Genomic DNA, 72089 nt, shown 5'->3' on the forward strand with positions numbered 1-72089 from the left:
GTCATATTAGGTGTGTTTTCAAGATCAAACAGATATATTCTAGATAGGTCATCTTCAAACCCTTCAGAGATCTACAGAATATGGCATTTAAAATGTTTTAATAACTTAGGAATTTTTCTTTTTTGTTATGACTATGAGACATGTCGGCTCCTGGCAGTACCAATCTACTTCAGAGAAAATATGGGCATTGAAGAAACTGCATATGGAGTTAACTTTCATTGTGGCAAAAGTTACCCACTGGACAACAAAGTATCCTTGAATCAACTGCTGACAAACAGGACAGACAGGATATGAAAAAAGGACTACCAATTCTTGCCAAAACAAGTGTGGTTGTGGCTTTAACAAAAGGCATCTTCTGAAGCCAGGACAATATGGCACCATCCCTGAAGTGAGTGGCCTTTGCAATCTGGAAAAAGGTACCGTGCCCTTTTCTTTGAAGGCAGCTGAACAGGCAGTGGGCCAATGGCTTCTGAGGTGCAGTGGAACAGCAGATGAAACAGTTATTCTTGAAGAATAACTAAGCTCACCCCTCTCAATATAAACTGGCATTTAATAGAGGGATGTGGAGAAGAACAGGGTGCCAAGATGAAGACACACACACACACACACACACACACACACACACACACACACAGCCAAGAAGAATGGACAGCTGAATTTAAAAAACATATCAATAATTTCCATAATTTAAAATCCTGAATCATGACATGACAGTAATGGAATTCAAGTGTTTCTAGTACATGGACGGCTCTCACCAAATGAGAGGTCAAACTGTTGACCTTGTGTACATCCTAGTTAACAAATGAGTCTGTCAGATTTGCTAAGTCTATAGGCTGATGATGATGCCCCAACACTGTGGAGAAACCTCAGATGATGGTCCAGGCAGCTGACTGTTTCTGTCAACTCACATTTTTTTTTTTTTTTGGAAGCTGCATGCATGCACTTCCTGTTTTTATTTTTTATTAGGTAGTATTATTTCCTTCTTGGGTCTCTGAGAGAGTTGAAGATCAGATAGTTATAGTTTTCCTTGTTAAGAATTTCAGAAAAGAAACTCAGTAGAGGTGTAAGTATATAAATTTGAAAGACATTATGAGACAGTTCCGTTAGTAAAATAAGCCAGGATAGGAAGTGAATCAGGTCCATTTTGGACTTACCAAAAATAGGATAGATAATGGAATTATTTTCTCTGAATTTGTTAAATGCAAATGGACTAGACTTAGTTTAGGTATTTATTGCTTATATATATGGTATATAGCTATTGTACTTTTGTACATAGTTTTTCTTATATTAGTTATAACTTTTTTCCTTTTTTTCTTTTTATTAAAATAGAAAAGGGGAATATAGTGATATTTTATTTGTACTGAAATGTGATTTTATTTGTATATTAATAAAGTTGCCTTGGGGTCAGAGGAAGCCATAACAGAAGCTGGGTGGTGGTAGTGCACGCCTTTAATCCCAGCACTTGGGAGGCAGAGCTTGTCAAGATCTCTGTGTGTTCAAGGATACAGCCAGCATGGAGGCTGAGAGGCCAGTCAAAGGTAAGACAGGAACCCAAGCAATGGGGAAGTGTGTGGTAGGTCATATGACCTGGCTGTAGAGACAGGAAACAATTATATTTGGTTGGACTTGTCCACATCATATCATCCTTCAGCAAGTCTAGAGCTTATGGTCCTTTGAAGCAGCGGGTAGTCAGCAATTGATGCTTGGATGTGTCTGCCAGCCAAGTGGAAACCTGCTGAAGCAGGTAGACCAGAGACAAAAGTTAAAATTTATGAACTTGTTTGGAGCCTCTAGTCCCATGGTCTTAGTAATTGGGAAAGGGAAACCAGGAGACAAAAATACCACCTCAGGAACAAACAGGCAAGGAGAACTCCTTTATCTGGAGCAGGGGTGGGACATCTGAAAAACAGCAGTAAACTCATACCCATTAGTTTATATTTGGAAGACAACCAAAGAAAATCCAACATCCTGAGTTTGTGACTGAAACTGTATCATAACTCTATTAATGTTTAACATTACATATGTTAAAATCTGAAAACTTAAAATCTTAATATATTGGAGAACGTGATCTGGAGCATTTAAATCATTTATTTATGTTGAGAGACCTAGTAGCTTTAGGAAAAGTAAGACTTGATTTTTTTTTTATCTATAAAATAAGCTGGCAAGTTGGCCATATCACTAGCATGGGACTCCACTGATACCTGAGAGCCCTGGCCACTGATGCCTAAGAGTCCCAGAGGGAAGCAGTGGCCTTGGAAGAAGGAACACCAGGCTGCGACTGGATCTGTGCCATGCATTGGTTTTTGTTTTTGTTTTTGTTTTTTACACTGCCCCACCCCTGGTTCAGACAGCTCAGTGCCAGGCACCCTGCCCATTCTTGAGCCACTGACAGGAAGTGACTTTTTGCTACACTAAGTAAAGATGGCAGTGAGGTCATATGGCCTGTCCTTCTTTTACATTATCTAAGACAGGGCTTGCCTGACTATGTGATCACCTTCTGGTGCCTGACCATGTGGTCACCTGGGTTTTTTTGTTGTTTGTGTTTTGTTTTGTTTTTCAAGACAAACTGAACAGATAAGGAAAAGATAAACTGAAGCATTTAAAAGTAAGTCAGAAACACATTTACGTGGCCAGTCCCTGAGCCTTGGTAATAACAGCAGCAGCAGAGCGAAGACAGCTGTCGGAGTGGAGAGGACCATGGCTCCACTCGGCTCACCTGCAGCGGTGGCAGTGGTGGCAGAGGGAAGGAGAAGAACAACCAGGGAACAGACAGAACAGTGTGAGACAGTTTGAGAGCAAAAGCATGAGGGTGAAGGCACCAGGCAGCTGCAGGAAAATGGTTGTGCCGGTCGGCAGGTGAAACAGGCAGATGAGGTACTGGCAACAGCAGCAGTGCAGCAGTGTGGGAGAGAGGCGCGCCCTGGCTGCATCATGGCAACGGTGGCCACAGAAGTAGAAAACCAGGAAACAGAGACAGAGAAGGATAAGGCATTAGGCATTATGCCCATTTTCCACAGAGAAGTAGACGGTCCAAGAAACTGACCTCTAGTGTCCCAGAGGGTCAGTGAGGACTAGTAACAGCTCAAGATAGCCAATAGGCCATCATACAAAGACTATGGGCCATGCAGTGAGTAGGCACAAGCTGTGCCATATGCCATCACATAGGAAAGGGGCAGGAGAGCTGAAAGCCTGAGACACATGGTGGCCAGTACTGGGTCTTCGAGAAACCAATGTTGAGACAAGATGAGTCCACACTCATGGAAAATGGCCAGAAGGAAAGAGGAGAATCTTACAGATAGGGTGAAGGGTCCCAGTGGCACCTCATGGAAATAGAGAGAAAGAGAGAAGGGAGGAGGGATTTTCTCTTAAAGTAGGCTTTACTTCAGAATTTGCAGGGTGGGTCCCCAAGGGGCAGGCCAGAATGTCAACTTGAAATAAGCACAATTACTGGGTGCCAAAAATCCAATAGTTAGTATCCCTTTTCAGACATAAACTTAGTTCAGCAAAGTCTCTGTGTCTGGTGTGGTAGTAGAAGTTGGTCATCTGTTTACTTAAGGTGATCCTCACAAAGGCCAGCTAGCATCAATCGCTCAGGAGGAACCCAGCAGTTTCCAAGTTTAAAGCAAATGCCGCAGAAAGCCAAGCCAGCTGCACAGAGTCCAGCTGCTTCCTGGGGTCTAAATAAGCAAAATTCTTTGAATGGGAAGCCTAGATGTTTTAATGACTCATTAGTGTGTGTGGGTGATGTTGCCTGGGATGTTTTTTGGGGGATATAGAAAGGGTGTGAAGCACTACCTGGCTATATCCCAGGAGTCTTGCTGGGTCAGGTTCTGGGAAAGGTGGCCCTGTTGATTCCTGTGATAACAGTAGGGTAGGCACTAGACATGTTTGACTGCAAAAGGTAGATTAGGCTTCTCACCAGTTTATTGTGATTGTGCAAGTCTGGGCAGGTCTGTCCTGATAACTGACCAAACAAGATTGGCCAAGTTTTGGTAGGAAAATATCTGGCTTCTTCATAAGGCCCAGAGTTGTTGCTATCCCCAAACTGTGCTGACCACCAGTCGCTTATTTAGCACCATGAATGATTCACAGGATACAGCAGTGAACATTTGCATAATGGCACACTATGCTATGGGTTTCTGATAAATTTCCCCAGGTGGTCTTAGCGTTTGTGAAAGCTATAAGCCCATCCAGCAACACTATCTGCAGTATTAGTGAGAATAGCATAAAGATTGTTGCTTACCCTTCCTTATTTGGCTCAACTGCAGAGACAAGACAGTAAATGCTATGTACTCAGTTCTATTCTTTGTAGGGTTCTTTTCGGAATTTGTCCTCTTTGACATCTTGACCATGTTACTGTTCCACTCTGGCACTCTGCCTTACACTCATCAGTATAGTAAAAGCTGGTTCTTCTGCTTAATACCCTCTCAGTGCAGTGATATATTCCAGGCCCCTGGGGTTGTCCACTTCGTTGGATTGCTAAACTTGAACATTTATTATTACTCATTTCCTCTTATGAATTGTATTAGTTTCATTTCTGGGTTAGTAACAAAAAGAGATATTGAAAAGAAAGGACTCATTTCAGCTCACAATTCCAGATTACAGTCCAGTACAGTAGGGAAGTCTCAGCATCATGAGCTTGAGAGAGCTGGTCACATCACATCCACAACTAAGAGCAGAGAGAAAAGACACATACATGATAGTTTGTTCACCTTGGCTAGCTTTCTTTTCTCTTATGCCATTGCTTCAGGAATAATGCTACCAACACTGAACTATGTCTTTCTTCATTTATTAAAAATCAAGAAATATCCCCCACAGACATGTCCTATCTAATGTAATATAATTTATCCTTCAATAAGACTTTCCAAGTGATTCTAAGTTTTGTTGACAGTAAAAACTTACTAGTACATGGGTCATAGTTTCATAAAAATAGTTCACTATTCTACAATTTTTACACAGAGCAATCACCTTGTCTTTCCTTTCATTTTCCATCTGATCTAATCCTCTCCTACCATGAGCTATTTGAAGTGTTGAGAAAGAGTCATTCCTGTGATTGACTCCTTGGGTAACTTACTCCAGAAGAGTGAGTTTAATTGGGGCATGAAAGGATAAATGCACATGAGCAATGGTTATTTCTCAATCAGTATACATACCTCAGTATAAAGAACCCTGGAACCTGTTCATACTTTCAGGTGCACTGGATGATAGGAGAGAAAAGCCATGGCTGGTGAGTTGTCCTATTTTTAAAGGGGCTGGTGTAGTGAATACACACATGGGAAGGGGCTGGTGTAGTGAATACACACATGGGAATGGGATGATAGTGAATAACATGGGAAGGGGCTGATAGTGAATACACACATGGGAAGGGGCTGGTGTAGTGAATACACACATGAGAAGGGGCTGGTGCAGTGAATACACACATGGGAAGGGGCTGGGGCTCCTGAAAACTATCCTTGGATTCTGTAGGTGTTTAAATGAGCTACATTAAGGAATATGGAGTACAGCAGGGAGGAAACGTGCACAGAAGATTCTCAAAGCCATAGTAAGGAAAGACAGGGCCAGAAGTGAAATGTGCTTCACTGCCATTTTTCTGTCATTATTAAATATTAACTCTTGAATGCCCTTAGTGAAACAAATGGAATGGAATGAGTCTTAGAGACTATTGCCCTTGAAGAAAATGAGTTACCATTATCTCTAATTTTATTAATCTGAATACACATGGGAGAAAAGGATAGTTTCCTCTGAGGTCTTAATAAAGACTGCATCCATTGCCCTGTGTGCATGTATGGGTAATGTTGAGGGGAAATGTGGGAAGACACACAAAGAGGATAGAGAATAGTTAAATGATGTGAAAAGAGAAGTTTACTGATGAAATCTGAAAGGAGGCATACCCTGTTTGTAATGAGAAGATAACCGAGGGCTGTTTCTGACTTGAGAAATCTTTGTGCTCTGAAGAGATGACAGTTCATCCATTCAGTGGGTGCAGTGACAATAAATGGCTTGCTGGATGAACTTTTGGAGAAGAAAGGAAGAGATGGAGAGAATAAAACTGGAAAATAACACTATTATGGAAAAGACATGGGACCTGTGTGATTCTTTCATTCGGAAAGGTCCCAAGGCATGCCAAATCTTTATTAATTATATTTGTAAAGAAGATGGGTACCTGGCAAGAAATATGGGACTTTCTTAGGGTAAGAACTAAACTCCCATGAAAATTTAAGTGTCTCTTTACTTATTTATTTACTTATTTCTCTCTTTCTTTCTCCCTTTCTTTCTTTCTTTCTTTCTTTCTTTCTTTCTTTGACATTAACTTTTTTATTATCTTATGTGTGGGATAATCTTGACTCTCAATTTGACCAACATACATTACCTGGGAAGAAATTCTTAGTGAAATATTATCTAGTATCCATTTGCCTGTGGAGGACTTTCATATTTGTTCATTGATATAGGCAGATGCAATTCACTGTGGGTGGTGCTATTCCATAGGCAGTCTAAGAACAGTGTAAGAGAGAGAACAGTACTGAGGGCAAGCAGGCAAGAAAATATCCCTGTGCTTACTCTCTGTTCTTGACGTTTCTTCAGTAATGGACTGAAAACTGGAGCTGGTGCTAAATAAATCCCTTTTCTACTCAATTAATTTTTGGCAAGTTGTTTTGTCACAGCAACAGGAATACAACTAGAGGACAAGAACTCAAACAGAAAGGAAACCCAGATGCATGAGCTGATGAAGAGGCCATGGAGGGGTACTGCTTCTTGGCTTACTCCCCAGGGCCTGATCAGACTGCTTGCTTATAGAACCCAGGACAACCAGCCCAGGAATGACTCCACCCATACTGGGCTGAGCCCTCCCATATCTATCACTAATTAAGAAAATGCCCCCACAGGCCACAGGCTTGCCTACAGCCTGAGCTTTTGCACACATTTTCACAATGCTGTCCTCGCTTATGATTCTAGTTTGTGTCAAGTTGAAAAAAAAAAAACCAAAAGCTAGCCAGGGCAACATCCCAACTAGTAACTCAAACTGTGGCACATTGTTTGATTCTTTTATCATGTGTATACCCCAATCTACCACCCTTCCAGGGTCCAGGAATATAGGAATAAGATAGGAATATAGAAATATGCTTAAGAAATGGAAACTGACAGCCTTGGCTGGCAAAAAGAGATTAGCCTTCAGTGTTTTACGATTGGGCAGCTCGAACACAAATTTCAGTTTCCTTCTACTAAAGACTGCCCTTTGCAACTCTGGGGTTAGCTATTCTTTGATAACCCCTACCACTCACTAACAAAACCAAAGTTCACTTTTAATGAGTTCTCTATAACAGCCTGCCTTGCCTTGTTTCATATGCCCCCCACCCCACCTGATGGGAACCCACCTACTTCAGGAGAAATTAATTGCAGGTTTGGACAAACATCAATTAACTGAGTCAAGGAGGGCTGCAGGGATATACAAATATTACTTAGCTAAAATCCCCTAAAACCTTGTAAATGGAAAATTGTAAAATCCTAGAACAATTTGTCACTAAAAGTTTAACTTCAAAATTGTAAAAGCTCCTTTGTCTATGTCTTTACTATAAGAAAGAGGCTCTTACCCCCCCTTCCACTGCCACAGCCTCAGAATTCTGAAAACTAGCTGTGGTCTCAACTAGCTGATAAGTTTTTGTTCTCTGCAGTGACATTTCCATTTTTCTTTGGGGAGAGGGATTTGGATTAAATCTGCTTCTGGTTTAATAGACTTTGGTGGTTTGTTGCCAATTATTGTGGGATTCCAAACCCCACAATAGTTTCTGTGTTGTCATGGGTCTCCACAAAAAAAAAAAAAAAAATGGATTTTCTGGATCTCTCTCTTGCTCCACACACTGTAGATTCCTGTAGATTCTAATGTGACTGACAAGTGTGTATATCACCATTGAAGCTTCAGTCATATGTTTGCAGCATAGCTGAATGCCATTCCGTTCTCTTTTTAAGATTTTAAAAGAAGCTTATGTTCCTTAAATATGTGCATTACAGGAAACAAAAGCCAAGAGGACAAGAACTAAGTCATCTAATTTCAAGTATGAAGGAAAAGCCCCCAAAAGAAGCTGTGTCTGGATGTGAACAAAAAACTCCTGGAAGAAAATTTTGTGTCTACAGAGATTTATGGACCAACTGGAATTTCTGTACTGTGGAAAGACTGGAATTTTGTAGATTCAGAGATGAATTAGTTTATGTTGGGCTAATTTTAGCCTTCTGCAACAGCCATCCCTTGCTCCACTCTCTATCTGAACTAACATGTAGTGATAATAAAGACCATTTAGAAGCTATTAACTCTGGAGAACATGAGATTTCACCAATCAGAGAGCTGAGATTGTCATCAGATAACAGTTTAGGACTATAGCATAGCTTTGCCCATCTCAGTGTATCTGCTGAACTCACCAATACATTTTAAACTTGCCTGGATTTATGGCTTTCTTGGTTTTCTAAAACTCGAAAAACTTGATGAAACTGCTTCTATGTTGGAGCTTGGGATTTGGGTAACTGAAATCTGTGTTCCCGGGCCCTAGAAATGGCACCAGGATCAACCTCTCTTTACCTTTAAGATGACAGCTGTGGTTTGTATGACACAAGCAGCTCAGCTTGATGTGTCCTTAGAGACCCTGCTCATTGTGTTTTGTCCCAGCCCCCAACATCAGCAGGCACCCCCTGCTAGCCCAAGGGCAGCTCCTGCCAGGAAACTGAGTTGTCTGACTGAGGATCCACACCTCTCCTCTTCCAGATCCACCTTCAGTCTCATCCCCAGCCCTGTAGCAGAAAACCTGCTGCTTTCTCCTTTTCCTCTGTCGTCATCCCCAACAGATCACAAAGATTTTCCCCCCAAAACTTCCTTTCCAAGACTCATCCTATTATTCCAGCCCCAACACCAGCAGGCATTCCCTGTGAACACACCAGCCTAGTAAGCCAGGGGAACAGATAAGCCCACCAAAGACCTCTACCACCCACTCTTCCCTTCCCAATTCAATCCCCCAGTCCCATCCCTATCTCTGTAACTGAGCCCAACTGCAGCCTCCTTTGCATGTCCCACCTCCCAGGCTACATTTCCTGTGGCTCCCACAGAGCATCCCCTCCCAACTTCCCTTGCACCATTCTTGGCTTTACTCCAGCCCCTCCTCCAGCTGGAGCCTCTGCTGACCCACAGACCTCACAGGCAAGAAAACAAGGTCAACTGACTGCAGATCTTCTCTTCTCCCCCTGTTCTCCCAGCTCCACTCTCCAGTCTCATCCTCAGCTCTGCAGCAGGAACAACTGCAGGAGCCTTCCCTGCACCCCAGGTCCCATCTCCTGTGGATCCCACAGATCTTCCCTTTCTAACCTTCCTGTCTGTACTTGTTGCCTTGTCCCAGCTCATTCTTTGCTTATGACTAAAACACACTCCCTTCCTACCAGGAGATATTCCAAGTATTGTAGAAAGATGATTTCTAAGGTTGACTCCTTGTCAAACTGAGTTTCAGAACAGTAAGTCTGATTAGGGAAGGAAGCATGCGCACACATGAATAGGGGTTATTGCTCAATCTGCATTCACGCCCTGGTGGAAACGAACTTTCAGTTTCAGTAGCTCCGGATGGTAGGAGAGAAACACCATGGCTGGTGAGTTTTCCCTATTGTTAAAGGGGCTAATTTCGTCTATAAGTTGTTTGAAAGGGGGCTTTTCTGGAAGCTATCAGCAGCTTTGGCAGATGTTTACTTGAGCTGAATCTGGGCAAAGGGAAGACTGTATGGAAGAAATTTGCACAGAAGATTCTTAAAGTCACAGAAGGCAAAGGCCAGGGCCTGAGAGGAAATGGTGCTTTATTTGTATCCTGCCGTCATTTTGCAATCTTAGCTCTTCTGTGTCCCTAGTCTGACAGAGGGAACCAGATGACTCACAGAGATGGAGGGTGCAAAGGAGAATGGTTTATTGTTACTTCTTTGTTTTATTCATCTGATTTGAGAACATGTGAAACCAAGATGAGGGTTTATACTTCTTGAGCTCTAACAGAAAGACAGTAACTTGGTACTTCTGCCTCACCCATATGCTCCTGTGTATTGTTGAGGGAAAACAGAGAACAGAGATAGCAAACACAAAGAGATAAGAGATGTATGTGAAAGAGACATTTTACTGATTCAGTCTGAAAGAGGCTATGCCCTCTTTACAACATGAAAGGGACATGTGGTTGTTTTCTTGACTTGAGAAATCTTTTTGCCTTAAACAGACAACATCCTCAGGGCAAAGAGGAAGCAGTTCATCCGTTCAGTGGGTGCAGAGACAATAAATGGCTTGCTGGATGAACTTTTGGAGAAGAAAGTGCTGAACCAGGGAGAGATGGAGAGAATAAAAGCTGTAAATGCCACTGTTATGGACAAAGCACGGGACCTGTGTGATTCTGTCACTAGAAAGGGACCTCTGGCATGCCAAATCTTTATCACTTACATTTGTAATGAAGACGCCTACCTGGCAGGAGTTCTGGAGCTTGAATTGGGTAAGAGCCTGTATGTCAGACTAAATTGAGAGTGCATTTGTATAGCCAATATCTGATTCACATGTTTCTTATGCAGTTTGAAGATAACTCCCTTACCTCAGACTCCAAAGTCCATTTTTGTGTCAGTGGCCCTATCATATCTCCTGTCTCTCTTACTTCTGTTCTTTTTCCTTGGTCTCATATAGGTCATATTGGCCCCCAACTGGTTGTATAACCAAGATTAACTTGGAGTGGTGAATTAATTGCTTTTGCCTCTCTTCAGGTTCACCAGCTGACAATTCCATCAGTACAGATGATTTCCAGGGAGGACTTCCTTCTTCCTCAGGTAGACTAATCTTTTTGGCTATTTTCTTCATGGAGTAAACCTAAGTTGTGGGGATAGGAGTAACTCTGAATCATTGATTCTATGATTTTCTTTCTTCTATTCTCTACATATCTTGCTCAAGCCAAAGCAGTTCTCATGGCTTCACCACCCATATTTATAGTAAAGCTTTCTGAGTTTGTCCCTCAAGTCTTAACTCCCTATTTGGGGTACCAAACCTTATCATTCAAGTGCCTCATGCACATATCTCCATCTCCTCTGGATATGAGTTTCTAAACTCCGCTGCAGGCAAGCTTGTCAGTCTCCTCCTCTTCCTTCTCTTCAGTATCTCTGCCTTCGCTAAAGCTGTCATGGTCAGCCGTTGTCCAAAGAGAAACTCAAGATGCATCCTTAGCTCTTCTTTTCCTCTCCTACAAACTTTCAGTGTGTGGCTGTTTTCATGTATTCCCTCTCAAGTCCTCCCTCACTTTATCACATCCTGTTATTTATAGTATACAGTCGTTGCCAATCATTACTCTCTCTATGGTTATCTATGTCAGCTATAAATTTCTTGGTCATTAGAAAAATAGTTATCGCATTCCAATTGTACTCTAGACATTGTTCTATAGAATATTCAAGAATAATAAGCATGAAAAACGATAGTTCTGATTGAATTGAACTTGAACAAATAAATATTATGTGAATAATTATTTAATAGTATTTTTATCACTGAATTAAAGCTACCAATATTTTAAACATAGTAATGATGACACAAACCTTTATTAAAATAACATGGAGCTCAGTTAGAAAGTCAATATTCATAGTGTTCCTTACATGATAGAAGGTTGTTCCTTATTTGAGAAGATTATAAAAGTCATTCTTAATGAGCAAGCAGCTCTCTTTGTTAGCATTTCTGGCACCACCTGGCCTATCCCCGGGGCCCCCAGCTGTAGCCACTAAGAATACCTCCGGCATGCATGTGTTGTCAGTATTCAGGCAGATGCCTAGCCACCCCAGGATACTATGGCCATACCTCACTACATAATCTATGTGGTTGCACTAAATGGCTCCAGAGTCTCTATGTGCATGCCCTAAACTCCCTTTAAAAACAAGTGCCACCCATTCCCCCTCCCTTTTTCTGCACCACTTCTTTCTCAGAGGCAGGTCTCCAGGAATCCCCGCTCTCCTCAACCCTTTCAATAAACCTTCAACGTGGGTTTGTTGAATGGTGTGATTCATTCTCACCACCACTAAACTACAACACTCTTCCATGCCAGAGATATTCCACACTGTCTTACATACCTACAATAGATCGAACTAACAGCACTGTGTTTCTAGCTGTCCTGTGAAAGACATTGGAAAGGATGTGAGAAGATTATGGGAGACTTTGTAAATTCAGCTTAGATGTATCACACACCAAACACATGTGTGTCTTCTATTGCTTACAACTGATTATTCAGACAATATGTTCTGAAATGCTGGTAACAAGGATAACTTAGTGGCACAGGGTAGGTACATCTTATAGGCAGATTCTGGGAGTGTAAAATCAATCTCTACTGGGAAAAAAAAGCAAAAATAAGCTTAATTTACACAATATTAGAGATACCACAGGAAACATTTATGTCCCGAATAACAGAAACCACATTAATATTTCAATGGTCTTCACTGAAATGGCACTGCCACCTCATGGAAGCTGATTATCCACACACACCAGTTCCATTGCTAATAATGTTAGTTTTGAATAAGCTCATGTCTTTCTTAAGAAATGACTAGTGTTGCATGTTGCAAGAGAGGTTTTCCACCATAGTTCTAAAATAATTTCATCCACAAAACAATGCTTCCTCTCAAGTCAGAAAGGCAAGTGTTTAAAAAAACACCCAATTATTCTATTGGATCTATTAATGATAATTAATCTACATGTTTTATTCTATATTTCATGTAGTGTGATATTCTTATATACTTGAATATTTTATTCAATTACTTAAAATACCTCTAATATAAATAAATATTTGTTTAATTTGTTGTTGCTTTATACTTATTTGTGCAGAAGCAAGACATCTTTTTCTAATCAATAAGTATTTTCCATATTTTTCCAGGATATTCATTCTAAGTAGTTTATGATCTTTTCTACAATCAACACATTTTGATGACTTGGTCCAACTTGCTAAACATACAATTTATCTAATGCCTTTTAAAATTAATCAAAATATCCTCGTTTTAATTGCTTCATTTCTGTTCTCTAAGGACCTAAGTAAAAATATTTCTATTTTGAAAATATACCAAGTGTACATCAAATTATTTAGAAGTACGTTACCTAATTTGAAGATATTGAAGTTGGGATCCAGGAGCTCATAGAAATCATTGTGAAAACTCTCCCTCATAGATTTGTGCAAACAATAATAAGTGATATGAATTCACAAAATTTGCACATTAATTTTAGCAATTACATGCTACTTCACATTCATTCTAGTAAATATATTCAAAGTTGTTTCTTCTTTGGTTAATGTACACATGCAATAGAAAGTGATCCTGAGGGAGAGGATAGAGAATCATTTCTTAAAAGTACTTAATGTGATGGCTACCATTGTGCACACGTTAAAAGAAAATAGGTGACTAGACTGCTACACAACTCCAGGGAGGCTACCTAGAAAACAGGACCCTAGGAAAGACACAGGGATCACCCAATGACAGAGAAATGGATGAGATGTACATGAACAACCTGGATGACAGTGGGAGTAATGAAGGGCAAGGTTTGAGGGAAAGAAAGCTTAGGGGAGCAGGAGATCCCAGCTGCCTCAAGAACAGAAAGGGAGAACAAGGACTAACAGACCATAATAAATGATGACCACATGAGAACAGGAATAGGCAGAGTGCTGGAGAGGTCCCCAGAAATCCACAATGATACATCCTCTATACACTGCTGGCAATGGTAGAGAGAAAGCCTGATCTGACCTAGTCTGGTGATCAGATGGCCAAACACCCTAACAGTCGAGCTGGAACTCTCATCCAATAACTGATAGAATTGGATGCAGAGATCCTCGGCCAGGCCCCAGGTGGAGCTCCAGGAGTCCAATTGTCGAGAAAGAGGAGGGACTGTAAGAGCGTGAATTGTTGAGACCAAGATTGGAGAGGCACAGGGACAAATAGCCAAACTAATGGAAGCACATGAATTATGAACCAAAGGCTGTGGAGCCCCCAGCTGGATCAGGCCCTCTGGATAAGTGAGACAATTGAATAGCTTGAACTGTTTGGGAGGCACCCAGGCTGAGGGACTGGGACCTGTCCTTAGTGCATGAGCTGGCTGTTTGGAAACTGGGGCTTACACAGGGACACTTTGCTCAACCTGGAAAGAGGGGACTGGACCTGCCTGTACTGAATCCATCAGGTTTAAATGAATCCCCAGGGGAGTCTCGGCCCTGGAGGAGATGAGATTGGAGAGAAGGGGATGGGGGAAAGGTGGGGGCGGGAGAGGGGAGGACAGGGGAACCCGTGGCTGATGTGTAAATTTAAAACTCAAATATAATAATAATAAAAAAGAAAATAGGTAAGCATATGTGTTTTTTTTTCCCAGTGGAATTAAATAAGATATATTTTCTACCTCCCCTACATGAAATTTCATTTTAGGCTTCAAATACTTTCTAAAATAAATTAAAAATCTTAATACTCTGTACTTTGTTCTTATCTAAAATATTTGTCAAAATACTAATCACAAGATAGATCCCAGATCACACCATTAGGCATCTCTGGCTTGCAATCTGCACATTAATGATGGTGTGTATCTCGTTCTACAGTGTGGTAATGAACCCAGGGTTGTCCTCACCTGTCTTCACACATAGATAAGGCTGTAAGAGACTTGATGTGACAGCACCAGGCTTCAATACACCCATGGTATTTTTGTCTTTTACAGAAGCAAAGCAAGAACAGAACAAAGAAGGCAGCACACTTCCAGGACAAAGTGGGACCCTCAAGTTATGCCCCTTAGAAAGAGTCCAGAAGATCCGGGAAGAAAACCCTTCAGAGGTGCTGTGCACAGAATCTGGGATGGAGTGAGCTGAGGAATACTGAGGCAATCCTGAAGGACAGTGCTTCTTGGTCAAAGCCATGTTCATTGAAATGTCCCAGAGACTCCATGGGCCACTTTACCTTACATAAAATTTCCCTACCCTCTAGAATCTCAGGTTTAACTTGGAGTTTTACAAATTTGGTCCAATTCCTTGGAATACAATAATAGCAACAGTAAAATCAGTGGCTAACATTAGATACTTACTGTGAGTCAAATATTACTCCACACTTTATATTAACCTTCAAAATGACCCATATTAGAGATTCAGAAACTGAATCAGGTATGGATCAGTATTATGTGTACAGTCAGTAAAAAATTGGAGGAATCAGTTTTACAATTTAGCGATCCCTAGCTTTGTTTTTCAAAATTTTACTTTCAAAATTAAGGGTAGATGCTCAGAGACCACGTGGAAGTTTGGACATTGCATTAGCACCTTGACTTAAGAATTAATTCCCCTCCTGTTCTTCTTCTTCTTTTTTTTTTTTTTTCCGGGAGCTGAGGACCAAACCCAGGGCCTTGTGCTTTCTAGGCAAGGGCTCTACCACTGAGCTAAATCCCCAACCCCCCCTTCCTGTTCTTAACCTAATCTTCACAAGGTTGTTTTCTTGAAAGAATTAAGAGGAGGGAACTAGGAAATACCATAAGCACATGAAGTAGACATTGAATTAAACAAAACCTTTCATTCATTCTGCCCTTCATACAGATTTATCCAATAATGAATACATCTATTCGTACACGTCTTGCCCTCATTATCTGCAACACAGAGTTTGAATACCTTCCTAGGAGGGATGGAGCTGATGTGGACCTCAGAGAAATGAGGTTGCTGCTGCAGGATCTAGGATATACTGTGAAAGAGAAAGAAAATCTCACAGCTCAGGTAGTATTGCTCATAATATGAAAACAATGTCCATATCTTTCAAATCCCTAGATAATGCTAGAAAATATGTCACAGAAAATTTAAGTCTTGCTAGTAAATGCTGGAAAACACGGTAATAGTAACAGAAGTGTGTAATGATGATATCCTTTGGTGAGGAGCCACTGAGTATTACACATGCCTGTCAAGTGCTAAATACTTTAGCCAAAGTCTCCTGTAACATCTAATTGAAAAATATTTCTACCAGTTGAATGATTCAGGATGGCTTCCTATAATATTTATAGCCTTAATTTTTATAAAATTGAAAATTAGAAATTTTCTTTTCCATGTCATTCATTTTCATCAAATTATTCAAGGACTCCCTTTACTGTTTCTAGTGACATCTCCCAGTGTAATGATAGTTCATCTAAAATCACTAATTTGGTCTCTTACAGGAGATGACTGAAGTGGTAAAGGAATTTGCTGACTGCCCAGAGCACAAGACTTCTGACAGTACTTTCCTCATATTCATGTCTCATGGTATCCGGGAAGGAATATGTGGGAAGACATACTCTGATAAAGTACCAGATGTTTTAAAAGTCGACACTATCTTTCGAATGATGAACACTTTGAAGTGTCCAAACTTGAAAGACAAGCCTAAAGTGATCATCATTCAGGCTTGCCGTGGGGGTGAGTTCTGATAGTTTAAATTAACAGGACATTCACAGTCTGACTTTATCATTTATATGTAGACAGTACTTTCCAGTGTTTTGGGGTTGATATCTAAATATCAAACATCTGTTTTACTACATAGTTAATAATGCATTATGTAGATTGTATTTCAAGTTGGTAGATATTTACTTCATTTTCCACTAGAGAATATCAACAGTCAGTGCATACATATTGATCTTTGGATGTTATTGGAGTCCATTTAAAGACAAAGAGAAAAAAGAATCATTGAAACATCCCTATAAAACACACACACACATATACATACATATATATTTACATTCACATATGTGTATGTACTCACATTCATATATATATATATATATATATATATATATATATATATATATGACTAAAAGCTGACTAATATGCTTATAAATAGAGTTTAATAAACATTTCAAGGAAACAATTCCCTTGGAAATTGTTAGTAACATAAAATGAATTTTGTCTTTCTAGAGAACCGAGGAGTGGTGTTGGTAAAAGATTCAGTAGAAGACATTGGAAAGAAATTCCTAGTGGATGCAGATTTGGAAGATGATGGAATTAAGAAAGCCCACATAGAGAAGGATTTTATTGCTTTCTGCTCTTCAACACCAGGTAAAGAATTTTTTTATGCAGATCACATTTGTCAGGATTATTGTTAAAGGGACTCCATACTTAGTATTACATGAGATGTTTAATGACTTCATATTCAGTCCTCCTTACCCACAGAGACTAAATATACATATATTTTTTCTGAATTAATAAACTCTTCCATGGTGCATAATGTTTTTCCTAGAACTATGAAGGATAACAAAGAAATAAACAGATGAATGTGCACCCTAAAGTTCATTAGAATCTGAAAGGTGCACACCATTAGTCAGTACACCAGTGCGCACAGGTATGAAGTGCTTCCAAAATCCTGATGATTAAGACATGGAGACAGGAAAATTAATCACTGAACCTCAAGTCCTCCGAGTCCAAGCTGGACAAGTGCCTGCAATCTCAATGTTGCTATGAGTAGTTGAAAGGGTAGACACAAGACAACCTCCTGAAAACATGACCAGCTAACCTATGCCACGTATTGGAGGCTAAGTGCGTTTCATGGGAGATGGTTTTATACATGAAAAGAGATATTAATAAATAATTCAGTTATATGCTAAACAGTAATAGTCAGACTACATCCTAATACTTCCAGTTATTACATCTTATGTTAAGTCTAGTTACTTTATCTTGCCTGAGATTTCTTTGAATTTCTCACTAACATTTGCAAATATACTTCTTATTGTGGCAAGAATTGAATAGGACTATATGTGTGAAATATTGAACAATTCCTAAAAACTCAAACATTAAGTTATTCTTATTATCATGATTTTAATTTGTGATTTAACTCAAGTTACTTACTATATTAAGGTTTAAATAAAACTCATTTGAGTCTTTCATTTCATGAATTTTCCATTTTGGGGGGCCTATATTCTTTTACACAAATACAACCTTAAGGCCACGCCTCTAATCAAATAGTTTACAGATTATGTTATTAACAGTAGTTATAATCTCCAGACAGTCTACTTCTACACTGGGTAGTTCATGTCTTACTGTATATCTCACTCCATTATTTTCAAATGATAAAATATCATGGCTATTGATTCATTCTGGGCACATAGGGCCTTGCTAAATGATTGGCTACTGATAAATTCTGGCAGATGGAGAATCATCTTTGGAAATATACCAAATAATAAGCCTATGAGACTCCATTTCATAGTTTCATACCATTGGTCACACAGACAGCCCTAATTACACTCAATGAATAATTAAAATGACAAAATGACATGAACACAGGAAAGAGACATATGAGTGGAGAGGTATTGGCTTATGAGTGTGAGGGAGTTAATGAGAGGGCAGGATATAAATATAATCAGATACATTCTATATATGGAAGAAATTGTCAAAAAAAAATGTATTTAATTTAGAAATACCATCGCAAAATATCCACATTTCCTACTTAAGAATGTAGCCAACTTTATTATTAGATTTAACTGTTTCTTTATATCATTTCTTCTCATCTTACACACACATTCCTCTCTGGTTATAATCTTTGTCTTTCCATTCTTGCCATCCATGCTGCTGGTTTCTGTATCTCTTTCTCTTGTTGTCTTCAATATTCTTTGTAAATGGTTCAGACTCTACCTATCTTCCGTACCCACTACCAAACCTAGATGTAATTTGCCTCAACCATATAGTAGGACCTTTTAGAAAAGAATCTGGACTTTGTAGGACTTTTACAGAAAGAATTTGGCCTTTTATTCTCTCCACTGTCAAAGTACTTGCAGAGATACCTGCTTCTGCCCCTCATTTCCTTTACCTAGCTCAGATGTTTGTGGTATATTATCTATTCTTCAAATATCTCTTTTTGGTAGAAATATTTATTCCCAACTTATAATTAAGAAGAATATTGCATTTCAAAATGTGCAACAGACTTAAATCCAAGCCATTACATGTCATCCTAGAAAAAACACTCAGATACTTATTCTCCCAACCTAATCACTCCCTTACCCTAGGGCCTGCCTCTCTACTAGGTTTTTCAGCTCTTTGACATCAAGAACTACACCATCTGAAAATCTGCATTGTATTTAGCAACTGCCTTGAGTAAGAGGGAAGCAGCATTCATTAAATTATATAAACTGGCAAGCAGTTTATAGGATACAATATAGATTCTATAATGTGTCCAGCTACAGTGGAAAGGTTAGAGTGTCCTATATCCAAGGTCAGGCCTGTCATAAGATTTGGAATATATGTTATTCACAGATAATGTCTCCTGGAGGCATCCTGTCAAAGGCTCTATTTTCATTGTGGAACTCATCAAACACATGAAAGAATATGCCTGGTCTTGTGACCTGGCAGACATTTTCAGAAAGGTAGGATTCTGAAGCTTTATTGATTCTGCTTTCCTGGTCCTTGGCTATTTAGGCTGGTTCTAATGGGAAAGCTCTGGACATGTTTGTCTTGTAATAATATAGTCCTTTCCAAAGAGCTTTGTATTATTATTATTTCTTTTTGGTTAGTCAACATTACCTCCATGATGCCAATGTTTTATGATCAAAAGCTTTAAGAAATAATCATTTATATTAACTGCTATCCTGCCCTTATTAGACAATGGAACAGAATATAATATCCCTGTGTCAATCATATTTGTAATTCTAGCAAGAGAACTTAACAGTCTGGAAGATAGTCTCATTTCTTTGGTTCCTACAAATGCCTTGAGTTATTGTTTAGTGTCATGCTAGTCAATACAGTTTTTTTTTTTTTCATCTCAAGTCAAGATTCTACTCTCTGAAAATAATGGCTACACACCTCCCTTTATCTTCTAGGTTCAATTTTCATTTGAACAACCAAAATATAGTTTACAGATGCCCACCACTGAAAGGGTGACTTTGACAAAACGTTTCTACCTATTCCCAGGACATTAAAATAAGTATGTTGCACCATTGTCTATGTACATTTTTGTGTGCCTGTGTGTGTGTGTGTGTGTGTGTGTAGAGTAGGGAAAGGTTGGATAAAGACCACTGAAGATTAATAAAACTGATCCTGGTCCAGGTTGCTAGGTCTGACATAATTATTGGGAAGAGTAGAGAAACACTGAAGGGATGTCATGTTTTCAGTTCTCTACAAAGAGCCTTCTTTCTTAACATTCTCAGATTTGGATGTGTCTTTCTCAGGGTTAGTTGTTGTGAACCAAAATTTTGAGAGGCCTATGTTCTATGTGTCTAGATTTCATCTCAGTAGAATAAAACTTAAACATGCCTTGGTTCTTCTCTGTTGTGAGTGTATATACCAGAATTACAGGGTGATATGATAATTTGCATATACATCAGCAGAATATTTATGTTTGTGTAATTTCTCTTTCCCTTAGGAAGCCAAGAATTCCACCATTCTGTACCTGTTTTGGGAATCATGTCAATTAAAAGCAACATTTCTCTAAATCATGCAATAAATCTCAAACAAAACTGAAAGGCTACCCTGTTTGTTGTTGCTGTTGCTATTAGATTTTCCTTTACTTGACTTGATGCTCGCACAAGAGTAGGAACTTGTGTCTTTTTTATTGAATTAATTCTTTGATAATTTTATACATGTATAAAGTGCATTTTGATTACTATAATTTCATACTTTCTTTAGTATTCTTTTATCCCTATGATTACTCTCCTCTCTACCATTCCCTTTCACAGACCCATGTGTCTTTTGTTTTTGAGACCTACCAAGTTTAACCAGGATCATCAGGGCAACCATGGGAAGGGACTGTCCACTGGAGCCTTGTAGATACCTTAGTGGAAATACAACTGCAGACAGTTAACTAGCCCTCTCTGTAGTGATGCTGTTCTGTCTATGACCTTGTAACACCACCCCTAGATATGTAGTAGGTAACTGACCTACCTACCTATGACCTTGAATTACCTGCCCCTGGGGCATGGCTTGGGGCTACCCTTAAGACTTGAGACACACCTGAAAATGTAAAAAAAAAAAAAAAAAGACTTGAGACATATGTAGGCTGGTCTCTTCTCTTACTCATGGGCTAGATGTTACAGAAAGTCTCAGTGGCAGAGCAGCATTAGACTGTACCTCAGCTTTCCAGGATAAATCTCCTGTGCTGTAGTGAGTTTCCCCCCTAATAAATTCCTTTACCCTTTAAGCAGAATCCATTAATTTCACACATTATCTGGCTCCCAATGTGGGGCACAAGCCTACAACCCTGGGATTAAGAGTCCCATGATCTACCAATTGAAACTGATTGAGCGAACCATCAGCCTTAGATAAATTGCACTGTTATGGACTCTTGTATATTGATACAATTTAAACTATTTTTCTACTCCTCTGTAAGATAATATGTATACAGATACAAATTCAAAACTATAATTGTCATATTGTACACATGTTCCTACTTATATTTTAAATATTTTGTATACTGACACAAATGGAAAATTATATTTACCATATTGTATGTTTGTTTTACCCTTGTTTAGGATATTTTGGATACTGATACATATTAAGGATACTGTTATCATATTGCACTATACATTTCTACCTTCGTTTAAGATATTTTGTGTGTTGTCACAATTTTGAGGTCATTGTCCTTATACTATACATCTGTTTATAGACTGTTTACCTTGATATGTGAAGCCTTAGTCCTTAGGTTATTTAGGTAGGTAAGACCTACAGAATAATAGTCATCTATAGTTATATTAGTTGGGTTTTCCAGATTTACAGAAACTTATGTCAGATGAATAGGAATCTTTAAACACTTCATAGACCTGGGGAACATTGCCATTAAAATGTTTTGATAACTTAGAATTCTGTTAATGTTGAGACATGATTGCACCTGGAACCACCAATCTACTCCCTTAAGAGAATGCTGGACTTCTAAGACACTCCATTTGAAAGTTTGTCTTCTTCTTAGCACAAAACGGCCTACTGGGCAAAGAACTGCCCTTTCCTTGACTGCTGACAGTATGAACGCTGTCCTTTCTGGATGAGCAGGACACAAGGAAAAGTGACTACTGAAACTTGCCAAAACAAGTCAAGATGGTCTCTTAAAATTCTTGCTTCTGAAAATGGTCTGTCAGATATTCTAGTCCTTTAAACAAAATGGATGCCCGGATTGTACTGAGAATCTTTAGGTGACTGTCCAGGCTGCCAGCTGTGTCTGTCTATTCTAAAGTATTTTTAGAAGTTGCTTGTTTGCACTTCCTGTTTTCTCAGGTAATATTATTTTCCTTCTCAAGTCTTTGATTGGGTTGAAGAATAGATAGTTACAGTTATAATCCTCTCATATATCCTTTCTCAGAATATTTCAGATAATAAAGTTAGATTCTTTAGGATAGTACAGCTATTGGAGCAATCTCTCTAACATGCCATTTACCTATATTCTGGACATTTCTAGATTTTAGTATGTGTCTCTTGTTTGATGTAGTTCGTGCTGGTTGTATTTCTATTTTTGTTTATGTTATTGCCTTTACTTTCTCCTGGACAATACTTGATAATTGTTCCTATTGTATATAGTTTTCTATTAGGTTAGAATTTTCTTATTTAAACAAAAGGGGGACATGTAGTGGATAGCTGTTCTGTCTATGACCTTGTAACACTGCTCCTAGAGAAGTAGCAGGTAACTGTCCTGCCTACCTATGGCCTTGAAGTACCTGCCCTTGGGACATGGCTCAGGGCTACCCTTAAAACCTGAGATGCCTGTAAGCCATGCCAGGTTCTGTCTCAGAGGCAGAACAGCATTGGACTGTACCTCAGCTTTCCAGGACCCTACAATAGATCTCCCATGCTGTAGTGGGAGTATAAATTCATTCACCCTTTAAGCAGACTCCATGGATTTCTCATATTACCTCCCAGAATCCCTTAGTAGCCAGAGTATCAACAGAGTTCTTAGACTTGGCTCTTAAGGCTGAACTGGCTGGGCACCATTATTTCCTTTAAGGTATCATTTGCTTGTCTTTATCTATACACATGTAAAATTAATATCTTCACCACAAGTGTGTGAATTCCAAGAATTTAGAGCTCAGCAGAAGAGATGTAGGAAATAGAACTGGGAAGGTGACAGCCAAAATGATAAATGACATCTCAAGGTGAAGTGCTTACTACTGTTGAGGCTTTCACAAGAACCAGCAATTTCTACATGCTGTTATTCCTCAGGGTTTCAAAAAATGTTGATTCAGTCCATAACCTTAAAACATCAAAATCTCATTGTGAAGATAAAACAGTCAGCACCCTTAGCAAATACGTAATAATTAGTAGACACACATGACACTGAACAGATGGTCGCTTGTGATACTCAACAAACAGCATATGTTAGGTTAAGGAAGAGCTGAGAGAAAGGCCCTCCACATGTCCCTTTCTAACCCATCCATCCCATCTAATCCAATATTCCCTATAGCCTCAAAATTGATAACACCACAAACTTTGTCTTTGGCCCATTCTGTAACCATGTCCCTGATACATCTCTTTGCTGAGACCATGTGGTCAAGCATGCATTCTATAAAAGCCTGAAACTGCCTCTATGAGCAAGGAGCAGTCTTTGTTCAGAGGATACCACACATAGCGGTGATTAGTCACTCTTAGAAAGAAATTTATACACAAAGGCAGTCTTGCACAGTTAATGAAAGACATTCAGAAAGGACAAAATGATTGCTCTGAACTATGTCTAATAAAAGACTAAGGCTATAAGAATACATATTGAAATGATATACCATTGTGATTAACACATTTAAATAGGAAATAAGAAAATTGTTTAATTCTCCACTGGAAGTGAGACTTTGAAACCTCACTGACTTAGCGAATTAGCACTAGAGAGCAGAGCTAGAGATATTGAGAACTCAGAGGAGAAAGAATCAACACTAGGTTAATAGTTACTGGGGCCATGAAGAATGGAGAAAATCCAAAGTGAAAACCTCTCAGAGGGTGGAGCTTGCAGAACATTATTTTATTTCCATTTTTGCTGCTGTTGCTTTTTTGTTTTTAATTTCATAAAAGGAAGGAAAAGAAGGGCAGTTTTATGAGTCATAGGGACTTCCTTACAAGGACTGAGACTTTCTGGGGAGTCTTTTCACAATCTCATCAGAAGTCCCCACTTGCCTATACTAAGGAAATACCCAGTAACTTACGTTTTACAGTATGAAATTGTCTGCACTGTGGAAGAGAACAGAGGCTTTTTCTCATGGCTGGTGAGCCTGGGAGCCCTTCCTGAATAGGGACTAAGACTTAAGTCATAAAAATTACTTTATCCATAACTCTGAGAGAGGCAAAGGTAACAAAAGGGAAGCAGAACAATGATGTAGAAGCCAGATCCTACCAGACTTGAAACTATTGTGTATCAGGAATTGCAGAGATAATGAAATACATGTAGCTTTGGGCCACAAAGACATTGATCTCTTGTTTTCCATTTCTGGGAATCAAAGAGAAGGGTAAGGACAGAATAACACACATATGAGAAAGCTCTAGAAGTCTATAATAAACTTTGAAATTTTGTTTCCTAGGATACTGAATTTGTCACTTAGGCACCCAAATCCCTCTTATAAACAGGTCAGAACACACTTGAGGTCGCCACCCATTTCCCATCTCTAGAGTAAAAGAATCCCCTTTTTCTTGCTGGCTCTCTTCTTCTGCTAAAGCCAACACTGACGCAACTCACTCTGGGATTCCTGTCCTAGCGCTGTGACGCCTGTGGTGACACTATGTTTATAAGATGTGATTTTATTTGTATATTAATACAATTGCCTTGGGGTCAGAGCAAGCCAGAGCAGAAGCTGGGCGGTGGTGGTGCACGCCTTTAATCCCAGCACTTGGGAGGCAGAGCTAGCCAGATCTCTGAGTTCAAGGCCACTTTAGAAACAGCTAGGCATGGTGACACAGTCTTTAATCCCAGAAATCCAGCCTTTAATCTCAGGGAGTGACAGCAGAAAGCAGAAAGGTATATAAAGTGTGAGGACCAGGAACTAAGTTAGTTCAGCATTTAGTTAGTTAAGCATTTGGCTGGTTTAGCATTCAGGCTTTGGAGTAGCACAGTTCAGCTGAGATCCATTTTGGATAAGGACTCAGAAGCTTGCAGTCTGAGGAAACAAGACCAGCTGAGGAACTGGCAAGGTGAGGTAGCTGTGGCTTGTTCTGTGTCTCTGACCTTCCAGCATTCACCCCAATAACTGTCCTCAGGTTTGATTTTATTGACAAGCACCTTTAAGATTCCTGCTACAGACTCCTGTCCCTCTTTGCAGCTCTTAGCCTTCTGTTCCATCCTTGGCATACTTCAATAGAAAGAACGGGAACTGGACTGACATTCACAAAACACAGTATAGTATCCTTATAAATATATGCATTTATAACATTCTATTATGCTGCCTCGGACTGAAATACAGACTGCATGAGTTCCATCTTCTAATTTTCCTTTTGATTTTTTTTGTTATCACTGAAAACCCACCTAAGCAGTAATTACAGTGACAGTAAATAATCTACAATTATGATTTTTGAAATATTTAATGTTCTGTCTTCATATTCAAAGTTATGTGAGTATGTCTATATTACCATTGCTGTTTTATGATTGATGAAAAGTTATATGTATCACCTTAGGTCCAGTAGTATCCTTTGGGAGAGTGATCTGAGTTTGGCCTTGTTCACAAACTCAGGAACCTGACTTACCTTATTTTTCTGCAGAAGTCTTCTAAGAATTGCTTGCATCTAACCATTACCTTTTCTGATTTTGTTGCACACTTTTGGTCAGAGTATGCTCCCTTCTAAAGCTTAGCCCCTCCAGATTCCTAATTGCACCAGACATTCTCAGAATACCATGAACCTTGCCAGAAAAGGAAACTTGAGGAGAGGCAGTGTCCCACAAATCTTTCAGGTATCATATTTCCTTCTCTAAAAAAAATCCTCTAATAGATTAATGCTTTTAAAAATGATTTTCTTATATATACATATATATATATATGTGTGTGTGTGTGTGTGTGTGTGTGTGTGTGTGTGAATTATTAAAATCATTATAGTGTTTTTTATAATTTTTTTGAATAATTATCTCTACATTTGCCTTATAAGTGTTGATGTAGAGGGACATTTCCAATATAACATCCCCAAAGCTAGTAAACTATCAATTACAAAGAAGTGTTCAATAATGTTGCTGACTGAAGGAAAGGATCAGTGCACTGAACTTCAGCTTGAAATCTTCCAATGTTCTATATACCTTGTTTAGTAAGTAAAACCTGCCTTGTTGTTAAATATGATTAAATAGTTGAGTTAATCCTACATATAGTACTTGTTCATATAGTTCGTAATCAAGTGAGCCATAGAGAATTATTGATAACTACCTTAATATCAGACATAATGGAGATGAATTCGTGGTCCAGGGCTTCCTAGAGCTTAGAATCTAATGACAAAATACTGATATATAGGCTGGCATCATAATTATGCAGTAAATATGCCAGATTAGGGAGAAGCAGGCACCTTAAGAACAAACACCTTTGACATTTAGGTAAGGTCAGAAGCATCAAGGGAGTTTACCAAGTTTAGTATTAACTAAGCTGAGATGTGTGGAGTAAACTAAAATAAATAAATAAATAAATAAATGGGAAGACTAGAAGGAAGGAGTACTTAGGAGACCAACTTAGGAGAGTTATATGTAGATTTCTAGAATAAAAGAGGGTGGAATGTTCAAAAATCCATGAGCAAGATAGAAACTATATAACAAAATGAGTCAGAATGATGAGGTCTAGGTCTAAACTGAGATCATAGAATAATCAGTTTTATTGTAAAGAATAAATGAGAAAGAGATAAGTTCACAGTTCACAGAGTAATTGTGAACAGAAGAGTGTTGGTGTAAATGGGAAAAGCGAAGGGAATTAAGAAGAATGGACAGATTCTGCAAATATTTAGCAGACATAATGAAGACAACATAGATGTAGGTAGAAAATAAGACATAAATAAACCAAAGATGTATACTGACTGACACCAGGCTTTGCTGCTTTTTCTAGGGGAGGTGAGGTGTTTATTAATAAGAATATTAAGAAGGATATTTAAAATGAGCAACTTCAATTTTTAAATTCAATATAATGAGATTGTGGGTTATGGAAAAGAGATAGTGCATTGATTATTGAATATGTAACTCTCAATATTGGGATCCAGATATATGCTGAATCTATGTAGTCAAAAATTACTTATATTTAAAGTTTATAATTGGTGCACTGAGCATATGTGACTTACAAGAATGATCTTCGGTACAAACCTTTGCCCTTAAGTGATAGTTTATGTATTTATGTAATTGGCAAATAATACATATGATTATTATATAAAATGTTTTAAAATATGTGTACATTGTTCAATACCTAAGTAGGATTAATTAACATATGTGCTACTTCTGATCCTTTGTTGTGTGGTGATAAACACTTACATTCTCTGAGACATAACAATATGATACATCATTATTAACTATAGTAACTTTTCTCTGGAGAAGCTATGGAATTTATTTCTCTTATCTAGAGAATGGTGGCTTCCTTTCAGCAGCAACTCTCATAGCTACTCCTTAACTCACCTCTCTACTCTCTTCCTGATGTGACATTTTTAGATTCCACACATAAGTAGGATCATATTATATTTTAGTTTTTAGTGTATGGCTTGGTTTATTTTACTTAAAACAATGTCCTGCAGTTTTATCCATATATTCATGAATGTCAGAACTTCATTTAAAATGCTAAGTTTTACAAATGCTAAAAACACCATAAATATTTTTTCCTTAGATATTCACCTATCCACAGATGCTCATACTGATTCTATGTCTTGACTGATATAAACAATACTGCAATGAGTATTAAAGTTAATTTTTTTTCACCATCCTTATTTCATACATAGGATATAACCAGGAGTGGTTTTGATTGGTCTAAAGTAGTTCTAAATTATTTCTAATGAACTCCATGAATGATTTTATTTTTCTAATGACTGTACTAGTTTATACTGCCACCAATAATGTGTAAGGCTCACTTCTTAGCATATTCTACACCACTAGTCTTGTGTCCTTTTTTAAAGTTTTGTTTTTTTGTCTATCATACAATACACTTCAACCTCAACTTTTCTACCCTCCACTCCTCCCAGTTCCCTACCACCACCTCCCCATTTCCCCAAATTCACTCCACACTCACATCTTCCCCAGGAAAAAAACAGGCCTCCCAAAGACATTAAACATGACATACCAACATATAATAATAAGACAAGCACAAACTCTCACATCAAGGCCAGACAAGGCAATCCAATAGGAGTTAAAGGGTCCCAAAAGTAGGCAAAAGAGTCTGAGACACCCCCATACCCACTGGTAGGAATACTCCCCAAACACCAAGCCAGCAAGTATAATATATTTGCAGAGAACCTAGCATAAACCCATATGTGCTACTTCTGATCCTAAGACTCTAAGATTGTTGCTTCAGTCTCTGTGAGGCCCCATAAGCCCTCTTAGTTGATTCTGTGGGGCATGTTCTCCCAGTGTCCTCCCTCCTCTCTGGTTCCCACAATTCCTCCTCCTCCTCTTCCATGAGGTTCCCCAAGCTCTAAGGGGGAGAGATTCAATGGAAACCTCTAACCTGGGCTCTCTCTCCACCAAGCATCTCTCTGATGACTGGTCTAGGTTCCAATCTATGAGTATAGCAGAACATCATTAAGAATTGTAGTGAGTAGCCATTCTAGATTTGATCTGGAAGTTCCAAACTCCATTGAGACTTCAGTAACTATCATGCCTACAAGGCAGGGCCAAGAGAGGACGCTGAAGACCTGAGACCCAGATGTGCAAGCTCTCTTGGTTCCTGGACCCTGGACGCTGGAGGTAGACTGAGCATAGTTCTCCAGAGAACACCACTGGACTGCACCACACCTTTCCCAGACCCTGTTACCTATTCCTTCACTTGTAAGTTACCCCTCAAAATAAACCTCCCTTTTAACTACATGGAGTAGCCTTAATAATTTCACCAATAAAGAATCATTTCAACGTTTTAGTTTTGTTTTGTTTTGTTTTGCCAATTGTGTTTGGTTCTACCCCAGGTCTCTGGGCTATCTAACCTCCAGTTCCTGGTAATCCAGGAAGAGTAGGGAGTGGACTTTCACTCCTGGCATGGGCCTCAAGTTAAAGCAATCATTTGTTGATCACTCCCACAAAGTTTAGTGCCACCATTGCCCTAGTACATCTTGTAGGCAGAGCAGAATGTAGGTTGAAGGTTTTGAGGCTGGGTTGGTGTCCCAGGCCCATCACAGGAAGTCTTGCCTACTCACAGAAGATGGCCAGATCAGACTCTGTATCCTCTATTATGAGGAGTCTTCACTAGGGTCACCATCATAGATTCCATTGAGTTTCCTCTGCACTAGGTTTACACACACACACACACACACACACACACACACACACACACACACACCATCCAGTTCCAGTCATATCTCTTTATACTGTCTCCTTCCATCTATCTCCCATCTACATGATCCCTCCTATTCCCATCCCTACCTGCCTGGAGCCCACTTGAAAATAATCTCTATTTCCAATGCCCAGGGAGATCCATACATCACTCTAGAGCCCTTCTTGTTACATTTGCCTCTCTGGATCTTAGATTGCAACATGATTATCATTTACTTGGCAGCTAATACCCACTTATAAGTGAGTACATACTGTGTTTGTCTTTCGGTATTTTGTTACCTCACTCAAGGTGTTTTATCTAGTTCTATCCATTTGCCTGCAGATTTCATAAAGTCATTTTGTTAACTGCTGAGTTATACTGCACTGTGTAAATGTACCATATTTTCTTTATCTGTTCTTAGGTTGAAGGACACTAAGGTTATTTGCAGTTGCTGGCTATCATGAATATAGCCACAATGAACATAGCTGAGCAAGAGTCCTTATGGTAGGATAGAGCATCTTTTGGGTATATGCCTAAGGGTACAGGTGGCTTTTGAGGTAGATCAATTCTCAGTTTTCTAATAAAACCACCATGCTGATTTCCATAGTGGCCATATAAGTTTGTGTCTTTTTGATAATGCCCATTCTGTTAGACATGAGATGATATCTCCTCAAGACTTTAATTTGTATTTCCTTGTTATTAGAGCTACTGATTATCTGTTTCTTTGGTTTGGTTTGTTTCATACATACTGGCTACCTGTATTTTTCTGTAAATTCATCTATTCAAGTCCTATCACTATATTTTTAATCTGTTGTCTTGCTGTTAAGTAGGTTGTCTCTCTTATATAATCAGGCTATATCTTCTTATGAGATTTCAAATCCCCAATTCTACATACAGACTGTGTGTTCACTCTGCTCATTGTTTCTGTTGATTTCACCTATTTTTTTACATTAATTTTTCTTAACTATGCTTTTAATGTCATGGGAGTAAAATCATTGCACAGACTATTGTAACTCATCATTCCCTCTATGTGTTTTCCCAGTATTGCACAATTCCTGGTCTAAAGTTTAATTATTGAAGGTGTTTTGTTTTTTAACTTGGTCTGAGATAAAGAATTGATTTCATTCTTCTACAAGTATAGACCTAATTTTTCTAGAAATATTTATTAAAGGGATAGTCTCCTCCAGATTGTGGGTCCTTAGGGTTCTTTAGTTGAAAAGTAATTGAGGCACAACTTTAGCTATAACTATACCCTATTATATGGGTTTTTGTGTTTGCTTCTCTGTGGGCTTCATTCCACTTTATTTTAGGTTTGTAGTTACATAGTGTGTTCCCTATAGCTTCAATTTCTAGTCAAGATTTCTAAGTCTAATTTTATTTATTTTGGTTTTTTGTGGTTATAATATAAAAACATCATTTCCCTATTTCCTTATCTACTCCAAATCCTTTAGTGTGTCTCTCCTTTCTCTCTAATCCTTCTGACTCTCTTATCCCTACCCAATCTCTAACCCTCCATGTTTTCTCATCCTCCTTACTCTGAAACTCTCCTTGCCCTCTTACTGTTTTGGCATAGTTGCACACTGTGAGAGAATATATTGCTGTGATTGGTTTAATAAGAAGCTGAGCAGCCAATAGCTAGGCAGGAAGTGCCCCAGCCAGTGGGGTTTCAACAGGGGCGACCCACCTGTGGGAGAAAATGAAAGGGATGGGGGACATGAAGAACAACAACAAGACAGGATTCTGATCAAGCTGCAATTTTTATTTTCCTCAACAAGGCTTATATAGCACAGGAGAGGGGAGGGGCACGAAGGAGGGAAGGAGGAAGAGATGTGTGAAAGGGTGCAGGACATGGAAGTCGTGCAGATCGTGCAACTGCAGGATGTTGGCTAAGGTCACTGGTCAGGGCCCATTTGTTCTGTTGCTAGGCTACCTGACCATGAAATGCTCTTGACATTCGGTTGTCATGGCACCTGACTGTGAAATGTTCTTATCTTTGGGAGCCTCTGGTTAGTAAACAGGTGTTACTGCTCTGGGAAAGGGCAGTGGGCATATGACTTGTTCTCTGGCCTAGCTAGTACTTTTCCATGGTTCATGTTTGGTCCCTAACAAGGAGGTATAGGCAAGACTTCTGGGCAGAGGGAGGAAGGAGGAGGAGATAACTGAGGTACAGGGGAGATGCCAAGGAGACATGGAGGGAGTGAGATATACAGAATGAAAAAAGGTAAAAAGACATGTGGTAAAACATAGATTAATAAACATGGATTAAGTTATAATAGCTGGTCGGACAAACCTAAACTAAGGCTGAGATTTTATGATTAATAACAAATCTCCATGTCATTATTTGGGAGCTCGTTGGCAGGACAGAGAAAGACTGGTTTCATCTTACTGTTCCTTGCTCTCAATCCTCCTTGCTCTCAATCCCCCCTTGTTCTCCTACTCACATTGCTGTCCCATCCTCCTTGCTCTCTATAGCCTTCTTGCTCTCCTTCAAACACACAGCCTTGTGTTTCATCAATTTTTGTTACATATATAATAAAGCTCATATATATGTATGTAGTATTTTGAGTTTTAAGATTGGTATTAATTTTAATGGTTTTCCTACTTTTATAAAAATGTCACTTGACTTTTGATAGAGATTCCATTAAAGCTATAGTCTGTTTTAAGTGTTGTGTCTATTTTAATAATTTTAGCTCTTCTATTCCACAAACATAGGGTATCTCTTCATTTATACATGAAATTTCATATACATATTAGATGTATCTTTTACCACTTTGGATAGATTCATTCTTTTTTTAAAACTTTATTTTTATTTATTCTTTGTGTCTTTTATATCATACATCTCTATCCTATTTATTTCCTCATCCATTCATATATCCACCCTCTGCCCTGGCAACCTTGCCCCAAAAATAAAATAAAATAAAATAAAAGTCAAGAGGAAAAAAAGAAGAAAATAAAGGGAAAATCAATCATGTCATGGAAGCTGTAGTGTGACACAGTGAATCATGCAGTAAACCACTTTATCAATATATCTTTACTGCAAGTGTTCATTGCAAAGAGTCGTCATTCTGTTTTGAGGCCTCTGGTTCCTACTACCCTATTGATTTCTGTGCCCTCACTGGTACTCCTCTTGGATATCCTGCTGCTGCCTTGTGTTGTGAAGCTTTGTATATGCAGCCTGGCCTCTTCACATGTGGAAGCAGATCACAGAAAGGGAGGATGTTGGAGTGGGCTAACTCATAACCCTGGTTCTGGGCCTCGGTCATTGCAGGGTTGATCAGCCCATCAGCTGATCCTTGTCCTCACCACCAAGGTGAACTCTCCAGAATTGCCTTATCTAGTTCACCCCTTTTGGAAATGAGCAAGAGGTGGGGCCAGTTCTCCTGCTTTCACCTCCATAGGTGTAGCTCTCCTACATCTCTACAATCAGAGCTAGCTCTACTGTGTTGTGCAGGAAAGGTGTGGGACTACTCTCCCAAGTGCTGTAGCTGGTGAGGAGTAGTTACAGCTTTCCCACTCTTGTAAGTTCATAGCCAGCTCTCCCACCTGCCACAGTTGGCAAGGGACAGGGAAGGAAGGCACCTTTCCCCTCTCCACACCACCATATGGCAGATGAGGGGCAGTGCAAAATCTTCCCTGCTTATATTCTTGGGGTGGTTCAGCTGCACCCTTGTTGGGTCAGCTCTATTCTGCTGCACAGAAGAGGCACAGGTCCCATGTTCCCTAGTGCTCAGTTGGTAACAGGGAGAGTCAACTCACTTACCTAACACAGGTAGTAAGGGAAGTGGGGAGGGCATCCCAACCCCACCCATGCTGCTATATGGCAGGTGAGGGGCAGGACCAGATCTCCCACACTCACATTTTTTAGAGCTGGCTCACCACTGCCCCCGTCAACAGGGTTAATTCTGTTGTGCTGCCCAGTCAAGGTGCAGGGCCTGCTTTCCTGAGTGATGTGGCTGGTAAAGGGGTAGGTCAGCTCACTGGCCAGCTAAAGGCAGTAGGGAAAGAGAAAGGACATCTTTCCTTTTCCCTACTACTACACCACAGATGAGGGTGGCAGTATGAGCTAAGCCTCTCTGGTGCCCTCAGAGCTAGCTTACCTGTGTCCCTGTTTACAGGGTCAACTCTACTGTGGTGACAAGGCAAGGCACAAGGCCTATTCTCCTGAGTGCTGCAGTCAGTGAGGGGTGGAAATTCATTCTTGCATAGATTTTTTGTAGCTACTTTTAGTGAAATTTATTTCTTGACTTATTTTTCAGATACCTATTACCATAGAACAGCTATATTTTCATATGTTGAAATTTTTTACATTTTTATTGAAAAAATTCATACAATATGTTCTTCTTAGTTTCCACTACCCAAATTTATATCAGATCATACCTTACTTTTCCACCTACCCCAAATCACGACGATTATTTCTCTCTCTCTCTCTCTCTCTCTCTCTCTTTAAAAACAAACAGGCAAATAAAAAATAAATCAAAACAGAATAAAACAAAGAAGAAAAAATACATATACATACACAAAACTAATAAAAACATAAAATTGAAAATAATAATATATTACCATAGTAACATTAAGGGCACAAAAAAATCCAAAATAAAGCAATAAAAAAATGTCTAAAAAGTACACTTGAGTTTTATTTTTTATTTTGTTTTGTATTGGTTATCTACTGCTGAACCTGTGACCAACCTTTACATGTGGTTTGTATACCCAGTGAGATTCACTGGAGAAATCTAATTTTTAAATCATGTGGTCTACTAGTAGAACAACTAGTTATTGTATTTTTATTATTTTAGTTGGTAGGCTTTTTGAGACATGCTTCTGTCTCAGTTTCCAAAGTGTGAAAGTTCAGATGTATAAACCACTACACCTATTAGTTTTTATAATTGATAAAATACTAAAAGATCCATTATGTTCCTTAGAATTAGATGCTTTATATTTTGTTTTCTAATTTCTAGAACTTTCAATATTTTATGGAACAAAAGTGTAGAGGGCAACTTTTTTTCTGATCATATGGAAATTATTTTATGTTAACCATGGTGAATTTTTTCATATATAGTTTTGTTATATTGTAAATCCCTTTATCACTTACAACTCATTCCTCAGTCAACACTGTTCTTATTTTGAAAATACAAATCACTATGACAGAGGACCAGAACTCAAGCAGAGTAGATGCTCAAACACTAATCTGAGTTCTATTTAATGTTATTAAAGTCTGTGTGATGATGTCCTGAAACATCATATTAGTATGCTTCAAGCATCTCTTCACCAAATGGCTCATAATATCATCTGATGTTATAAGAGAGGGCCTCTGCATTCTGAGGTCCTGTGTTTCAAGCCTTTCTTTCCAGTTCTGTTTAATTGATAGAATTTTTCATGATTTGACCAACTAATAACTAAGGTTTTTGTGTATGGGTTGTAAGTTTTATTAATATCCCTTTCACAGAAACTGTTTTTGTGGTATCTTGGCGAGAAAGAACATTCATGTGTAACAACTGGCACAATGGCAAATCAGTAAATATTTACTGTTATAGATCTTACATTATAGTTGACTATATATGATCTTAATTTATTTATTTTCTAGTAACTTGTTAATTAAATTTTATTATATTTAGTTGTTATGATATTTTGAAATGGATAAGTTATACTATGGCACAAGCTTACTATGAAGATCTAGTATATTTATATCTATAAAAACTCAGACTAGTGACTTGTACCTCATAGTGGCTGGTTGGCTTGGACTGTTTTCTAGGTCATTTCTATTTAGTTATAAATGAACAAGCAATGTTACCTCTATTGAGTTAACTGCTATTAGGTAATTTTTCATGTTTTGTAATATCTATGTCGTTTTCTTTTTCAAAATAAAAGCCCAACAAATGCTTAAAAGAACACACAAGACAGCAAGGACAGTGAGCCCTGTGATCTGGGCTGAAGTCCTTGTTCACTATTTTGGTAAATTTTCTTTGACTTTGCCACTAAACTGTAAAAGAAATTTTGACATTGACTTTAAGCACTTAGTGACGACTCTTGTAAGGTTAAGTGAAAGTTGTTTAAATATTCTGCCTGTCCATATACTCCATGTCCAAGTCTTATTTTTAGAACTAAAATTTAAAATGGTATTTTTATACCTATATTCTACGACCCTATAAAAATTTAGTCATCCTAAGGAACAATACATCAATTCTGTGCCAAATAATTTAGTACACTGGAAGAATTAGTATTCACAATATATTGAGTTCTAAATTCTGTTTTTGAATAAAATAAAATTAGGACTTTTGATGCATTTGTCCATTTATTTGTAATACCTATATTTATAAATAAATTCTTTAAAGCATACTGAATTAACTGAAGAAATTGAATGTAAAGGACTGAGAAGACTGAAGACTTGTGGGAAAATTTTCCTGTCCTAACAAGAGTACTGGCTTCCCAGAAAACACACATTCAGGGTGACTCATCATCATTTCAACAAATGACCAAAAGAATGGTAAAAATAAAAACAATGGGTGGCTAATGCTACAGAATGAAGAGAATCAACTGCCAAAACACTTAGTTCACAATGATCTGATAAGCATAGTCTTGAGTAAACTTGAAAGTTTGACCTATTTCTACAGGTATAATGAAATAGGCATGTAACCTTGTGGGGAAGGGGGAAAACAGAAATTGTTTTCAGATCTTTCACATTGCAAAGGCTGTGGCTAAAGTGAGTTCAAACATTCTGACTTACAGTTGAATGAACCTTTCCATCTCTAACAGAAAACAACCACCCTTACAAACCACTTAAGGTACTGGAACAGCTGGGAAAAGAATTCTTTATGAAGTACTTAGAAAAAACTGGGGGCAAAGCAATGGATTGAAATTAAAGGAGGAAGAAAAGCAAAAATTTAACAATGCTCGGTGCAAAGACAAGTGCTGGGTCTTTGTAGATGCCAAGAAAGATAAATACAGCAAATTGGCCAAATACTTCTCCAGACTTTCCTTAATGTGAACAGAAGCCCCAATAAATAGCTCAGAGTGTCCATTATCTTTTCACACATCCCAAGCTTTCATGATCTTCCAATTTTGTGTTACTGAAGCATCATTTTTCTCTAAAATAGTTAACCTTTCAGGGACTGTTTTGGCTTTCATGGGTTTCCAAATAGGTAAAAATCAAAGTCCAATGTTTAAAATGTTTTGAAAAATAGCTAGTCATCTGATAATTCTAGAATAGAGCACTAAACCTAAATTTTATCACACTGTGAATTTTGTGACTCTCATAAGTCTTAGCATCTGTGACATGGGGCATAATAATACTTCTTGACATGGTCTTGTAGAGCTAGAAACATAATAAAACCAGGAATTTATCTCCCCAAATGCTAGCTCTTATCCAAGGTTCTTTCTTCTAGACTAAATACTCAATGCTACCTGCAGTCAGTACTTGTGCACAGATGTTCCACTGTTTCATGAAATGAACATACATAAAACTAAACTCTATCTTCCCATAGAATTAATTAGCTGCTTTCTACAAACTGAAAAAAACATCTCAAGCATAAAACTAAACTAGAAATAATGCATGCATAATAATAATAATTAGATAAAGGTGTTCAAAAATGTTTCTAGCAATCTCAGAAATCACACCAAGGTTCAAATTCTGAGCTTAAGGAAACTGCATACTCAGTAGAGAGGAGGCACAAGTGAGCACTCTCATGTGCGGTGTTATGAAACTCTGGGCTCTATGTATGTTGGAATCTCCAAGGTGAGCTCAGGACAATGTGAATGTACTTGCCCAATATACCAGGCCACAGGGGAAGGTGGAATATTAGCGTAGGTCAAAACTCTAGCTAGCCATTTGGATATGAATTTATTCTGAAGGATCTCAGCATATGCCTGAAAAAACAGAGTAAAGGATAGGAGGAATCCAAGATACTTGTTTCATTGAACTACTTTGTGCCAGACAATTTCATTCATAGAAGTTCTCTCTGCCTAGGATGATATGTTTTTCTTATTCTACAGAGTCCTCATTTTTATATCAATTTTATGGGTTTTTTAATCCACGTATAAGAATTGGAAATTAAAATTTTGTCTAAATTCCTAATTTTTAAATTTCTTCCCATCCAAGACAGCGATTAGGAGCCACTTATGTATAGTAACACATGCATGCAAAAATGACAAAATTTATGATACATTGCACTACAGAGTATTAATAAAATGATTTCTTTAATTGTTTTTCTTTTCATTATATATGATATTAGAAAATCTAAGTAGATAACACTCTGGTAAGTAAATTATTCCTGCTAAGATACAAATGAAGTAAACAAAGATGAGGGAATATTTAGAGTAAACCCCAGGAAATTTAAGGTCTTTGTTGGGTATGAAAATGTCAAATTACAGTGATATTCACCAAAGAATTATCAGAATTCAGGAACTTATTGTTAGGTTGTTCTAATCTCCACACCAAGAACTTCTCTCTCCTTTCCTAGCTTTGCATGGTCCTGTACTACAGATTAGCTACCCCTAATCTTTATATATTAAAGAGCCTTCTTCCCTTGATTTTCTTCTAGACCATTTTGCTCAGCCAACAAACTGGGTCTCATAGTCAGACATACAAATTTACATTGTGTGATTATTTTAAGTAGATCTAGAAATGGAGGAACCAAAAGAATCTGTGGACACTCATGAATGTTGTTCCCCTGAGTAATTCATGAGACCTATGAAGAGAAGAGACTCAAGATACACTGTTATTCCTGCTTGGAACAGAGAGAGAAAAACAACTTTTCATATTAAGACAACTTTTAAAACTCTGAGTCCAAGATATAGGGTTATAACTGCTATAGATTATAATTTTGATTATAAACACATTCTAGTTGTCTTTTAATTCAGGAATGAAATTCATAGAGTTCATTTATTTTTCTCTTCTATGCAAGGTTTATGAGAATTTTGTCTGCAGTTATGGAATTTAAAATATTTATAAAACAATATAGTTGAGTAGTAATTTTCTGTAGTCTAGTTAAAAAGCACACACATTGAAGATGTTTCATTACTAAGGTATACAAAACATGATATTGATATACTAAAAACTATACCACAGTAATATTGCTGAATGCACTTTGGTTTACTACTTGTTTAACTTGAGCTGATAATATCTTTGGATTTTATTTTTGCTTGTGAGCCTAGCCTTTAACAGCTGAGCCATCTCCCCAGCCCTATATTTGGATTTTAAATGTGACCTACACCTTGAATTCTAGGAAAATCTAACTAGGTACAAAAAGAGGAAAGAATAGTAATTAACTGGTTTTCTAAAGACTTTTGTTTAACTATCCTGGTTATAATCTGTTATGGCTTTAGCCCTTGAGGAGAACAGAGGCTGTATCTTTTTAGTTTGAGATTGAGGGAGAAGGAAGCTATCAGAGACCTTAATAAAGCAATGTTTATGATTGACAGATAGGTTTTCAGGAAACTCAAGTAAGAGAAATCCATTGTATGTCCATTTTCTACAGATTTACCAAAAGAGGAAGACAAAGGCCACACTTGAAAGGCTCTTATCATATATATGTAATACAGGGTTCAAACATCTCTTTCTGAGGTATGGGTCTAACTTTGGCATAAGGCATGAAGGGACTTCTTGAAGACCTGGGCTATACTGTAGTGGTGAAAGAGGAGCTTATAGCTGAGGTAAGAGTCACTACATTCTCATATATAGTGAATATGTATTTTATTCACAAATGAGAATCATAATGTTAAGCAAAAAACTCTACAAGCCTAGGGATACATGCATGTGCAGATGTGTATGTGCGTGCATGTGTGTGTGTGTGTGTGTGTGTGTGTGTGTGTGTGAGAGAGAGAGAGAGAGAGAGAGAGAGAGAGAGCGACAGAAACAGAGACAGAGACAGAGAGACAGAGACAGATAGAGAGAGACAGAGATCAAAATAGTCAAATTAGGAAAATAAAAAAATATCTGTGTCTCTTAAGTTCCAAATATGTCATGTACCACACAAAAGTGGCTAATGTGGGTTAATATAATATTCTTAATTAAAAAGTAGAAGAATTAAGATTCAGTGCCATGACATATAGCAGTGAGCACCAAATGGGAGGCAGGAAATCTACACTTTACAATAATATAATATAGCACAGAGGATGGTAATCAAACAGGAAAAACATAGCTTCAAAGATGGGTATGTGTTTACCTATGTGACTGAACTCAATGCATGCTAACCTAAACTGAAAGATAAGAAAGTACAGGAGATCTGGAGAGTGGGGAACAGTAAATGTTGAGGCATTCTAGAAAACCTTAGTGAAGACAATAAAGAAGCTGAAATGCTGTGGATATCGCTCTATATAAATAAAGTTCTGATTGGCCAGTGGCCAGGCAGGAAGTATAGGCAGGACAAGAGAGAAGAGAGTTCTGGGAAGTAGAAGGCTGGGAGGAGACACCGCCAGTTGCCACCATGAAAAGCAACATGTAAAGACACTGGTAAGCCACAAGCCATGTGGCAAAGTATAGACTAACAGAAATGGATTAATTTAAGATAGAAGAAGTAGATAACAAGAAGCCTGCCACGGCCATACAGTTTCTAAACAATGTAAGTTTCTGTGTGCTTTCTTGGTTGGGTCTGAGCAACTGTGGGACTGGCGGGTAAGAGAGATTTGTCCTGACTGGGCCAGGAAGGAAAACTCTAACTACACTGAAACACATCTCCTAGGAGCAAGAAGACTCCACAAAGATGTGAGGGGAGTGACTGCATTGTAGAGAGCTGCATAGGCCACATCTAGTGTAAATGATACACAGGAAAGCATAGATGAAGTAAAAGAAGACTAGAGTCTGGTGGAAACAGGAGATTGGAAATAGAAGGACAATGAAGGCCTAGGTTTAGTTTCTCTAAGTGCATAGGAAGGGTTTTAAGGACAACACTAATAGAACAAGTCAGTACCACTGAAAGAAGAGAAAACAACAAAGTGGAAAAGAAAAAGTAATTCAAGAGACATGACTGCAAGTTGTCATGGAGGCAGTTCACAGTGTGACAACAGGCATGGGAAGACAGAACTCGCTGTTCCTCTAAGAACAAAAAGCAAACCAAGTGTCACTCTTGAGTACCCACCAAGTAAAGTAACAAATTTTTAGTATGTTGTCAAAGTCAGTTTTACTGAAATGAGGCAGTAAAATTTATCCTAACCCTCATCCTGCTAAAGGAGGACATCATTCTTTTTCACGGTATGGAGTCAGAGATGAAGGACTTTGCTGCACTCCCAGAGTACAAGACATCAGACAGCATATTCCTAGTGCTTGTGACTCATGGCACACTGAATGGCATCTATGGAATGATGCACAGTAAAACAAAACAGAACAGAACCAACAACTACACCAACATAAACAGATGTACTGCAATATGTTACCATCTATCAGATGTTCAGCAGTTGCCATTGTCCAGTTCTAAGGGACAAATCCAAGGTCATCCTATGAAAGCCTGTAGAGGTGGTGAGTTCTGTGATGGAACTGTGAGTTCCCAAGCCACTAGCTTCAAAGGTGCTGTCAGGGAAATTGTACTCAGGCTTAGTGACGAGGAGAAATAATGTTAGGATCTGTTTAGTTCTAAGAAATTAATGGAACTAATAGGAAAGCCCACCAAATATGGCATTACAAGAATTTACTGAGTTAGGTGAGAGATTTTTATACAAAGTTTATACAATAAAATAATGAAGGACATTTCAGTAATCCTCAAGTGAATTGACAGAAATATTCAAATATTAAAAATATCTTAATTATGAATTTACTTGTTATTTTGGTTTTACATTATTTGGCTTCAAAATTGTATTTGAAAGTGGAGCAAATTCCTAATACAATAATTGTGGTTGACTTCAGTACCCTACTCTCACTAATAGATGGACCACCCAGAAATAAGGCCACCAAAGGAACAACAGGGTAAGACTGCATTATAAATAAAACACCCAGAGAGGCTTGCACCTGGGTCATAGCCCGAGCACCAGCCACTCCAGGGAACACCTGCCCAACTGGGCCCCAGGTTCTGGCCATAGGGCAGGACCCCTCATCCCCACCGGGAAGGTTCCCCTTCTCCAAGACCCTCTGGTGAACCCTACAACCTCCACGCCCTGCCCCCACACCCATCTGCCAGAGACCCCAGCCATTTCCTGAGACTTAGAAACCAGCCCCCAGCTTCCATTCTGTCCCAGAACTCCCATATGGACAAGAGGTGAGTGCCTGGGATTGTAGTCAGAGAGGCAACCACCTCTGGATCCCACACCTGAGCACCAGCCATCCTGGGAGGACCTGCCCAACTTGGGCCCAGTTTCCAGACATTCGGACATTCGTCAGGCCCTGCGGGAAGGCTCCCCTTTTCCAAGACTCTGCCTGTAGTCTCCACACCCTGCCCCAACACCCATTTGCCAGAGAAACCAGCCACTTCCTGAGACTCAGAGAGCAGCTCCCAGCTCCCATCCACCCTTGAACTCCCATCTGGACCAGAGCTTCAATTCTGTCCTGGAACTCCCATCTAGAAAAGAGGAGCTCCCATCTGGACAAGATAAGGAGACCCCCAGGGACTTCCTGAGACTCAGAGTCCAGCCCCCCAGCTCCTATCAGGCCAGGACTCTCATCTGGCCCAGAGCTTCCATCTGGACCAGAGAGAGGCTCCACAATCTGTCAGCTCTGTCTGGACCAAGTACACTGATAAGACCAAGAATGAATCCACAAGGAGATGGGCAGACGTCAAGGCAAAAGTACATACAACAAAATAAAGAGCAACACAGCATCACCAGAACCTAGCCCTTCTCCAACAGCTAGACCTGAACATCATGGAATAGAAGAAGAAGAAAAAGGAGAAGAAGAAGAAGAAGAAGAAGAAGAAGAAGAAGAAGAAGAAGAAGAAGAAGAAGAAGAAGGAGAAGAAAACAGCCTTATAAGTAACATCATGAAGAGGCTAGAGCCTTATATAGAAGAAATCAAAAATAAAGTAGAGGAACAGACAAACAAAAAAATGGTAAGAATGCCATAAAAAACTATGGGAAAGGACAATTAAAGCAGAAGAAAACAATAAGTCCCTGAAAGAAAATCATGAAAAAGCAAGGGAAACAGTCCAAGACCTGAAGAGGGAAATAGAAAAAATGAAGAAGACACTAGCAGAAGGAATGCTGGAATTAGAAAATCTGAGTAAACAAAAAGGAACTTCAGAATCAAGTACAACCAACAGAATGCAAGAGATGGAAGAGAGGGTCTCTGGTGTTGAAGATACAGTAGAAGAAATAGATTCATCAGTCAAAGAAAACACTAAAACCAACAAAGTCATGACCCAAAATGTCCAAGAAATTTGGGACACCATGAAAAGACCAAACCTACGAATAATAGGGATAGAGGAAGAAGAAGAATACCAACTCAAAGGCACAGAAAATATATTTAACCAGATCATAGAAGAAAACTTTCCCAACTTAAAGAACAAAATGCCTATGAAGATACAAGAAGCCTATAGAACACCAAACAGACTAGACCCCCTAAAAAAGTCCCCTCGCCACATAATAATTAAACAACTAAACATACAGAATAAAGAAAGAATATTAAGGGCAGCAAAGGAAAAAGGCCAAGTGACTTATAAAGGCAAACCCATCAGAATAACACCCAATTTCTCAATGGAGACTTTGAAAGCCAGAAGGACCTGGACAGATATAATGCACACACTAAGAGACCATGGATGCCAGCCTAGACTAATATACCCAGCAAAACTCTCAATCATCATAGATGGAGTGAACAAGACCTTCCAAAACAAAACCAGATTTAAACAATACTTATCCACAAACCCAACCCTACAGAAAGCACTAGAAGGAAAATTCCAACCTAAGGAAGGCAGATATATCCATGAAAACACAGGTAATAGATAACAACAGAGCAGTAAACCCCAAAGAAGAGAAGTACACACACACTACCACCAAAAAAATAAAAATAATAACAGGAATGAACAATCACTGGTCATTAATATCCCTTAATATCAATGGACTTAATTCACCTATAAAAAGACACAGACGAACAGAATGGATACAAAAACAGGACCCATCTTTCTGCTGCATACAAAAAACCCACCTCAAATTCAAAGACAGACACCTCCTAAGAACAAAAGGCTGGGAAAAGACTCTCCAATCAAATGGTCTTCAGAAGAAAGATGGTGTAGCCATCTTAATATCTGGCAAAATAGACTTCAAACTAAAATCAATCAAAAGAGATGATGAAGGACATTACATACTCATCACAGGAAAGATCCACCAAGATGAAGTCTCAATTCTGAACATTTATGCCCCAAACACAAGGGCACCCACAATGTAAAAGAAACATTACCAAAGCTTAAATCACATATAAAACCCCACACATTAATAGTGGGAGACTTCAACACCCCACTTTCACCTCTGCACAGATTGGCCAAATTGAAACTTAACAGAGACATAATGGTCTTAACTGATGTAATGGCTCAAATGGACTTAATCAATATCTACAGAACATTCCACCCGAATAAAAAAGAATATACCTTCTTCTCAGCACCACATGGAACCTTCTCTAAAATCGACCACATAATTGGCCACAAAGCAAATCGCAACAGATACAAAGCAATTGGAATAACCTCCTGTGTTCTATCAGATCACCATGGTTTAAAGTTAGATGTCAACAACAGAAAAAACTACAGAAATCCTACAATCTCATGGAAACTGAATAATGCTCAACTGAATCACCAATGGGTTAAGGAAGAAATGAAAGACTTCCTAGAGCTCATTGAAAATGAATACACCACTTATGGGACACTATGAAAGCAGTGCTAAGAGGGAAATTCATAGCACTAAATGCCCACATAAAGAAGCTGGAGAAATCTCACGCTAGTGACTTGACAGCACACCTGAAAGCCCATGAACAGGAAGAAGCAAAGTCTCTCAGGAGGAACAGATGCCAAGAAATTATCAAATTGAAATCAATAAATTAGAAATAGAAGAATACAAAGGATTAATGAAACAAAGAGTTGGTTCTTTGAGAAGATCGACAAGACAGACAAGCCCTTATGCAAACTAACCGAAAGACAGAGAGAAAGCATCCAAATTAACAAAATCAGAAATGAAAAGGGGGACATAACAATAGACAATGAGGAAATCCAGAGAATCATCAGGTCATACTTCAAAAACCTCTACTCCACAAAACTGGAAAATCTAAAAGAAATGGATAATTTTCTGGATAGGTACCATACACCTAAGTTAAAACAAGACTAGATAAACCATTTAAATACTCCAATAACCCCTAAGAAAATAGAATCAGTCATTAAAAGTCTCCCAACCAAAAAAAGCACAGGACCAGATGGTTTCAGTGCAGAATTCTACCAGATCTTCAAAGAAGACTTAATACCAATACTCTTTAAATTGTTCCACACAGTAGAAGCAGAAGGAATATTACCAAACTCCTTCTATGAGGCTACAATTACCCTGATTCCTAAACCAAACAAAGATGCAACAAAGAAAGAGAACTACAGGCCAATCTCCCTCATGAACATTGATGCAAAAATACTCAATAAAATACTAGCAAACAGATTCCAAGAACACATGAAAACAATTATCCACCATGATCAAGTAGGCTTCATCCCAGGGATGCAAGATTGGTTCAACATATGAAAGTCCATCAATGTAACACACCATATAAACAAACTCAAAGAAAAAAAACCACATGATCATCTCACTAGATGCTAAAAAGGCATTTGACAAAATCCAACACCCCTTCATGATAAAGGTCTTGGAGCGATCAGGAATACAGGGAACATACCTAAACATAATAAAGGCAATCTACAGCAAGCCAACAGCCAACATCAAATTAAATGGAGAGAAACTTAAAGCAATACCACTAAAATCAGGAACAAGGCAAAGCTGTCCCATCTCCCCCTACTTATTCAATGTATTACTTAAAGTTCTAGCCAGAGCTATAAGACAACATAAGGAGATTAAGGGGATACAAATTGGAAAGGAAGAAGTCAAACTTTCCCTATTTGCAAATGACATGATAGTATACATGAGTGACCCCAAATTTCAACCAAAGAACAGTCAGCTAATAAAAACCTTCATCAACATAGCAGGACACAAGATCAACTCAAATAAATCAGTAGCCTTCCTATATAAAATAGACAAACAGGCTGAGAAGGAAATCAGAGATACATCACCCTTTACAATAGCCACAAATGATATAAAATACCTTGGGGTTACTCTAACTAAGCATGTGAAGGATCTATATGACAAGAACTTTAAGTCCCTGAAAAAAGAAATTGAAGAAGATGTCAGAAAATGGGAAGACTTCCCATGCTCATGGATAGGCAGGATTAACATAGTAAAAATGGCGATCTTACCAGAAGCAATCTAAAGATTCAACGAAATTCCCATCAAATTACCAACACAATTCTTCACAGATCTGGAAAGAATAATACTCAACTTCATATGGAAAAACAAAACAAAACAAAACAGGACAGCCAAAAGAAACCTGTACAATAAAATAACCTCTGAGGGCATCACGATCCCTGACCTCAATCTCTACTATAGAGCTACCATAATAAAAAAAGCTTGGTACTGAAATGAAAACCGACATATGGACCAATGGAATCAAATTGAAGACCCGGAGATTAACCTGCACACCTATGAACATATAATTTTGACAAAGAAGCCAAAAATGTACAATGGAAAAAAGAAAGCATCTTCAAAAAATGGTGCTGGCATAACTGGATGTCAATGTGTAGAAGGCTGCAAATGGATCCATATCTGTCACCGTGCACAAACGTAAGTCCAAGTGGATCAAAGACGTCTACATAAATCCAGTTACACTGAATCTGATAGAAGAGAAAGTAGGAAGTAGTCTTGAATGCATTCGCACTGGAGATCACTTTCTAAATATAACACCAGTAGCACAGACACTGAGAGAAACAATCAATCAATGGGACCTGTTGAAACTGAGAAACTTTTGTAGAGCAAAGGACATGGTCAACAAGACAAAGTGACAGCCTACAGAATGGGAAAAGGTCTTCACCAACCCCCCATCTGACAGAGGGCTGATATCCAGAATATATAAAGAATTCAAGAAACTAGACATCAAAATGCCCAATAGTCCAATTAAGAAATGGGCTATAGAACTAAACAGAGAATTCTCAACAGAGGAAGTTCAAATGGCTGAAAGACATTTAAGGAATTGCTCAACATCCCTAATTATCTGGGAAATGCAAATCAAAATGACTCTGAGATACCACCTTACACCTGTCAGAATGGCTAAGATAAAAAACACAGAAGACAGCTAATGCTGGAGAGGATGTGGAGCAAGGAGAATTCTCCTCCACTGCTGGTGGGAATGCAAGCTTGTACAGCCACTTTGGAAATCAATATGGCGCTTCCTTAGAAAATTGGGAAATAATCTTCCCCAAGACCCAGCTGTAGCACTCTTGGGCATCTACCCAAGGAATGCTCAGTCACACCACAGGGCATTTGCTCAGCTATATTCATATCAGCATTGTTTGTAATAACCAGAACCTGGAAACAACCTAGATGCCCTTCAGCTGAAGAATGGATAACGAAAATGTGGTACATATTTCAGCAGAGAAAAACAATGACATCATGAGGTTTGGAGGCAAATGGATGGATCTAGAAAAAATCATCCTGAGTGAGGTAACCCAGACTCAGAAGGACAAACATGGTATGTACTCACTCATAGGAGGATATAAGATGTAAAACAAAGATGACTAGACTGCTACACAACTCCAGAGAGGCTCCCTAGAAAACGGGACCCTAGAAAAGACCCAGGGATCACCCAATGACAGAGAAATGGATGAGATCTACATGAACAACCTGGATGACAGTGGAAGTAATGAAGGGCAAGGTTTGAAGGAAAGAAAGCTAAGGGGAGCAGGAGATCCCAGCTGGCTCAAGAACAGAAAAGGAGAACAAGTAATAATAGACCATTAAAAATGAAGACCACATGAGTACAGGAATAGGCAGAGTCCTGGAGAGATCCCCAGAAATCCACAATGATACATCCTCTGTAGACTGCTGGAAATGGTCGAGAGAAAGCCTGATCTGACCTAGTCTGGTGATCAGATGGCCAAACACTCTAACAGTCCAGCTGGAACTCTCATCCAATAACTGATGGAAGTGGATGCAGAGATCCTCAGGCAGGCCCCAGGTGGAGTTCCAAGTATCCAATTGTTGAGAAAGAGGAGGGACTGTAAGAGTGTGAATTGTTGCGCCCAAGATTGGATAAAGCACAGGGACAAATAGCCAAACGAATGGAAGCACATGAATTATGAACCAAAGCCTGTGGAGCCCCCAGCTGGATCAGGCCCTCTGGATAAGTGAGACAATTGAATAGCTTGAACTGCTTCGGAGGCATCCAGGCTGAGGGACCCGGACCTGTCCTTAGTGCATGAGCTGGCTGTTTGGAACCTTGAGCTTACACAGGGACACTTTGCTCAGCCTGGAAGGAGGGGACTGGACCTGCCTGTACTGAATCCACCAGGTTTAAATAAATCCCCAGGGGAATCTGGCCCTCGAGGAGATGGGAATGGAGGGGAGGGGATGGGGGGAAGGTGGTGGGCGGGGGCGGGATGGGGGAGGACAGCGGAACCCATGGCTGATGAGTAAATTTAAACATAATAATAATAATAATAATAATAATAATAATAATGGAATAAATAAATAAAACAGGAATGAATATATATTATTTATAATATATATACATATATGTACATATATATATATATGTATGGGCCTGCACAGACACACACACACACACACACACACACATATATGTTTTGATCACTCTATACCACACCCATCTTCTCTTTCTCCATTCCCCTCTTGCTGGTCTACACCTTTTTTGAAACAGTTCCACTTGCACTTTTGTGTCTTTTTAGCTTTTAATATAGATTAAGCATATAAGCAAAATCATGTAATATTGTGTCTTCCAATCTAGTTTGTTTTGCTTAACATGATGGTTTACCAATTCAATCCATTTTCTTTCAAAAAATAAAGTTGGATCTTCATGTATTGCATAATGCTTCCCTGTGTACATAGCCATCTTATCCTTATTCATTCATTTATTAATGAATACTTATGTTGATGCCACAACTTGGCTATGATGTATAGTAAAACAATGTATGAGTGCATGTGTATGTCTATTGCATATTTTATTTTATTTGTTTTGAGAAAGTTTTGCTGTATATCTCTAGCTAGCCAAGAACTCATAATTATCTCTTCCCTCAATCTCTGGAGAGCTGGGATTAGTCATACTCTGTCACATCCAACTTGTTTGATGTAGACAGATCTATATGACTATGGCCTTAAATTATAATGGGGCTGTTATTAACTAAAATTTTCAAGTAGAAATAATTTAGCTATAGCCAGGTGCTCTGAGATGATGCATATGCACCTGCAAGTTCTCTTCTGTTTTTTGCAAACAGATTCTTCTAGTTTTATTACTCTGTCCCTATTTTTCTTTTTTATGATACAATTACGTTATAATAAATTGGGGCATTTTTCAGTGATCTTAATGAGAAGGCAGCTCTCTCTCTCTATATATATATATCTCCGCTCTCTGTTTCTCTGTCTTTCTGTCTGTGTGTAATACAACCCGAGGGATGCCAACTTCAAAAACTACTTCAGGGTTGTTAATCGAAGACCTTGGAGTAGCCAGACTTAGGAAAACTTTTTAATCTGAGGATATTTAGAAATAAGTTTCTATCTATCTGACAGGTAAATAAGGAAACACATACACCTTTTGATGGTAACTTTCTCTGATACTTCATCTTAAAAACTCCTCTCTAAAAATCTTTGTCTCCACATAGATTCTCCATTCTCTATATAGTCTCTACACAGCCACATACCTCTTTTGCAGTTACATCTCTTTTCTATATAGCTCCATTTTCCTGGTCTCCACAGTTACAGTTCTCCACACAGCCACAGCTGTACATCTCATTTATACAGCTCTTTCATCATACGCCACATCTCTTCCTGCACAGCCCATTTTTCTATATACAATTGTATCTCTTTTTTAACATAGCTCCAAATCTCTCTTCCATATACATTTCTTCTCTCCACCCTTCTACATTCCTTCACACATTACTAGATCATTCACTCACTCTTTACTCACTCACTCTCTCACTCATTCACTCTCCTCTGTACACACTTTTCTCCCTAACATCTCTTTTCTATATAGCTATACAAGCTCTCTCTTCTACAAAGCTATTCATCACCTAGGTCTCTCTGCACATATCTCCTGCTCTCTCAGCACATGCACACACATTTTCACCTCTGCCCAGCTCTTTACACAAACGTATATCTCAGAAATTCTTTCTGAAAATCTCTCTTGCTCTTTTTCCTATCTAGCTCTCTCCTCAGTTTCCTCTACACACCCACTCACACACACTCTCATTCCTCCTTCTCCTCTCACAGCCAAACTCTGGACAATTAGAAGACATTTTCAGGGTTGGATCCTTATAACACGATAAGTTACACAGCTTTTCTTAGACTAGGAAGGTCCTGCTGACCAGCCAGTGAGTAACACTTGGCCACTGAGTTAGTGAGGGTTCCCAGATAGAAAGTAAACATTTGGCTGAACCTTGAGACTGTAACATAAACTGAGGCTGGGACTATGCGCAAAAAGTCAGTTACTGTAGAGGTTATGTCTACCAAAGTTGCCACATGTCTTACCCTGATTCAGCGACAAACAGCACCTGGGAATTCATCCTTGTGTATTTGTGCCTGGGGCAACCAATTTGCTTTGAATATGTTCTGAAGTCTAAAATTACCTGTCTTTGTGACTGAAAGTATTATTACTTTCCTCTATCAGTTATGAAAATATTCGAAATATTTTAGAATTATACAGTACAGCTTAAGCAGAAATCATCTTCCTGGCCATCCATACTATAAACCCAGATGTAAAACACACTATCAATGGGCTGTGGGAAAAACAAAAACAAAAACAAAAACATAAACATAAACAAAAAAACCTACAGCTGTTCATTTTAGGAAAGTAAGTGGTGGCACATGAGAAAGTTATAGACAGAAAACAACTGGTTTCCGAAGTCAGTGACCCCATGGATTTTGTATACTGGGGCTCCCCAACAGTTATTCATCTGGTGGGTCAACCTGTTAAATAGTAGTTGTCACCTGTTGCATACTCCCATGACTTCCTGCTTGTGTGTGTGTGTGTGTGTGTGTGTGTGTGTGTGTGTGTGTGTGTACACGAATGTGAAACTAATTTGAAAGAACTCCCAAAACGACTGAAGTAGGAGATTGCAGAAGTCTTATTGAGTGTACCCCAGCAGTTTCTCTACTGGGAACCCTGAGAAGTGGATCTGGGAGTCTTCAAAACCCTAGTCATTCAGAGGTGTAGATCCACCCAGGAATGTGGAGACAGATGCTTTCTAGCTGAGCCATGTGGAGAAGGACTTCATTGCCTTCTACTCTATAATCTCACATATGTGTTTTCTCTACCCTATATTTTTGCAGGCAGGCCAAAGGCCACCTTTTTATAAAAATGATTGGACACAAATTTTGAGTTTATCAATATATCTTAAATAAATTTTAATCTTGTTTTGAGGAAATGCACTCCTGTACACAGTCTTTAAGAATGGCTGTTTACTGTAATTAGGGAATTGTGTAGAGAAATACACACAAAGTTACTGAAGTATTTCAGCACAGTGATTTAACATACACAGTTGATTCAATTTTGTATCAAATCCCTTCAAGATTATTGCAGAAAAAGTCATATATCACAGGACTAGTAGCTTTTTCTCAAATACTCAGCCCTATCAAACTTTTTGCAAACATCTTATCAAATTCCTGATACAAACAAGAGTTCTATGATACATGGTCCACTAGGAATAGAGTGCCCTATTAAAGGAATTTGAAGGAGACATGCTGAAACGTTTGCAAGTCTAGTGAAGAGACACAGTAGTTAGTGTTTTGTGGTACCTTTTTGTAATTTGTAAATTTTCAAGATTTCCTTTTGAACATATTTTGTGGGGGTAAATTTGATAACCTCAAATGGCATGGGTTTAATGTCTACACATAATGAGTTTGAAAATATGTGTAAGATACCATCAGCACAACATGTGTTTTCTGAACACCTCTCTCCTCCCAAAGTATATTCCTTTCATATATTTTTCTTATTGTGCATGTTTTGGATAAGGGCATGTTGAATATAATCAACCTATTGAGCACATTTTAAAGTGGGTGATTCAGTATTATTTGTAATGCACATGTAATGTAATACATGTAAATACAGCAGAACCTATGAATTATTCATCTTCTATAATAAAAATACTGGTTCTGTGTACTATTTTGTTCATTATATTTAAAGAGCCTGACCTTTCTCATTGGAACATTATTTTTGGAAAGAAAAGAGATTATTAACAGGAGCAAAAGAAAAGTTAGCTGTTTTTTAAGTCCAAAATCCTAAAGCACAATGATTTTTCTGAGGAAACAAAGACATTTTTACAAGTTAGAGAAGATGCTTTCTCACAGCACTTGAGGTTTCTGTGAATGGAGACCTAGGGAGTTAGTGCTTTTAATGAAAAAAATATTTTTCTTACATAATTTATCCAGATTATGGTTTCTCCTCCATCAATTCCCCCCAACTCCCCTTTTACCATTGGAACCACTCCTTTTCTATCTCTCATTAGAAAACAAACAGGCTACCAAGGGACAACAATAAATAAAGGAGCACACTCAGGAATCTCATAAAAACTACTAAACTGGAAGCCCTAATTTATAAACAGAGGACCTAGTGAAGACCCATGCTGGCCCTATCCAGGCTACCTTAATCATTTTAGAGGCCCTTTGTGCCCTTCATCCCCTCAGGATCCTACACTGTTTCTGCTGTCACTTCTAAAGGCTCACTGAGCCCTGAGGGCAAGGATTTGACGGAGACATCTCATTTAGGGCTGAATATTCCCAGGCCTTTCATTTTTTGTATAATGTCTGGCTATAGGTCTGGTCATTTGTTCCCATCTGTTATAGGAGGAAGATTCTCTGAGCAAGGCACTGATCAATGATGACAGCAGAATATCATTAGGAGGCATTTTATTGCTCCTTTTAAAAGATTTGGGGGCGGGGGGGGGGCTGGTTAAAAGGTAGTATATAATTTTATTCTAGGTCCTTGGGATATCTAGTCTCAGGTTCTTGATCACTCAAGCAGTGTCAGGTAATGGTTCTATTTTGTAGAGTGGGACTTCAGTCAAATAAATTATTAGCATATTTTTATGTCACCATTGCATCAGCATATCTTGGAGGCAGGATAATATTTTGGATAATATTTTTTGTATATTAGCCCTCAATCATGTGTGTAGTTGATAAAAATGTTTTTTCATTCTTTAGGCCATCGCTTCATCTGAATGGTAGTGTCCTCTGTCATGTAATAACTTCTCAGTGTCATGAGGTTCCATTTATTCATTGTTGATTTTGCTGCTTGTGCTAATCAAGGTGTTCTTTCCAGAAAGTCCTGTGCCAATGAGTCAGGGCTACACCCCACTTTCTCTTCTATCAGGTTCGTTGTAACTGTTTCTATGCTGAGGTCTTTGATCCATTTGAAGTAGAGTTTTGTGCAGAGTGATGAGTATCAAGAATCAAGGGTTTGCTATCTTCCTGGGTGTCTTAGTTGGGGTTTCTATTGCTGTGAAGAGATGCCATGACCATGGCAACATTTATAAAGGAAAACATTTTATTGGGATGGCTTACAGTTTCAGAGGTTTAGTCCATTATCACTATGGTGGGATATGAAGGCTTGCAGGCAGACATGGTGCTGGAAAAAGAGCTGAGAGTTATAAATCTTGATCTACAAGCAACAAGATGTGAACTATAACACTGCATATCTTAAGCATAGGAGACCTCAAAGCTCATTCTCACAGTAACAGACTTCCTCCAACAAGGCCACACCAACTTCAACAAGGACACACTTCCTAATAGTGCACTCCCTTTGAGGCCCATTTTCTTTCAAACCACCATACTGGGTCTATGAAACTTGTCTCAAAAAGTTAATTAATAATTCATACTACATGGTGTAGGAAATAATTGAAAGTCATGGCATTGGCAACAGGAAGAGAAGAGACAGTTTAAGCTAACTACAGTTCATTTTTATATGAAGTATTCAATGATAGGAAATATATAAAATAGACATGCTCAAGTGTTAAGAAGATGGATAGATATGCAGCAAAATGATATCTTCTGGTCATAAAAAACCTGCTATATGGCTGCTGCTACCTAATATGAACTCACTGTGGTGTGACTATCTTACATGAACTCACTGCTGTATGACTATCCTACATGAATATTGCGACGACTAAATGGCTAGCAATCCACTGAGATAGCTTAATGATTATAAGAATTTATTGGGGGTTTAATTCAAAACAAGAGTAAAAGAGAGGATCTCAGAATCTTAGAGGGGTGGGGCGCAGTCCAACTTGTTTCTCAGGAGAGCTCTGCCTTGATACGCAGTACCAGCATCCAAGACCATGAGGTAACCAAGAGAAGAGCAAGCCTGTACATGTATCCTAGGTCTTAAGGTGGTCCTCGTCCGGCCATGCCTCAGGGGGACAGGTACCTAGCAGCTACTTGCTGCCTCACTAGGGGCTGTGCTTCTGGGTAACACACAGACAACCACTCCTACACATGAGCTCACTTTAGCCTTGGCTGTCTTATGTAAACTCACTGAGATAATAGCTATTCCATGCTCATGATTGGAACCATCAACATTTTGTCATGAGTAGGAGAGGCCCTCCCTGAAGGACTCTTGGCAGCTGAGGGTTCTTTAAAGAGGGGTTATCAACTTCTTCAGTGGTGTAACCACTGCTAAGCTTCCATTAAATAACCTCCCATCTGTGATCAGTAAAAAAAAAAATCTAATAAAACACAATGGGACACTCATAGAAAGGGGACATGACAGGAGGGGACTTGTGGAGAAAGACTCCAGCAGGAGAGGAAGGGGATAAGTGTGGAAAATAGGGGGTGAAAATAGCTACAATTCATTCTGTGTGAACTGTTAAACAAAATAATTTAAGAAAGGATGACACCATTCAAAAAATAGAAAAAGCTTAAGGAAGTTGTATCTAAAATACAGAAGTAAGGCAAATTGGAGACTGTGATTTTCATTCTAAGCTTTTCTATACTATGCTAGTCATTGAATTTTGAATGTTAATAATTTGACAAACATTTTGAAGTTATAATCTACTAAACTTGGTAATTCTTTACTTATCAGAATATATGTTATTCACTATGAAGTTTTAAAAAGCAAGTTAATTGACTTCTGACATGATGGTATGACATGACATTGAGGTAGCTTTTCAAATCTCAATTTGATTGGATTAAGAGGGGCTTGTGCTGTCCTTGAGGCAGGGATGATTGTGACGGAATTTCTGGAGAGGATTGACTGTGGGACAGGGAGGAGAGCTGGCCTGAATATGGTTCCTTTTGTTCAGAGGTACTAAAATAATTATAAAAGAGAAAAGGAGAGTTCCATCTGAGTGTTTGTCTTCCCTTTTCTCTGCTTCCTGGTCTGCCAAGAAATGGGCAAGCTGGCTCGCTCTCTCTCTCTCTCTCTCTCTCTCTCTCTCTCTCTCTGGCACCAGGTAATCTGCATGGGTGTTCAGGTGTCCAAGCTGGAAAAGTACACAAGGCTTTGTAAAGAAAGGGCCTAGAACTGCACATGATTTGTTGGAGGTGATGTGTTTGCCACACCAATGAACTCCTGAGGTCAGTAAGGCAAAGAAGGCTACTATAAGGTGGCTGATGTAAAGAGGAAACAGCATTAGAATTGTATTAAGTGTTTTATAAGAACGGAAAAAAATTCACAAGGAAGGCAGCTAAAGTGTAGCCCTTGGTATCATGAAAATAAAGCGGCAGTGTAGCATTCTTTTCCATTTTATAAATATTTCAATTATTTAACTTTTACTGCTATCATTTATCCATAAATTTTTTAAAGTTACAGTGAAAGACTCTCTTGTGCATTTTACAAATAAAAATGTGCACTTTTATCTCCAGATAAATAATATCCAAAATTGACAAATAAAAATGCTGACTCAGAGAGAAGAAACAAGATTACTTAACTGGGTTTGAATTGGTGGTAGCCACATCAAGGTTTGACAGATATCAGAATCTCTTTCCCTCTGAAGCCTTCTAGACTGGCACATTCTTTGTTGAGCAAGTGCTACTGTTGTGTGGTCTCTTATCTATGGAAAGGCCCATGGTGACACTGAGAAAACAGAAGTCACATTGCACTTTGAAACAATGCTAAAAAACAGACTGGACTCAGAATGTATTTGTGTGTGAATATACATTTTTAGTCAGAAAACATTGTTGTGTCAAGGAGAAGCATTGCATATCAAAGCAGATCCCTGGTTGACCTGGACAAAGAGCAAGAGAATTTGCCAACTGGAATCTCCCAGTGAGACAGCATCATTGGTATGTTTCTAGAAAGGAAAGGAATCCCCTCCACCCCACCCCACCCCCGCGCACTGAGACAGCATCATCGGTATGTTTCTGGAAAGGAAATGCAGACTGTTTGTGAGATTGCTTTCGATTTCGTTGCTTTTTACAACCAGGAAGCCTGCAGAGCCATGGCGGGTGAGTCCTTTCTTTGTTTTATGGCTCTGTTAAGAAAGTTACATATGGCTTTCAGATAGCAAGAATAACGATGTGGAGGGACTTAGTAGGAACAGAGTTGTTTTAGTCTGGGAGTGAAGGGGCTATGGCAGCACAGTTTACAGACAGAGCACGCAAACACTGAAAGCCTCCAATTTAGTATTTTACAACTGCTGGAAAGAAAAGAAAATGTTACCAATTCAGACCCATCATTTCAGTATTTTCCTGTGGCTTAAGGCTTGCCTTTTGATTCACTGACTTGAGGCTCTCTCCAACTATGTGAGTGTTCTGTTGTGAGGGTGAGAAGCTGTACTATTGAACAACTTGCGTGCCCTCCATCATTCTACTAGGCATCTGAACTGCTCTCCGCAGCAAGCAAGCCAGCTAGCTTGACTTCTTCATCTCCACACAGAGAAGCCTACCAGCCCTGGAAACATAAATAGAGTGAATGACAGGATAGCTATAAAGTGTTCACAGTTTACTATGGCATATACGGAATATAATGTCTTTTAAAGTTATTAACCAACATGAGCAAAAGTGGAAGGGCCATGAGTGATACACAGAAATATCAGATATCAGAGATCTACTGCTAAATTGCTTCAGGGAGTTGTTACTCTTCTCTCGACCTCAGTTTCCTCCTGTATAAACTTGAAGAGTGTTGATCAAAATACATATTTGTGTGCTTTCTAGAAAAGTCACTCAAGTCAGTCTCAAAAAATAAAAGAAACAATTAAGCATACACACACACACACACACACACACACACACACACACACACACCTCATCCTGATGTATTAAGCAGAATTCTAAGTATTCTATTCAGGGAGTACTGTTTATTTGGCTATGTAGATGATTCTTATGCACATTAAAATCTGAAAGCTCCTAGTGTAGGAACAGATATCTAAATGTCATGCTTAAATGCTAATATTTTCACAGGCAAGAGGACACATGAAAGAGATCCAATCTACAAGATCAAGGGTTTGGCCAAGAATGTGTTGGATGGGGTTTTTGATGACTTGGTGGAGAAGAATGTGTTAAATGGAGATGAGTTGCTCAGAATAGGGGAAGGTGCACGCTTCCTTCTGAACAACGCTGAGAACCTGGCTGAGAATATCTTTGAGAAAACAGAAATGGTAGGCAAAATATTTGCAGGCCACATTGTCAACTCCAGGAAGCAGCTGAGACTAAGTGAGTAGTTCTGACCAAAATGCCATCGACTTATTCTTTTTCTACTGCCCACGAGCCTTCTATGTTTATTTCTCCTGTTTTCAGGGGAAGTCTAACTTACCCACATCCCCCAAGCTATTGCTTGTGTTTTTGTTTAACAGATTTAAAAGGTTCCAGTTTACTCCAACTGCTTTTCTATTCCCACATATTTTGCTTTGGGTTGGACAGTTATCCCATTAATTACCCCCATGAAATTTACATATTCCTTCCTTTACTTTGTTTCACTATTAAAAGCATGGTCTTAATAAGGCAGGTCTCTTTGGTTACTTTATTCATGAGTATTTATATTGATTATATAAGAATAACATCTGACAGATGACAGGTGCTCAGAAAGTATTGAGTTAGGTTGAATTCAGTGATAGTGTTCTAAGCTTCTGGTCACATATAGAGATGTAGACTTATTCTTAGATATAGACTGTTGAATGGGAGAAGGGAGAAGTCCACACTTTTTCTCTTAGCTCTGGCTTAATTCCAGAGAAGTCTTCACCTTAATTTCTACTGAGAAAAACAAAACAAAAAAATGAATTTGAAGGTTAGTGGAACATTAATTTATTTTTAAAAACAATAAACATTATAAATTTTGTTCATGCAGTTATCTCCTTCACATTTCAGGCTTTCTGTTTTGGCAGGACAGCATCAATCACTGAAGGGCAGTGGGGTGTTTATGTGCTCCATTAAATACTTACCACAGGGTCTTGGTACTTGGTCTGCAGGGCCTACCCTAGCAATTGAGAGAGAAAATGTATATCTTAAATTCTTGACTTTTTCTTCTGTGTTATTTTTGTTGTATGAAGTCTAAGTTTAATACAGTCAACTATTCTTTTTCTTAGAAAAATAAATTCTATTATAGAGAAATTTGGTTACAGATTTTGACTAAATCTTTGTTTATATAATAATCACAGTAGAGAAAATATCTTGCTTCATAGGGATGTGTCTCATTTTTTTTTTCATTTTAATTTGGAAGAGGCTAGAGTGTTTGTAAACAAATATGAAACTTGGAGAACAGACAGAACCTCCATGTTTCAGAGAGTAACAGAATAACATGGTGGTTTACTTACCAGTGTTGTGAGAGGGCCTAGGAATTTAGTTACATCCCTCCAAAATCTACTGTTCTTATTGTTTCAGAATTTCATTCTGATGATGAGGATGATGAATCTCAGAAAATATCTACAGCATCTTCTCCAGCAGGTAACTGCCTCCATGCCCTCAGAGTAACACATAAACCAATTGATGTCAATTTTCATGTTCCAGTGACAACCGATGGGACTTCAGCCTTGTACATTTTCATTCTTAGAAATGACAACAATAGATAGCTACTGAGGGAGGGAGAGTCACTTGACACTAGGGATGTGGCCACTGGTCGTTGTTCAGATCTAATGGGTGGTCATATACCCATGAGCAAGTCTCGAACATTATAACAAGAAAAAAGTAAAAGGTGGAAGTGACTCTGGATGAGTAAGAAATGGGGAAATGAGCAGTGGAGAAAAGAAGATTAAACCTGGAAATTGGGGCAAGGAAAGACCGAATCCACAACTGTCCAGTTAAAGCAAGCTGTATTTTGAGGTGTACCCGGGACTGGCCAGCAGCTTTCTCACCCTATCGAGATTTGAGAGAGCATCCTGTTGGTCTCTTGAAGTCCTTTTTGTAGTTGGCTGTTACATTTTGTTATATTTTGTTAAAAAGATACAGCGGAAGGGAAGGAGCACAGGTAAGGATATACATCATGTGAATGGAGTCACAAGTTTAGTGTGGGTTGGGAAACATCTTTTGCAGCTTACATCAGATCTAAGAAACAGGAACTTATTCCTAATTACAAATTGAAACCTTAACTGACTCTTTAGCTACATTAACTGCAAAATAGAATTCTTAACTTGCAAAGTATATTTTCCTATTTTGAACTCACAGTAGTGGTGGATGAGCATGGTCAAAATGCATTGTATAACCATATGGAACTTAAACAAACAAAAAAAAACCATACATAAACATGAAAATATCTTTGGAACAGAGCATTGATACTCCTTTTTCTCCAGACTCTGAAAATGGAATTAAAGACAGAAAAGATGACAAACAAACTTTATCAGAGCAGATATCCACTATCTCTCTGACAGGTAACTGCCCCAAATCTTTGTTTCAAGGGGTCTTATCACTGGGGGTTGGGGTCACAGATTCCCTGCTCTACAGCAGAGATCATTTCACTGAGGCTTAGAAAGTTTGGGTTTTTCTCCAACTCCACCACTAGAAAGTCTCTCAAATACTTGTTCTCCACTTCTCTTCAGAATTCAGAAAAGAAAAAGAAGATGAAGAAATGGAGGACAATGTTGGAGTGGCCCCTGCATCACATCCAATACTGACAGGTAATGTCAATCCCAAGATACATGCAGATGCTACTTGTGATAAAGTGGATTTTAAAAGCCTTTATTGGTTACAGGACTAGGATCACAACCAAGAAGGTCATCAGCAAGTCCATCACTATCACTGACATGTGTCCTGATAGGCCATATTTTAAAACAATGCTAATAATAACTTTACATTTATAAAACACTAAAGATTTCAGAAAAAAAAAAAAACTAGCACAAATAAGATATGGTTAAGCATGTGCGTATACTGTGTTTTAAAATTTATATATATAAAATTACCTAACATGGTACAAGTCACACATTCCTTGTTTTCACCAAACTGATGAACTGGTGTTTATTAAGGAATTGCACTTGTCTAGAAGGAAGAGTGATAGTGCTGGGTGAATGATTTATTTTCAGAAGTTCTTAACAAACTAAGGAATAAAACCTTTGTGATTTTTTATTTTTGTATGCTTATGCCTTATATTAAATGAAATATCAAATTGCTGTTGTCAATATTTGGTTTACATAACTGTAAGAAAAATAGATCAAGATCACAATTCCCTTAACAGGGAGTTTATAATTTAGTGCATGCTGATATACAATAATCATGTAAGAAGGATATGCATTTAGATGTTTAGCCAAGTCTACCCCACTGAGAAGATATGCTAGTATATAACTTAAATATGTAAAGGGAATTGTGCACAGCTGTCAAGCAAAACAGGAAGCCCCAAGACAGGAATGAACTTGGATGCCATATGCCCATATGGAAGACTATGATCTGACTGTGAAATAGGAAACTAAGAGTGAAATAAGTAATGTTCAGAATCAGAGGTGTACTGCCTAGAGACTGTTCTCGGTGGAAAAGGAATCTGTTGTGATAGACGTGTGTGTGTGCGTGTGCGTGTGCGTGTCCGTGTGGGTTGCTTTTCACAAATTTGCTTTCATTAAGAGTGGTTGTTCCCTGAAAATTCAGTCAAATTATAGACACACTGCTTTTCCCAGTCACCTCTGAAAGTTAACACCCATCACTGAAATGTGTTTCAAGTACGTGCAAGTATTAACAAATGCTTTGTGTGTAAGCTGTTTGTTACATTTCAGCTTGCATATCACGAACCAGCAAAAAAAAACAGAAAATAAGAGATAATGAATAGATGTCTCTGACTGAGAATATGATTCTGCCTTCTTGCTAAAATGTAAAAAAGATGGCTACAACTAAAGGTTTAAAGAGAACTTTCAGTCTTCCACATCGCACCTTCTACTTGTTTTTTTCTTCCCTGTTCTTCTTTCCAATCTATTCCATAGCTACACTTCCTTCCTCTCCCACACCTTTCTATCTTTTATTTTTGTGTTCTATTTTAACATCTTTGAATATATTAAATTCCTTTCATACTTTCAACTCCCCCTTTATATCTCTCTCTGTGTTAAAATTAACATTTGTTGGTAGAGACAAACACACTATGAAAGAGCAAGAAGAGAGAGGGGAAAGGCGAAAGAGAGGAAAACACAAAATGCTAAATAAATACTCCAGTAAAATTCTTGTAGGTGAGTGAAAAGGTATAGAATTCAAGTCATAAAGAGAGGCAATGTCCTTAGAAAGGATGTACCTTCTCTTGAAGTATGAGAGAAAACATGCAGATAGATAGACACACAGGTAAATGGATGATTTCTTGCCTATAGTGACCAGAAGACTCACTATCCTTTGGGAAATCAAAGAAATAAGAGCAATTATTTTCAAGCAATTGAAGAAATCAAGTCATTGGCAATGAAGTACTTTTTCCTTTGTCTCCTGCTGGATTCTGGGAATACAAAGATAAAACTTTTTTTCTGTTTATAAGTTTACAAGCAATAAGCATAAAAACGTGGAAGAATTCATGTGATTTTAATGGGGAAAGGAATGAAATGTTGTCCACATGGTCTGGAAGTGAGGGTGCATATTTTACAATAGCTAGGATATTAAAGAAAATCTTAGACTGATATAGGCTTTCTGTCACTGGTATGGTCCAAAGGGTAGTAAAAGGGAAGAAAATCAAAATATCAACTTCTAATATAAATAAACTAAATGAAACTAAACTTCCTTACAAAGTTTAGATCCCTGAGTTCATGTGATTCTAATATGTTGAATCTGAAAGTTTAACCAAAGTCGTAAATACTAGAAAAATACAAAATTGGCAGGGTCAGTAATAGAAGGAGGAAAAAATCAAGACTTTGGTTTCAGTCCTTTTACATATGAAAAGTTGTACTCCTTTCAGTACAGAACAATGAACATGTGGCCAGCATGTGTGCCTAACTGGGGTCTGTTTCAATTCTTTGGTTCTGTTTTCTCTTTTAGCTCCTCCGGGAATCCAGAGCACAGAAGCCCATGATACACTGCAACTTTGTCCTCAAGATCAATTCTATAAGATGAAGACAGAAAAGGCAAAAGAGGTGATGAGCTTTGGAAGCAGGGGACTGGAGTTACCCCAGTTAGACTATGTGTACTTTTTCTATTTCTTATAATGGATCCCTACAGATCAGATGAAGGACATTGGACTTCATCAAGTGATATTCAACTTAGATTTCCCATTTTTAAATCTCATCTTAGAATATGTCCTCAAATCCACCCCACCACATACTCCAAGCTATGTCACTAGCTTTCAGTCTCAAATCTTACCATTTCATCAACCAAACATACCTCCATCAGCAACATTCTGTTCACTATAATCATTTTTTGTCAGCTTTGTTTAGATTTTGGAGGCATGAGGAGAGCCCTTGGTCAAATCACTTTGTGTCTGTTAACCTCAGATATATCCAGTGATGGAGAAGGAAGGCCGAACACGCTTGGCTCTCATCATCTGCAACAAAAAGTTTGACTACCTCTTTGATCGAGATGATGCTGAGGTTGATATTTTGAACATGCAAGAGCTACTTCAAAACCTTGGATATTCAGTGGTGCTAAAGGAAAACCTTACAGCTCAGGTGAGCGGTGAGCAGAGAGCAGACCAACCTTACCTGAGCTATTTTCAGCTTCATTTTGGTAGCAACAAGAACAAATATGTCAGAGTACAGGAATTAGATATGCTCCAGGATATGATTTCCTAGGTTTCTACTGTTTCCAAAGCATAATCTCAGAGAATATTCATATAATGCCTGTGCAATATTATTTCAGCAAGACAGGGGTCTTTCTTAAGTGCCAGTCTGAGGGTCTGTATTACCTGCTGGTCTGAAGGAGGCAAGAATAAACACATATGACATTAACAATGTCAGAACAAAATGCCTAATTTTTGAGAGTTTAAAAAGCTCTTGTGGTTTCAGTTCTGTCTAAAGCAATCAGGGTGAATTTGGTTAAAGGATATAACATTTGATTATTGTTTGGTATCAAGAAATTTCATATTTTCAATTTTTATCAACATAAGCTTTTCTGTCTGCCTCTCCTTTTAATGAGAATTTCCCAAAACTTAATTGCAATAGAGTTGGCTTTGATTATATTCCATCTCTTACAGTCTTTAGAAATCCAAGATCCTTTTAACTCCATAGGGCTATAAACTATCTAAAAAAGAAAATTTCACTAATTTTCATATCTTGTGCATATATTTTTATTTCTTTTACAACCCTACTTGGCACAAACCACTGAATTCTAGAAGTTATTCATTTTTTTGTGAACTTCCTCTGTTATTCAGATACAAACTCTATGTGAGGAATATGTTTGAGATGACTCTAGAGTCTTTTCAGGAAATGGAGACAGAACTAAGGCAGTTTGCTGGCCGTCCGGAGCACCAGACCTCTGACAGCACATTCCTGGTGTTCATGTCCCATGGCATCCTGGAAGGAATCTGTGGGGTGAAGCACAGAAACAGAGAACCAGATGTTCTTCATGACGACACCATCTTCACAATTTTCAACAACTCTAACTGCAGGAGTCTGAGAAACAAACCCAAGATCCTCATCATGCAGGCCTGCAGGGGCAGTGAGTCTGAGTTGGGCTCTGGGTTATGGTTCCATAGTTTCTTCTATGAGTCTGGCATGTTCTAGAAGATAAATAAGGGGGATATATTAGTGTTGATGGTGTGTATTCAGAACTACCTTATGTGCTATGTTTCAAAGTAATGACAGCTAGCCTGGAATAGTAAGAAACATCTCAGTCATTTGTCAGCATTATTGTTCCAGATATGATGGATATTGTATTGTTGTTGGTCAGTAGGAGTTCTCTAATAGTAAGATATTTTGGGGGCTGGGGAGATGGCTCAGTGAGTAAGAATGCTCACTGTGCAAGAACCAATCCTAAGAATCCATGTGGAAAGTCAGGCATTGTAGATGTAACCGGCTTGTTAAATAAGAAACACAGAACCAATTGCAGAGTTAAAAACCACAAGGTCAGAGCAAGAGCGGAAAACCTTACCCTTCACTGCTTCTGCTGTTCTTCCTCTCCACCAGAGACCTACTTCTGTGCGTCCTGTCTATTTAAAGACTTTCTGTTCTGTTTTCTCATTGGTTGTAAACCCAGCCACATGACCTCCTTGTCACTGCCTGTTTGTACAGACCTCCAGGTCTTCTATGGTTGGTATTGAGATTAAAGGCATGTGTCTGCTATGCTGGCTGTGTCCTTGAACACACAGAGATCCGCCTAGCTCTGCCTCCCAAGTGCTGGGATTAAAGGCATGCCCCACTACAGCTCAGCTTCTGCTCTGGCTTGCTCTGACCTCAAGGCAACTTTATTGACATAGAAATAAAATCACATTTCAATACAAATAAAATATCACTATAAGGCATAGCATGTATTCACATAACCCAAGGACCATAGAAGGTAGAGACAGGCAGATTACTGATGCTTGTGAGCTACCAGGTTAGCGCAGGTTCAGTGAAAAACACTGCCAAGAGAATAAGTTGAAGAGTGGTAAAACAAAATGACTGACATCATTCTTTTTGGCCTCTGAGTGTGCACATTGGCATGGATAACTTGCACTCATGTGTGTACATATACCCCTACATGCAACATGTGCACATAGATATTCACATTTTCAATAAAGTCATCATGTAATGTACCAAATGAGAGTATAATGGCAGCAAATAGACTTTATCTCAGTGGAGTGTGTGTGTGTGTGTGTGTGTGTGTGTGTGTGTGTGTGTGTGTGTGTGTGTGTGTGTGTGTGTTTAAGATGTGCATTCTCTCCTAGGACATAATGGAATTGTTTGGGTATCCACGAGGAAAGGGATAGCCACTGCTGATACAGATGAGGAGTGTGTGCTGAGTTGTAAATGGAACAGGAACATAACAAAGGCACACGTGGAGAAAGACTTCATTGCTTTCAAATCTTCTACCCCACGTAAGTGAACTCAGATGTTCTGAATCTGTTAGTAGTATTTTTATACAGTATGCTTGGCTGAGCTCATATACTTTCAGTAAATGTTCTATGTCTAATTATTGGAAAGTTTTCAATGGTGAAGAGATTAAAAGTATTTGGATTATCATAATTAGATTTGCTTAGAAACTTTCAGTATAAACAGGTTGTTTTGTGGAATCCAAGATTCAGATATTGTAACTATAAAAAAAGTGAATGATATTTCATTTTGACTTACTTTTAAAATATATCAGTGACACATCAATCCATAACATTCTCTGTGATTTCCCCAAACTGAATCAATAAAAATGGCTAGGTCCACAGCAAACACTATGGTACCTTGTAGCCTATTATTTTAATGTAATTTTGGGAAATTAGTTAACTCTGAAGTGTCTTCCTTCACATTAACATGCTCAGCAAATGACCAATGCCTTCCCTGGGACAAGGAAACTATAATAAATACAGCCCAGAAATAGATCATTCCCAGTAGCTGATAGTCAGTGTAGCTGAACATCATTTTTTAAGGAGTCTATAATAGGGTTCTATTAAGGATTTAAAGAGCAAGGCACCTTTAGACAATAAGTTTGCACAAATCATGGTCCCTTTGCATTCACATTCTGTGATTATAAGGTCTAATGAGTGTAGGAATTATATGGAGATGTTGATATGCAGATGTCTGCAATGAGCTTGGACATGTGACCTTTCTAATAAACATGGTGATGTATCTGCTGCTGATACATGGCCATATGTGAGCTGAGAGATTAGCAGACTCTCCAAGTGCAAACTAAAGAATAAAGGCTGCACAAACAGTGGCCACCACAAAATATAAGGCACACTTTTATTTGTTTTATGTATTGCAATTCTAATGAGATTTTATTTGACAGAAAAATGCTATCCTTTTAACTGACAAAAGGAACTAAAACTTTTATATGATCTAAAAAGAACACTGGAAGATTATTTAGTGGTGGAAATAAAGTCTAGTACACAAAGTTATTTTGTTAAGATTGTGTATTCAAAACATTGTGCTAAAATTGGGCTAATAAAAAGCACATGTTCCATAATGAAAACACATGTGGACACTGACTTTGAACTAATACAAGCTTGTGGGGTAGATATTAACTGTGAGGGAAAACATGAGTACATTGTAACAGAAACAGTGATAGTCCCTTGCATTAGATGCTATAAAGGGATATTTAGCTCACAGGATAAAGAAGTTATATACATCAAAAGAGAGAGGATATTCTACATGGTATAAATAGAGTCTATGGAGGACCTAAGAAAAGCTTGGCAGAAAAGACAAGGTTTCATCAACACAGAATCTAGAAAGAGGCTGGAGACAGAGGCAGGAGTCAGATAAGGGGAGGCTTTAGATGAACTTTTGTGGTAATAACTTTAGTAAGGTTTAAACAATGAGATGATGCAGATATAACTCTGAAATGAATGAATGCAGTACAGTGAGAATGAATGCAGCAAGGCAGGTTAGACGCAATTACAGAAAGCGACCCAAAGATGATGATTATAAGGTGGGATGAACAAGTCAATGGCTCCAATAATTAGTAATGCAATCAATATGACTTATTAGTTTAGTTGATTTGATTGGGGAAAGATGGGGAATATGGAGATTACAGTATACAAGAGGATGATTATGGTAAATTTATTTAAAAGGATATTTTTTTATAAATAGTATACTATCCTGTTTCATAGCATGCTGAATTATATTTAGCAGAAACCTATATGAAAGGATATACTACAAATATTTTCTGATACTTTACAAATTAAAATGTTGACTAATGTGATTGCTTTAAAGAAGAAAAATTGATTCTGCAAGTTTGAGATGGTCATGGCATAGCTTGGGGTAAAACTATCAATGAAGAGTTACACTTTCGTGTATTTCACAGAAGACATCTGCCAGAAAGATCAAGTTTGGAGATTTTAAGTTGTCAAAAAATATTTTACAACCCTAAAGATGAATAAACACAACAGGAAAGTGAAAATAGTTAGAAAAGTCTTGGAGTGAGGATGAACAGCCTCTTAGAAATAAAGGCTAAAGATGGGAAGGCTAGCCAGTGTGCTTGACTCATCAGATCTCCAAGAGGAAGACAGGAAGAATGGATCCAGAGCTATCAGTAAGGCTATGTCAGAGATGATAATTTCTAATGGGAGTGATGGACCAGGTGCAGGTGAGGCCAGATAAGTGAGGTTGATTTGGGGATTTGGAAATCCCGGGTGACAGGATGCAGTTCTGTTTTGTAGTATTTGTGGAAGATCTAGGAGGGAGAAGCCAGACAGGAGTGAGCAGAATCATGTGGAATGGAGCTGCTGAAGACAAGGTTTGAGCACAATAAAGGAAAGAGGCAGCTGAATGCTGGTTAAGTGGCAGATGGAGAACTGCCACTCTGCTTTAAGAACAGAAGCTTAGATCAAGTAACAGAGCAAAGGTCTTCCTAAGGAGATTGCTCAATGTGAAAATAAGTGCAAAAAATTTTAGCAGGAGGCAAATGGGGTGAAGAGGCAGGGAAGTGAGGACTGGTATGAGACGGGAGTTTTTGTTTATCATGAAGTTGGTGCTGGAAGGAATCTGCTCTTTTACAGGATTTGCTTGCTGAAGGCTGTTCATTTGGCCTTGCCTATTAAAAAAAACCCATGTGGTTTTATGATGAGGATCTATACAGGTTTCCTCTGCATCTTTTATGGGACCCCAAGGTCTCAGCTTTACTCAGCTGTGGCCTCCTGTCTTCTGTGAATCACCCAAGAATACTTCATTCCTAAACTGTGGTGTCAGGAGTACTTCATCTTTCATCATTCCCACAATTCTATTTGCAGATAATATTTCTTGGAAGGTGGGCAAAAATGGCTCTCTCTTCATCTCCAAACTCATCGACTGCTTCAAGAAGTATTGTTGGCGTTATCATTTGGAGGAAATTTTTCGAAAAGTATGGATTTGTTTTAATCTTTTATGTCCTTGACAACTGTGAAAAGTCACATGCCAAGAGCCATAAATGGTTTTATCTTGAAGCTACTTATTATACCCCAATTTATTTAATGAATAATTTTTTAGAATACCACATACAAACAGTATTTGTTTTCCAAAGCCTTCCTTTTTGTACAGCTTGATTCATCACTTTTCATAAAGTACTAAGTCATTCTGTCTGCACAGTATCCAAGAAAAAGCTAAATATTCCTTCTGATACACTACACAGTCACAACCTTAATGTACATGATGAGAATCTTTTTTCCCTTTTGCTGTGAATAGCAGCAAAAGAAGTTCCCTTCTTAGGAGATTTCTAAGGACTTTCTTCATCACTGCAGGTTCAACATTCATTTGAGGACCCAGGTGAACTCACCCAGATGCCCACCATTGAGAGAGTATCCATGACACGGTATTTCTACCTCTTCCCTGGGAATTAACACAGGTGACACACATGCAGGTAAATGTTTGTGGGGAGTGAATTTGCGAACCCTTTTGCAGTTGGTACAGAAAATCTGGCTAGGATGAAAAGTAATGGTGACACACCAGCTTCCTCTTACTGAAGCATTTCCTTAATGAAAAAATAAACTTTGATTTTATTTGTTTTCAGCTACAGTATAGTTATTGAGTGAGAAATTATTAGTCTTCTAGTAGCCAAATGGAAACCTATTGAGAATTAACATTTTCTCTACGGAACTCAATCAGTGAAGGGAAATATTTGGTTTTGATGGACACACACACACCATTCTGTAATTGGAAGCTATGTACATGAATTATTTCTTGTAAATAAACTGGTTTGTTGAGCTACATACTTTATGTTTGAGATGAGGACAGTCTGAGTCACCATGTAGACTGAGAAGGCATTGTCAGAACTATGCTGAGATAGACAGTGTCTACTAACCACCCTCCCTCTGAGGGTTATCAAAAGTCCATATCCTTTCTGTCAATATATTTCTAACTTCAGAGACCATTCTAGTTAAATCTTAAATTGAGTACAGTAAAGGTCTATGCATGCTCCTCTCTACCTTTTCAAGGGAAGTGAAAGGAGTATAACAAAAAAATTGTTCTTTAAGGAACTAATTTTCCATCAAGAAGTTCAGAGCCAAGCTCTCAGTCTACTGACTCCACAAACATCAGGACTAAAAATAGAATCACAAGTGGACTGGTGAACAAATAAATCCAGAGAGAGACAATGCTCTTTTCTCTTTTTATAAGAGTAAATCATGCTCATTATAAAACAAATATGAGTCATATTTTAAAAAATAATAAGAAAACAACCACTGCCAAAGTTTTTGAAAAAATATTTGTAAAAAATCCAATTTTATTCAATTTTTCTGTTATTTTTTGTTATTACCTTTAATAATGGCAATGCAATATTTCCTTGCCTATGACCTTACAGGGTTTTCATAGTTGCTAAGATGTTTCAGTGGGATTTGACTGTATAGGGCTGTGCTTTACTAATTCATTGTTACATTTCCCTTTTAATTTTTATCAGGAGATTTATATTTATATTTTTATAAACTTTTCAAATATTTAAAGAAGAATATCCCTATACTATTTTATTTTGTCATAATTTTAAAATAAGTTTTGTTTGTTTTTGTTTTCCTGCACAGTTCCCAACCAAGTATTGCTGTGGGTGAGAAGAAAAGAAAATACAAAGACTTCTGGATTCTTAAATACATAAAAACTTTAAATTAGATGTTTTTATAGAATATCATAAATCTAGATAATTTTCCACAGGATTTTCTTGAGAGGGGGACATGAAAACTCTAGACTAGTGTCTTCTTTCCAAATCTTACACCTTTTACTTCATTTTATTAAATTTCACATTCACAATCTCTATAAAATCAGTGAAAGATGAACAAATCAAAGAGCACCTGGACATGACCTTTTGGTAGTGTAGGAACCACTTACACTTATAAACTAATAATTGGAATTTACTCACAGAGCAGATCTTATCTACAATAGAGTTGAGAAACAAAGTGTCTTCTACACACAGGAAAGCTAAGAGTCATAGTCCAATAGAAACAAGATGAGGGAGAATGACCTCCACTGCTTACCTCTGTCATACATGGTTTCCATGTCTAGTGGCTGCCTAGCATTCCTTTTAATTGGTTTGTTAGGATATGCTTTACAAATTTAAGTTATGTATAAATTTGTTTTCTTAAGTATTTTTGTAATAAAAATGTCCTCATACACATACATTTGAATTTCCGTCTGTAGTATTATTGGGAAAAACTTTCAAAACAGAAATTATAGGATTAAAAACATTAAAGGTGTGATGATATTTTATTTGTGCTGAAATGTGGTGATATTTTGTATGTTAATAAGTTTGCCTGGAGATCAAATAGAATAGCAAGCCATTTTAAGTAAACACAAAAGTCAGGCAGTGGTAGCACACACCCTTAATCTAATCACATGGCAGGCAGAGTCTCTGTGTGTTCATGGACACACTAGGGAACAGCCAAGCTTGGTGACACATGCCTTTAATCCCAGTACCAATCATAGAGACCTGGAGGTCTATACAGTGAAGTGAAGTAGCTGAGCTAAGAGCCAATGAGAAGGCACAACAGCAAGGCAATAAAAGCCTGGGTAGACAGGAAGTAGCCCTCTTGGGAAGCTATAGCAGCATGGTGAGTTAAGGCTAGCTGGCGGCTCTCATTATTTCCCTGATCTCTAAGACTTTCACCCCTATATTTGGCTCTGTGTTTCTTATTTAATAAGACCATTTAGAAATTTGTCTACATAAGAGTAATTTTTGAACACAAAATATTGTGCAAAACATGGCAAATTTGTGTTCTTCAGCAGCAGGACGTGACAAAGCCTACCTATCTCTACTTTGCCCAATCTTGGGAAGGTTGCATCATTATTTTCATTTCATTGAGCCAAAAATAAAATCAGCGCTTATTATTTGCTTTATGAAATGCCTAAGTATCTTTATGTATACTCTTTGGTCATTGTCTATGCATTAAATGTTAGCTTGTGCCTCTTGGGGGATACAAGTTCTATGTAGCCATGGTTTGAAGTTGTAGGAGTCACCCCTGGTCACCATTGTGCCTTAAACCTTACCAGAACTGTGCTCTCTCTCCAGAAATGCCCTCTAACAATTCTAAATTCTAAATGGTCTTTCTAAAACTTCAGTCTGTGTTTAATCTGCACCTATCAAAAGCATCTCCTGAGCACTGCTGAATGAAGCTCTGGTGGTCATTGCATTCTTGCTTCTATACATTTGCTTTGCTTGACTTCCTCAGCATCTCCAACATAGCTTGTCTTTGCCATTTATTTGTCCATATCTTCTCACAAGAACAAATCTCCATAAGGGATCTACCTTTTCTTTTCTTTTTTTCCTGGGAGGGGGGGTGTTTGGAGACAGGGTTTCTCTGTGTAGCTTTGGAACCTTTCCTGGAACTCACTCTGTACCCAGGCTGGCCTTGAACTCACAGAGTTTCTGTCTATAGGCACAGCATCTCCCATAGCACATGAAATGGGAATGGTGTGAAGAAAATTCTTATGAAATGGAAACCAATTACCACCAGTTTAGGAATGGAAGATATATATTTCTGGTATAAATAAATAAATAAATAAATGAAGGAAGGAAGGAAGGAAGGAAGGAAGGAAGAAAGAAAGAAAGAAAGAAAGAAAGAAAGAAAGAAAGAAAGAAAGAAAGAAAGAAAGAAAGGTAGATAGATCTAAAGCACTAAATATACTGGAGATTAGACTACATGAAAATTTATAGGTAAGAATTTAAATGTCTTTTTATGACTGCAGCTCAACCTGTTTAATCCTAACACCAAAATATTAGAAACAGATCATTAGATTCATGGGTTCCCAACTGCTTTTAAGGTGTTAATTGTTGGTCAGGACTTCTAGAACAATAAAAGGAGCACTGACCTCACCCAGATGTGGTGATATTATGTTTGTGCTTTAAAAATAAAGCTTGCCTGGAGATCAGAGGAAAAAGCCAGCCACACCACAGTAGTCAGGCAATGGTAGCACATAACCTTAAACCTATCACTTGGCAGGCAGGATCTCTGTGTGTTCAAGGCCACACTGGAAACAGAACCGGGTGTGGTGGTACACACCTTAAATTCCAACACTAATTAACATAGAGGTCTGGAGGTGTGTACAGATAGACAGGAAGTGACAGAGCTGGGTAGGAAGAGGAAGTGATGTACCCGAACAGGGAGAGCAAATCAGATGGCAGAACAGCAAGGCATATAGATGTGGATAGAAAAGGAAGTAACTCACATTTGAAAGCTGCATAGTTGGTGAAGTAATGTTAGCTAGTGGCTTTCTCTCTTGCCCTC

The 72089-nt window shown here is 38.4% G+C and overlaps 2 protein-coding genes across 3 annotated transcripts; both read left to right on the top strand.

Moving 5' to 3' along the window:
• The first annotated feature begins 9563 nt into the window (after positions 1-9563).
• On the top strand, positions 9564-20425 carry LOC118587255 (caspase-1-like). Of its 2 annotated transcripts, XM_036193070.1 has the most exons (10): positions 9564-9621; positions 10227-10493; positions 10756-10818; positions 14702-14814; positions 15561-15734; positions 16166-16400; positions 16896-17036; positions 19224-19333; positions 19787-19890; positions 20329-20425. In XM_036193070.1, exons 1-9 carry the CDS (start codon positions 9615-9617, stop codon positions 19883-19885), a joined length of 1209 nt encoding a protein of 402 aa, XP_036048963.1. In that variant the 5' UTR covers positions 9564-9614; the 3' UTR covers positions 19886-19890; positions 20329-20425. The 2 variants fall into 2 exon arrangements, with proteins under 2 accessions (XP_036048963.1, XP_036048964.1); XM_036193071.1 differs by lacking the exons at positions 19224-19333; positions 20329-20425 and having other exon boundaries at positions 19787-19878.
• Positions 20426-55866: 35441 nt separating this feature from the next.
• Positions 55867-70047, top strand: LOC118587256 (caspase-12-like). Its single transcript, XM_036193073.1, is given in 9 exon segments — positions 55867-55915; positions 56870-57121; positions 62281-62321; positions 62323-62454; positions 63208-63442; positions 64650-64799; positions 67638-67747; positions 68124-68242; positions 69396-70047. Coding segments are annotated over 8 exon segments (1026 nt in total). The 5' UTR covers positions 55867-55908; the 3' UTR covers positions 68223-68242; positions 69396-70047.
• The last annotated feature ends 2042 nt before the right edge of the window (positions 70048-72089 follow it).

Source organism: Onychomys torridus, chromosome 7 (genome assembly GCF_903995425.1).
Source record: "Onychomys torridus chromosome 7, mOncTor1.1, whole genome shotgun sequence".
NCBI classification, from domain to species: domain Eukaryota; kingdom Metazoa; phylum Chordata; class Mammalia; order Rodentia; family Cricetidae; genus Onychomys; species Onychomys torridus.

Coding starts and splice junctions, on each gene's coding strand:
- LOC118587255 (XM_036193070.1), top strand. Junction 17,037..19,223: donor TTTCTGCTCTTCAACACCAG/GTAAAGAATTTT, acceptor TGTTATTCACAG/ATAATGTCTCCTGGAGGCAT. Junction 19,334..19,786: donor TGGCAGACATTTTCAGAAAG/GTAGGATTCTGA, acceptor TTTATCTTCTAG/GTTCAATTTTCATTTGAACA.